At 40.1% G+C, this 60948-nt stretch overlaps 1 protein-coding gene and 3 pseudogenes across 1 annotated transcript; 2 read left to right on the plus strand and 2 right to left on the minus strand.

Moving 5' to 3' along the window:
* LOC118624643 overlaps positions 1 to 450 on the plus strand; it is a 3687-nt pseudogene extending 3237 nt beyond the window's left edge.
* Positions 451 to 4873: 4423 nt separating this feature from the next.
* Positions 4874 to 6342, minus strand: LOC118623752 (neugrin-like). Its single transcript, XM_036251536.1, is given in 4 exon segments — positions 4874 to 5833; positions 6185 to 6242; positions 6244 to 6312; positions 6314 to 6342. Coding segments are annotated over 4 exon segments (1116 nt in total).
* A 24619-nt stretch (positions 6343 to 30961) lies between these two features.
* LOC118624363 lies at positions 30962 to 60407 on the minus strand (annotated as a pseudogene).
* Positions 33999 to 40433, plus strand: LOC118623231 (annotated as a pseudogene).
* Positions 60408 to 60948: the final 541 nt, after the last annotated feature.

The raw sequence follows: 60948 nt of genomic DNA on the forward strand, positions 1-60948 counted from the left end.
AACTGACAAAAATAAAGGTGGCCCATCTCCAGGGGATGTAGAAGTGATCAAGAACGCTATAGCAGCTCTGGCCAGTTTGGATCAACGGTAGAGTGTCAGCCCGTGGAACAAAGAGCCACAGGTTCAATTCGGGTCAAGGGCACGTACCTCATTTGTGATTCGGTCCCAAGCCCTGGTCGGGCTCGTGCGGGAGGCAACCAATTGATGTGTTTCTCTGATGTCAATGTTTCTCTCTCTCTCTCTCTCCCACTCTATCTGAAGATAAAAAAGTATCCTCAGGTGAGGATAAAAATAAAAGAGAATGCCATAGCAAATGCATCAACTCTGGCTGAAGAGCGGCTGAAAGGCTTGAGGCAGTCGGGTCAGATACTTGGCAGAGAATGCAAAGCAGTCCCCACCAACGATGGTGAAGAGGAAATGAAAGAAGACACAGTCACAAATGAGTCCTAGGCAGTGTGGCCTGAGTATCCATAGGATGTACAGCATGTCCACTTGGGACAAATCTTGTTTTTTGAACATGGAATAATAGCCTTGTTTGTGTCAGCAAGGAGGAGTTCATAATCATTGTTGAAATGCTCCAAACTGCTGCTGGTCATTTTTTTTTTGTATATGCCCCTAATGGGAACTGAACCCGGGACTCTCTGGTCCGCAGGCCGACACTCCAACCGCTGAGCCAAATCAGCCAGGGCATGCTGGTCATTTTTTAATATAAACTTTGAACTCTAAATACCTGTTTTCTATAAGTAGTAAAAATAAAGGACACTCACTGTGAAGAAAAAGAAAGAAAGAAAGAAAGAAAGAAAGAAAGAAAGAAAGAAAGAAAGAAAGAAAGAAAGAAAGAACCACCCAATCAGAACAGCAAAAAGAAAAGTCTTACATATATTTAAATGACATGTTTAATGTTTCTTTCATCAGATTGATACAAGACAAGCAAGACAAGTTATGGCTTTCCTGACCCAATTGGTTTAAAGCGTGAAGAATCTTTCAAATCTATGTCTGTCTGATTCCAGGGTCGCAGTTCTAAAGTCATTATTATGACAACAGATTACACTTTCTTTTTCTTTCCAAAGTAAATAAAACAAGATAATGACAAAGTTTTAAAGTTACTTGAATAAATAATCACTGCCAATTAACCAGGTTTAATTCAACCATAGAGTCTTCCTGTCCTTTTTTCACTTCTTTGGCAGATCAACACAATCACATGTTATTACTTCACTCATAAATGTCGAATCCCTAGTTGATGCATAAGGCAGCTATCAGCTCAAAGTGAGGAGATAATCTCAAAATTTGAGAATAAAGTTAGAAATCATATCACTCTTTGAATGTGAGGTGAATCATCTTAGAAATAACTCTACCCAAGAGATGGTTTGCTAGTGTCATGCTGAAGTGTCTTGAGAAATTCCTGAGTTTCATTGGGGCAAGAAAACAGGCCTGGAATGTGTCGTGTTTACATTACTTGCATGTTCTTGACACACTGCAACAAGTGTGAGTATGGTAGGGTTCTGACATAGGGGTAATGAGTTACATTGAGCTTAAGAAAAGATAGCCAAAGAGGAGGTAGCCTGGAGCCAGCCTGTCCAGGATTGGATCCTGGCTCTACCACTTACCAACTATGTAACCTTGAAAAAGTTCCTTAGCTTCTCTGTACCTAGGTTTCCTTAACTATAAAATAAGTTATTGTGAAGTTTAAATGAGATGATGTTCACAAAATGATTAAAACTATGTCTGACATATAAGATATATTATCATCTAATAATAATTGTAAAATATCTTACTTCTCATGAATTAGATAGGCAAGAAAACCAATCAGAAGCTTGTTAAGAAGATAGCATAGCCCTGGCTGGTTTGGCTCAGTGGTTAAAGCATCAGCCACAGACTGAAGAGTATTGGGTTTGATTTCCTGTCAAGGGCACGTACCTGGATTGCAGGTTCGATCCCTGCTCTGGTCAGGGTGTGAGAGGCAACCAATTGATGTCTCTCTCTCACATGTCTGGTGCAAAACATTTTCTTACCTGTTTCCTTGTTTAATTTTTTGTTTCTTTTTTTTTCTTTGTTGTTGTTGTTCAGATAGAGTGGGAGGGAGAGAGAGAGAGAAACATCAACGTGAAAGGGACACATCGAGTGGCTGTCACCCGCACGACCCAACCAGGGCCGGGGACAAACTGCAACCGAAGTACATGCCCTTAGTGGGAACCAAACCCGGGTCTCTCTGGACTGCAGGCTGATGCTCTAACCGCTGAGCCAAACCGGCCAGGGCTCCTTGTTTAATTTTTTCCTTCATCTGATTGATAGAAGAGAAGAAGTTATGGCTTTCCTGACCCAATTGGTTTAAAGCGTGCAGAATTTAATTAAAAAAAAATTTTTTTTTTTTTACTGATGCTAGAGAGAGAGAGGGAGAGAGAGACAGAACATCAGTGAGAGAGAACATCCACTGGCCGCCTCCTGCATGCCCCCCACTGGGGATTAGGCCCACAACCTGGGCATGTGCCCTGATAGGGAATCCAACTGGTGACCTCTTGGTGCATGGGTCGACACTTAACCACTGAGCCACAATGACTGAGCAGAATTTTATTTTCTTATTAGGATTATAAAACAGGGAAATAAAGCATCTGGAGTCACCAGGACACTGCACTTCCCCAGCTTTATACTGAAGTCATAACAAGGATGACTAAGTCACTCTTCATTATGTCAGCCAAAGGTCTGGAAGCACTTACTATACTTGACCTTTTTTGTCGGTAGCAAGTATATAATAAGAATTAAATTTGGTAAATTCCTGATTTGCCTGTAGTGTGTTTCATTTCATTTTATTTTTTTATAAGACTTTTTTTTCCTTTTAATTGATTTTTAGATAGAGAGGAAAGGAGAAGGAAAGAGAGACAGAAACATCAATGAGAGAGAATATCAATTGGCTGCCTCCTGCATGCCCCACACTGGGAATCAGGCCCACAACCTGGGCATGTGCCCTGACCAGGAATCAAACTGGCGACCTCTTGATACATGGGTTGACGCTCAACCACTGAGCCATGCCAGCTGGGCAGTGTGTTTCATTTCATTTAATTTATTTATTTTTAACTCACCTTTATTGTTGAACGTATTACAGATGTCCATCTTTTTTTCCCCATTGACCCCCCTCTTCCCCAATCCTGCCCCCCTCCAGCCTTCCCCACACTATTGTCAGTGTCCATTGGTTATGCATATATGCATAGAAATTCTTTGGTTTATCTCATTCCACCCGCCCTCCCTCCTTTCCTTTGAGGTTCATCAGTCTAACAGTCAATTTGTACTTCTTAATTCCTTCATCTTTTTCACCCATACCTCCAGCCCACCCATCTGGCAAGCAACAAAAAGTTCTCTGTATCTATGAGTCTGTTTCTGGTCTGCTTGCTCATTTTAAATGTATATTACTGGCCTTGGCAAAAGTTTTTCTCTTTCTAGAACTTATGGAGCCACAAAGATTAAGCTTTATAACCTCAGTGTTGGTTTGTTAATAAGAAATGAAGAAGGGGCCCTGGCCAGTTGCTCAGTGGTTAGAGCGTTGGCTGGCGGACCAGAGAGTCCCAGGTTCCGATCCCACTAGGGGCACGTACTTTGGTTGCAGTTTGTCCCCGGCCCCGATTGGGGTCGTGTGGGTGGCAGCCACTTGATGTGTCTCTCTCACGTCGATGTTTCTCTCTCTCCCTCCCTCTCACCCTCCTGCTCTATCTGTAATAAATGCAAAAATGTCCTCGGGTGAGGATAAGGAAAAAAAAAAAAAGAAATGAAGAAAGGGGATTGCTCCAGGAATTAAAACTCCGTGTTGCTTTTACCTCTATTAGAGTAAGTCTAACCCAAAACAGAATTAGAGGACAGAAACCGTGTCTTTACCTCAATGTTCTTAGCACTAATGCAATGCCTGGCACATGGAAGGTGTAAGCTCATGTTTGTTCCATTTAATTGAATCCTGGAGTGCAACAGAACTGTGCTAGGTTAAATGCTCAGCTGGGAGGAAATACTGAATCTTAGCAGCTGAAATCTTAATAGCAATTATATCTGGCCTATTATTTTCTTTTGCTTTTTATTTTCTTCTTTATACTTTGAAATGTCCCCCAAACCACAGCTTTAGTCTTTGCGACAGATGACTGCTTATAAAAATAAGAGAGCCCTTCTCTCTCACTCCCTTTTAAATTGTGTTTTTTAGTTTTACAAAATTGACATTAAAAAAAAAGTATATGGGCACACTGACAATACTTTCATGTTGCTATGAAAACCAACAGAAACTCCTTCCCCCTCTCTCCCTCCATTTCCCAATCCACTGAGGACAACACTTTGGATTCATTTAGTGATTATTTTAGTATTTACCGCCATAAGTATAAATAACACACTTTTGTTTGATTTTGATTTGGGTATTTTCTATTTATTCTCACTGTGGGAGGTGAGATTTTAACCTGTTTTGCCACCACTCTCACTCCACCCCCAAGTATATTCCAATTGCCAACCCCCTTCCAGCTTAGTTTTGCAGAAATGTAGCCTGACTGGTACTCAGTGTTTACATAATACTATGCAAATAATTACATTTGATTCCCTGAAGAACATGTTATTTTCTCTAGAGTTAATTATTGTTTTTAAAATTTGCTCAGTTGTTCTTTCCTTTTTTTTTTTTTTTTTTTGCTGCATTTCACTTCATTTTGCACATAATGAAAACAACCAATTGACTAAGCAGTTCCAGAACTGTTAGTGTTCATTAATCAAGAAGTAAATGAAGTCAGAAGGCAAACTTTTCAATTTCTCCCAAACATATATTGCAAGTACAACAGAAACTCCTAACACATGTGACATTGGCTGGTTTTGACACATAGCCTACGCAAGAAGGGTGAGTACTGAATATCCACATGGGTTAGAACAGGAGCCATGCTCCAGGAAACCAGACTATACCTAGCCAGTCATTCATGCTGCCCCCATACACATCTGCCCTGTGAAGTTCACTGTCTCTTGTCCGATTGAAATCCAAGCAGCTCTTCCCTCCATTTCCAGGCTCATCACTTCCTCTTATTCCAAGGTGGATAATCCATACACAGAAATCCAGGCAGCTCACATAACTTGACTTGCCCAGCTGTTTCATGTGACATTTCCACAAGCCAGGTTCCAGTTCAAATTCTGTACAGGACGTTCCGTTCCCATTGTCATCAAAGAACTCACGCCCCCTCTGCACTACTTTGCTGCTGAAGTTCTGGTCACCCAGTTCTGCCTTCTCTCTCAGCTTCTTTGCACTTGGCAGTCCTTCACTGTTGGTTCTTCTGGTGCCCTCAGAGTCACTGGTGGAGTACTTCTGCAGCTCTCTCTGATGACTTCCAGCTGCAGCGACAGGCCCAACGCTCTCCTTCTCCAGGCTCTGGATTCCTTTATTTCTTCCTTTCTGTCTCCCCAGTGTGTATGTACTGTGAGTATTCGGTTCTATCACTTTCAAAGCCGTGCTGTGACCCTGGCCTTGGGGTGAGGCTTCACCTCCTGACACAGCGTGGCCTGCAGAGAGCAGCCTACAGGTATCCCCAGAGCCTGGAAGCTGGCGGAGCGAGTAGGCAAGCCCAGCTTTCTTAAGGACTTTTTGATCCTGCTTCAGTTTCTGCTCCAATGTGGGTACCAACTTGCTTTTTAAAACCCTTCTGATCACATCAGTGCTAACATCAAAGCCTTCAGCCAATCTGGGAACTGACCAGGACTCTAAAAATTCTTTATGTAAATACCAGAACTGCTCCATGGCTTCCCCCGTCAGAGTCCTGGATGGGGCACCTGGCGGCTCCATTTGCCTCCGAATTTTCTGGAAACGAATAGCTTTTTTCTGTCGTTTCAGGGCGCTGGGGGAGAGAACCCAATGGCAGAAGGCGTGCGTGGAAGCAGGATGGGTGGTCGAAGAGTCTTGGGCTAAAGCATGGAGCGCCCAGCCCTCTTCTCTTTGTACACCGCCCCTGAAACCTAACCCCAGAACAACAGCCCCTAAGCAAGCTGCTCTCTCTAAATGGGTGATGGAATACGTCACTGATGAAGGGACCCGTGGTCCCAAAAGAGCTGAACACCTGCCCCCGGCCTGTGAAAAGGGTAACAGGGGCCGCCGAATGCGGGGCAGGACGCCCGGCGCCCAGGGAGCGCGGCCTGGACACCGGGCGTGAGGCCCTGCTTGGGGCTGAGGGCCGGGAAGGAGCTGGTATCTCTCCACCTCCTGCAGCTCCCGCTCCACCGGTACCCAGTCAGAAACAGGGTCCAGCTCCGCCGGTGGATCCTGGGCCTGCCACCCCGTGGGTGGCGAACCCACAGCGAGCCACGGCAGCAGACAGGTGCGCCGAGCAAGAGCCTCAGAGTACCCGCCATGTTGACAGAACTACCTTCAGTCCGTTTTGGTTTTTGTTTTTTTAATCCTCACCTGAGGACATTTTTCCATTTTTTGTTCAGATAGAGTGTGTGTGTGTGTGGGGGGGGCATCAATGTGAGAGAGACACATCAATTGGTTGCCTCCTGCATGACCTCAACAGGGGCCAGGGATTGAACCTGCAACCTAGGTACATGCCCTTCACTGGGAATCAAACCTGTAACCCTTCGGTTTGTGGGCTGACGCTCTAACCATTGAGAAAACTGGCCAGGGCTGAATGTTTCTTTTTCTTTCTTTTTGTTTAATTTTTTTATCCTCACTTGAGGACATTTTTGCATTTATCTTTAGATACAGGGGGAGGGAGAGAGAGAGAGAGAAACATCGATGGGAGAGAGACACATCAACTAGCTGCTACCCGCACAACCCCAACTGGGGGCCGGGGACAAACCGCAACCGAGGCGCGTGCCCTTAGCAGGAACCAAACCCAGGACTCTCCGGTCCGTGAGCCAATGCTCTAACCGTTGAGCCAAACTGGCCAGGGCTGAATGTTCCTTTTTTTAATATCGTCCTCTTCTTGTTTCATGTGTGCAATATTTTCTGTTATTTCTCAGAAGATATTGAGAGTATTTGTTTATGTTCTCTGCCCCCCCACCCCCTTGTATTTTCTGTGTCCTACAGGTGGCTTTATTCTGTCAGCTCATTTTGGTCTCTGAATTTCATGCTTCAAATTTTCTTCTAACGTCTGTTGATCCTTAACTATTTGCTCACACTTAACAGGGAGGAACTAAAGAACTACAAATTGCTGGTGCTCATCAATTATGATCTTCACTGTTTGGCTCTGACTGGACTGTTTCAGTTGATCCCTGATATCAATCAGTGTCCTAGACCTATTTTATTTCTCTTGGATTTGTCAGCTTCCCCAGAGCAGCTTTCCAGTCTCCCACCTGGAGGGTGCCTGGCTGCCACCATCCTGGTTGCCAAATATAGTAAAAAAGGTGGGGTCCAGGGTTTTAGCACTCATTATGTACATTTTCATTCCATTCCATTTTCAGTACAATATCCATGCCCTCCATCCTGCCAAATGCACCCCTCCTCATCTAGATACTCACTGTTTTATTCCCTCTTGTTAGGTGTGAGGGACAGTTGCTGTATATATTTTGGAGGGGGTGGAGTCTGTAGATCTGTTTCTTTTTTTTATTTTTTATCCTCACCCAAGGATATTTTCCCATTTATCTTCAGATAGAGTGGGAAGGAGGGAAGAAGAGACAGAGAGAAATGTCAATATGAGAGAAACACATCGATTGGTTACCTCCCACACAACTTCAACTGGGGCTGAGGACCAAATTACAACCGAGGTATGTGCCCTTAACCAGAATCGAACTCGTGATGCATTGGTCCTCAGGCCGATGCCCTAACCTCTGAGCCAAACCGACCAGGACTGATGATCTGTTTCTTTTCTTTTTTCTTTTTTTTTTAGATTTTTTTTCTTTATTGATTTTAGAGAGAGAGGAAGGGAGAGGGAGAGAGAGAGATAGAAACATTGATGAGAGAGAACATCGATTGGCTGCCTCCTGCATGCCCCTCACTGGGGATTTGGCCCACAACCTGGTCATGCACCATGACCGGGAATCGAACCAGTGACATCTTGGTGCATGGGTCAGTGCTCAACCACTGAGCCACACTAGCTGGGCCATGATCTGTTTCTTAAGAGGCTTTCAAACAATTCTCTTCTCAGTCCCTCCTTTACCCCCATTTCCAGAAATATCTAGTACCCCAATTCTTGAGCCTTTTGGGGATTCTTCAACTAAACTGAGTTGTTCCTTAGTTTCCCATTGCTGGCTTGTTATTCAATATTTTCAGTTCTGCTAAATCATTTACCACTTGTCTATTTGTTTTCTGGCTTGTAAAATTTCATTGCTATGAGTCTTCTCTTTTTTCTTGAGGTTTATTGTCTTATTTTTTAAAAGTATTTACTATCACTAGTGGATTTTCAGTAGAGAGCAGACAAATTATGTACTAAAGCTGTCATTATTTATTACTTTTCTTACTAGCTGATCTCAAAAGTCACAGTGTGTGCACAATCAAGTTTTGGAAATCTGCCTTTAAAGGTATTCATGACACCTACCCTGAGATGCTGAAAAACATGGAGATGCTATTTATACAATCTAGAACCTTGCTATTCAAAATATGTTTCCCTCTTCTCAAAAGTGACTAGAGGTGACCTCTGAAAATGGTTTGCTATTCACTTGACCCAGAAAACCCCACAAAATCATGCAAATCAAGAGGTTCAAATCTTCGTGTTCACTTTAAGAACATTCAGGAAACTGCCCAGGCCATCAAAGGTATGCATATTCAAAAAAGTCACCAAGTATCTGAAGGATGTCACTTTGTGTACCTTTCCCTCATTACAATGGTGGAGTTGGTAGGTGTGCCCAGGTGAAACAATGGGGCTGGATACAGGGTCAATGGCCCAAAAAGAGTGCTGAGTTATTTTTGCACATGCTTAAAAATGCAGAGAACAATGCTGAATTTAAGGGTTTAGATGTAGATTCTCTGGTCATTGAACCCATCCAGGTGAACAAAGCTCCCAAGATGCGGCATAGGACTTACAGAACTCCTGGGCGGATTCACCCATACATGAGCTCTCCCTCCCACATTGAGATGATCCTCACTAAGAAAGAGCAGACTGTTCCTAAACCAGAAGAGGAGGTTGCACAGAAGAAAAAGATATCCCAGAAGAAACTGAAGAAACAAAAACTTATGGCCCAGGAGTAAAGTCAGCATAAAATAAAGACTAATAAAAGTAAAACAACAACAACAAAAAAATGTTCAATAAACTAGTGTCATTGGCATTACCTTCACATACCTGGGAACTTATTTATTTATTTAAAAAAATTTTCTTATTGATGTTAGAGAGGAAGGGAGAGGGAGAGATAGAAACATCGATGAGAGAGAACATCAACCTCTTGATGCATGGGTTAACGCTCAACCACTGAGGCACACCAGTTAGGCACCTGGGAATTTATTTTAAAATGCAGAATCTCAGGCTCTACTCCAGACTTACTGAATCAGAATCCACATTTTAAAATAATGTTTTTATTGATTTTTTTTTTTTAGAGAGAGAGAGAGAATAAAACTCAATGTGAGAAAGAAACATTGATCACCTGCCTCCTGCAAGCCCCTCACTGGGGATTGAGCCCACAACCCAGGCATGTGCCCTGATGGGGAATCGAACTGGTACCTCTCAGTCCATGGGACAAAACTCAATTCACTGAGCCACACCAGCCAGGCCAGAATCTACATTTTAACAAGATCCCCAGCTAATTTATAGCTAAATGCAATGTTGAGAAGCACTGGTTTATAACAATAACCTTAACAGCCTACTTATTCAACAGTATCAAATTATGTTTGTAAATCAATTGGTCAAGGTCTTTCATCTTAAATTTATGCCAACTGTCCACAGGGATATGACCTAAGGGAAATAATGGTTAGTCACACAAGTTGAGTGATGATCCAGAATAGGTCCTGGGACTTTGAGCTCTGTACATAATTATGCCAATTATCAGGGTAAAGACTAAGTGATTCAGTAGAATGGCAGATACAGACACAGTTTATTTTAGTGGAAAGAGTGTAAGGGATGTATGTCTTACCTATCTTATTGGCAACCAAATTTTAAAAAGCAAAAATTGGTTCTTATATAAGAGCCTAGTAAATAAGATTGACAAAGATTAGAATAGTCCATTTGCCTTTGTCAAAACGTTGACTTCAAAAAATTAGAAAGAAGTTTCTACTGCCTTGAAAATAAGGTAATCTAATCTTTCAAATTCAGGTTCCTTCTAGATTCAAGATATTAAACCTCAGAAGAAAAGCTCACAGATTGAAACTTGGTCATTCGGTAGTAGGGAGTATGCTCTGGGAAATCTAGATCTGGAAGGAAGCAGCTATCAGCTTTATGCCATTTAGGATTAAGGGATTATAGCTACTTATTTAGTGAATTGACCTTAAATGAACAAGCCTGGCACGAGTAGACCAAACAAAGGTTTGGGATAAAAGAGTTTTGCCAGGTTTGCAAAACAAGTGAATGCCACGGGCAGAATTCATAAAAGAGTCAACAAGCTCAGGTGAATAACTGCAATTCATGGCTGCAATAGAGAGCAGAGTTATGCATTTGTGTAGAGTCAGCCTGGAAAATACAAGCAGCAAGAGTGTGTGAGCAGAAGGGTCATTATACAACTACACAGGGACATTGTCAGTGCCCAATCTGCTGGATCAGCTGACGAGTCCTGGGCTGAGCTCAGCAAGAGGAGCTTTTACTTGAGAGGGTAGAGTTTGCACAAACAGAAAGAGAAACATGTCATTTGTAGACGAGTTCTAAGGTTGGTGCTAGTGCCAAGTGTTTAGTCAAAAAAGTGATACAAGGGTGCAACTGAGTAGATGAGGCTAAGATGAACAGAAAAAGGCAGTACTCAAGGAATATCAGAAAGTGTGTTGGATCAGGTGTAACAAGCAGATTGAGGAGAGATGTACAAAACAAAGACCAGGAATAATTTCATTTGATTCCTGTATACCATGCAATATCTCTTCAATTAGTTACATGGGACCAGATAGTTAGCTGATGGGGATTTCAACCAGACAAGTTCCAGAGAAGAGGGGAATGCTTTCTTAGAAAGGGTCTCCAACTGAAATAAACAGAAGTCTGGTAAACATAGTGTAACTGGCTGTAGAGCTTTATACTGCTATAGTAATCAGTAATACTAACCCAGAGAGCAGAAGAGATTGGCAGCCCTGTTATTATAGAAATAATAATGAGAACTAACAATTGCTAAGAGCATGTATTCAAAATGTTATAGGAAACTAGTAGTTTTCAGTTCCTATTGCAGCTAACAACAGACTAACCACAAGAAGTCAGCTGACACAGACTGACCTCGACTTGCTGACCCTAACTAATATGTAACATAGGTAAAAGGCATATTTGTATAAGAATTCTAGGAACCAATGTCAAAGGAAGCTGACTCCAACCTTCAGACATTTCAGCTTCAGGAGATTTGTTAACCTTCAACCATAAAACCAGGATCACATGAAATTATGATGACATAAAACCAGGATGACGTATACCAAACCATCCCTTGGCCAGTTTCAAGGTCCTTATCAGAATGGACTGTGCTGGTCTGCACATAGAGAAGTTTTCAATCCTCTCCCCTTGATCTCTTTGTTCTGTTTTCCCTCTTCCTTCTTATAAAAACCTCTGCCTTGCCCTGGCCAGTTTGGCTCAGCAGTTAGAGCATTGCCCTCAGACTAATCAGTCACAGGTTCGATTTTGGTTAAGGGCATGTACATTGTGGTTCGACCCCAGCCCAGGTTAGGGTTATGTGGGAGGCAACCAGTTAATGTATCCATCTTATGTCAATGTTTCTTTCTCTCCTTCTCTCCCACTCTATCTGAAGATAATAGAAAAATATCCTCCAGTGAGGATTTAAAACGAACAAACAAACAAAACACCTCTTCCATGCCCTGGCTGGTTTGGCTCAGCGGTTAGAGCATCAGCCTGCGGTCCAGAGAGACCCGGGTTTGGTTCCCGCTAAGGGCACGTACCTCAGTTGCAGTTTGTCCCCGGCCCTAGATGGGCAACCACTCGATGTGTCCCTTTCACGTCGATGTTTCTCTCTCTCCCTCCCTCTCTCTCCCTCCCACTCTATCTGAACAACAACAACAACAACAACAAAAACACCTCTTCCTGCACTGAGATGTTAAGATGGTCTTTGGAACAACAGTTTCCCATCTTCTCAGGCTGCAGACTCTGGAATAAACCATTTTTCTTACATCAGCATTTGTCTCTCAAAAGCATTGGTTTTCAAAGCAGCAGGCGGCCAAACCTGGGTTTGGTATCAATAGCATTATAGGTGGAATAACATTTTGAGGTAGTGTAACTGAAACACAGGTTTGGCTGCCTCCTGCAACAAAAGCTAAACTTGTGAGACAGGTGCTGGTGTTAAAGAAGAGAGGTTTATTCAGGTGCTACAACCTAGGAGAATGGTGGACTTCTGTCTCAAAGAACATCCTCTTCCTGCTCAAGTGTGTGGTTCTATAGGGGTAAGGAGGGGAGGACTTTTTTTCTATCCAATTATCTTGCTAGCTTTTGGTGGGTTTTATCCCTGTCCATTCATCTTTCTAGCTTTTGGCATGCTCAGTGTAGAACCTCCCCCCATGCCATCTTGGCCAATGGAAGAGGCTCCCTGGTGGCACTCCCTGACTGTCTATAGTAATAGTAGCGCCTGAAGCTTAATGAAGCAATTTTTCAGAGATACAAACCTGTTCAAATGGAATATTTTTCTCTCTTGAAAAATGAAAAATGCATTGAGTCCTCACTCTAATGAGACAGGATAGGGTGAAAGGATGCTTATTTTTTTAAAAACCAGCCATACACATATCTTTCAGAGAAGGATATGGTGCTTATTATCCATGGGTGGATACAATGAGTGTTAGGACTTTGTGTCTTCTCATTATGGGGAGAGAAAGAAAATGTCTTTATTTGTACAATGAAAAGCATCTTGTCATCAAAGGCATAATGTTGTTTTGTTTTGTTTTTACAGAAGTTCAATATATGTGAAAGAATTGAATGGATGCTGAGTGGCCAAATGGATGAAGTATGTTGGTTATGAAGCTATTTTCTCTAAGTTTCTACATTTCTTTGCTCTCTTTTATGCTGCTGTGCCTGGGACTCTGAAAATCATACTTCTCTTCTGCCAGCTCTTCCCATTATGATCTTTTAACAGAGACTCTACAGGGAGACTAGGAGGGTGGAAGGGTGAGGGATTCACTCCTTCCTGTTTGCTCACTGTTCCTGTCAGTGTCCCTATAGCAATTGTTCTCCATTCTCTCATCAACACTTGGCTTCAGTAGCAACACTTGACTATAGGTTGCAGTTCATTTCTACACTCTCCAAAACAGCCTCATTATACTCCTTCAGAGATACCACCACCAGCCATCTGGCACCTCACACATCTGACTCCCAGCTCTGTAGAAACTTCCTCTGAGCTCCTATGGCACTTCCAGCACCTTGAAGAAGGTGTCTTTCCTTAGAGCACCATGATTTAAATAATCCCAACATCTTTTCTTTCCCAGCGTTACCAGTGGTAGTTGCTTCTTGAAGTCCTACCTCTACAAAATTTCAGTGTTCCCTTCTTGTCTTTCAGTTCTTTCAATCACTGGTTCACAATTATTTTTGTGAAATTCTCTCTTAAAATAACTGTTGTGGTTTCTCTTTTTCTACTTAGGCCTTAACTGATACTTATACCTCTGGCTATTCTGACACACACAGGGAAATTTGGCAGGCTCCAAAGCCCACTGAGATAGCCAAAATGGTGAAACAAAGAAACAAATGCCAAATGAAAGAACAAGAGAACTCTACTAAAGATGAGATAAATGAGGTGCAGTTAAGCAAGTTAACAGAGCTAGAACTCAGAGCCATAATCTTAAGGAAGCTCAACAGCATGAGTAAGGACATCAACACCATGAGTAAAAACACAGAAATGTTAAAATCAACCAATTGGAAATTAAAAACCATCGAGAAGAAATGAAGAGTGACATAACAGAAATAAAGAACACATTGGAAGGTCTAAACAGCAGAGTAGAGGAAGCTGAGGACCAGATCAGTGAATTAGAAGACAGGGTAGAAAACAAATCAACCAATCAGAAAACCAAAAGGAAAAAAAACAATTAAAAAACAAGGAGACAGCTTAAAAGAACTGTGGGACAACTGGAAACGTAATAATATTCACATCATAGGAGGCCCTGAAGAAGAAGAAAATAAGTGAGGATTAGAGAATGTATTTGAAGAAATAGTAAAAGAAAACTTCCCTAATTTGGTGAAGGAAGAAGGCATTCAAGTTCAAGAAGAACAGAGAGCCCTGACTAAGAAGAACCCAAACAGGCCTGCACGAAGACACATAGTAATAAAAATCCCAAAAATTAAAGACAAAGAGAGAATCCTAAAAGCAGCAAAAGAAACACAACAGGTTACCTTCAAAGGAACCCCCATAAGGCTATCAGCTGACTTCTCAACAGAAACACTATAGGCCAGAAGGGAATGGCATGAAGTAATCAAGGTCATGAAAAACAAGGATCTGAATCCAAGATTACTCCAGCCAGCAAGGCTATCATTCAGAATAGGTCAAATAAAGAGGTTCACAGACAAAAAAAGGCTAAGGGAATACATTAGCACCAAACCAGCACTGCAAGAAATGTTAAAAGGATTACTCTAATTAGTAGAAGAAATAGGAAGAAAAATATAACCAAACTAAACAAAAATGGCAGTAAATAAGTACATATCAATAATCACCTTAAATGTAAATGGATTGAATGCTCCCATAAAAAGACACAGAGTAGCTGATTGGATAAGAAAGCATGACTCATATATGTGTTGTTTACAAGACACCCACCTCACAACAAAAGACTCACATAGGTTGAAAGTGAAGGGATGGGAAAAAATCTTCCAAGCAAATGGAAAAGAAAAAAAGCTGGGGTAGCAATACTCTATCTGATAAAATAGATTACAAAATGAAGGCCATAACTAGAGACAAAGAAGGCAACTATGTAATATTGAAAAGATCTATCAAACAGGAAGACATACCTTGATAAACATATATGCACCCAATATAGGAGCACCAAAATATATTAAAAATCTTCTGGAGAACTTCAAAGGAGAAATCGACAGCAATACAATCATAGCAGGGGACTTCAACACCCTGCTGACATCACTGGATAGATCCTGTCTATCTAGACAAAAAAATTAGAAAAAAAAATAGAGACTCTAAATGAAGAACTAGACCAAATGGATTTAATAGATATCTACAGAGAATTACACTACAAAACTACAGAATTTACATTCTTCTCAAGTGCACAGGGGACATTATCAAAGATAGAACACATGTTAAGACACAAATTAAGTCTCTACAAGTTCAAGAACAGTGAAATCATATCAAGCACCTTCTCAGATCACAATGGTATGAAATTAGAAATCAATTGCAAAAAGAACATGCAAAGACATTTGAACACATGAGGCTAAATAGCATGTTATTAAACAATGACTGGATTACCAAGGAGATCAAGGAAGAAATTAAAAACTTCCTGGAAACCAATGAAAATGAACACACAACAACACAAAATCTATGGGATGCACCAAAAGCAGTTCTGAGAGGGAAATTCATAGCATGACAGGCCTACCTCAAGAAACAAGAAAAATTTATAATAGACTATCTAACCTCACAACTTAAAGAACGAGAAAGCAAACAAAAAGAAAACCCCAGGGCAAGTAGAAGGAAGAAAATAGTATAGATCAGAGCAGAAATAAATGACATAGAGACCAAAAAAAAAAAAAAACAATTCAAAGGATCAATGAAACAAAGAGCTGGTTTTTCGAAAAGATAAATGAGATTGATGGACCCTTAGCTAGACTCACCAAGAAACAAAGAGAGAGAACCCAAATACACAAAATCAGAAATGAAAGAGGGGAAGTAACAACTGACACCACAGAAATACAAAAGATCGTTAACAACTACTATGAACAATTATATGGAAACAAATTCGACAATAAAGGTGAAATGGACAAATTTCTAGAAACACACAGTCTCCCAAAACTGGACCGGGAAGAGATAGAAAACTTGAACAGACCAATAACAACAAAAGAAATTGAAGATGTAATCAAGACTCTCCCAGCAAACAAAAGCCCAGGCCCAGACGGCTTCACGGGGGAGTTTTACCAAACATTCAAAGAAGAACTAACACCCATTCTCCTCAAACTATTTCAAAAAATTCAAGAAGGAAGACTTCCAAACTTGTTTTATGAGGCCAGCATAATTCTCATTCCAAAACCAGAAAAAGACATTGCAAAGAAAGAAAACTACAGGCCAATATCCCTGATGAACATAGATGCCAAAATCCTGAACAAAATACTAGCAAATTGAATCCAGCAATACATCAAAAAAATTATTCACCATGACCAAGTGGGATTCATCCCAGGGATGCAAGGCTGGTACAATATTCGCAAACCAATAAGTATGATACACCACATAAACAAAAGGAAAGATAAAAACCACATGATCAAATCAATAGATGCTGAAAAAGCATTTGACAAAATCCAGCCCCCATTTCTGATAAAAATGCTCAGCAATCTGGGAATAGAGGGATCATATCTCGACATAATACAGGCCATATATGAAAGACCTACAGCCAACATAATACTCAATGGGCAGAAACTAAAAGCATTTCCCTTAAGAACAGGAACAAGACAGGGATGCCCACTTTTGCCACTCTTATTTAACATAGTACTGGAAGTCTTAGCCACAGAAATCAGACAGGAAGAAAAATAATAGAGATCCAAATTGGAAAGGAGGAAGTGAAACTGTCATTATTTGCAGATGACATGATATTTTACATAGAAAACCCTAAAGACTCCATCAAAAATCTACTAGACTTAATAAATAAATTTGGCAAAGTAGTAGGATACAAAATTAACGTCACAAAACCGATGGCATTCTTATACACCAATGATGAACTCACAGAAAGAGAAATTGAAAAAATAATCCCATTTACCATCACAACAAAAAAATTAAGATGCGTAGGAATAAACTTAACCAAAGAAATAATGGACCTTTTGGCAGAAAACTACAGGACATTGGAAAAAGAAATATAGGAAGATATAAAAAAGTGGAAGCATATACCTTGTTCATGGGTTGGAGGAATTAACATCATTAAAATGTCCATATTACCCAAAGCAATCTATAGATTCAATGTAATCCCCATGAAAATACCAATGACATACTTCACAGAACTAGAACAAATACTTCAAAAGTTCATATGAAACCAAAAAAGATCCCGAATAGCCACACCAAACTTGATAAAGAAGAACAAAGTTGGAGGGATCACATTTCCAGGTTTCAGGTTGTACGACAAAGCCACTGTAATCAAAACAGCCTGGTACTGGCACAAGAACAGGCAGATAGACCAGTGGAACAGAACAGAGAACCCAGAAATGGACCCAAGACAATATGCTCAATTAATATTTGACAAAGGTGGCAAGAGCATACAGTGGACTAAAGACAGCCTCTTTAATAAATGATGTTGGGAAAATTGGACAGCTACATGCAAAAAAAATGAAACTAGACCATCCACTTACACCATACACAAGAATAAACTCAAAATGGATAAAAGACTTAAATGTGACTCGTGAATCCATAAAAATCCTAGAAGAAAATGTGGGCAACAAAATTTCAGACATCCTACGCAGCAGCATTTTCACTGATACATCACCTAAGGCAACAGAAACAAAGGAGAAAATGAACACAGGGGACTACATCAAACTCAAAAGCTTCTGCACAGCAAAAGAAACAACCACCAAAATGGAAAGGCAACCCACTGTATGGGAGAGCATCATTGCCAATGATACATCAGATAAGGGGTTAATTTCCAAAATATATACAGTATCATACAGCTCAACAAAAGGAAGACAAAGAACCCAATTTAAAAAATGGGCAGAGGAACTAAATAGACACCTCTCCAAACAGGACATACAAATGGCCAAGAGACATATGAAGAAATGCTCAACGTCACTAATCGTCAGAGAGATGCAAATTAAAACAACAATGAGGTATCACCTCACACCTGTCAGAATGACTGCCATCAACAAATCATCAAACAACAAGTGTTGGCGAGGTTGTGGAGAAAAGGAACTCTAGTACACTGCTGGTGGGAATGCAGACTGGTGCAGCCACTATGGAAAACACTATGGTGTTGACTCTATGGTGTCAAAAAAATTAAAAATTGAATTGCCATTTGACCCAGTGATCCCACTTCTAGGAATATACCCTAAGAAGCCTGAAACACCAATCAGAAAGAATATATGTACCCCCATATTCATAGCAGCACTATTTACAATAGCTAAGATCTGGAAACAGCCCAAATGTCCATCAGTAGACAAATGGATAAAAAAGCTGTGGTACATATACACGATGGAGTACTATGCAGCTATAAGAAAGAAAGATCTCTTATCCTTTGAGATGACTTGGAGGGACCTGGAAAGTATTATCCTAAGCGAAACAAGCCAAGCAGAAAAAGACAAATACCACATGATCTCACTTATTTGTGGAATATAATGAACATAACAATCTGAGGAACAGGGTAGACCCAGAAACATGGAAGTAGGGTACCAACTGACAACCCTCAGAATAGGGGGTGTTGGGGGGAGGGGAGATAAATCACAGAACTTATATGCATGTATGCATGAACAGTGGACATGAACAACAAAGCCAGGAATGGGGTGAGGGATGGGGAGGAGGGTGTCAATGGAGAAAAAAGGGAGAAACATCTGTAACAAAAATAAATTATTAAGTTTAAAAAAGTATAAAATAAATAAATATTTATTATCTATCTATCTATCTATCTATCTATCTATCTATCTATCTATCTATTATCTATCCATCATCTATCTATCTATCATCTATCTGTTGACTTCATATAGATATCTTCAATTCCAATCCAATGTCTCAGGGTTCATTCTAGTTTTCTCCTTTTTTGTATTTCTTACTACCTTCTCAGTAACAACTCTGGTTTCCACTTCCCTTAGTAGATCTACTTATTTGAACAAAATTCTTATATATATCAAATCTCCTGTGTCCTCTCCTTCTGTGTATATCCCCTTAACACCCCACTTGGGCTTTAACACCTCACCAGGCAACCTTCCTTCATGTACTCCCTCTTCAACCTTCTTAGGTCCTGACATTTCTTTCTGGTCATTGTGTCTCCTGCCACACACCACCATCTCTACTCAGCATGCTTGCTTACCTTGCTTTAAGACTGAATTATTCAGAAATGGGCTGGTAGAAAAGAGGAAAGATGAACCTTGCTTTAACAGTATTATTTTGTTACTAATTTTAAAATCACAATTAGGTATACATCCTTATTTTTAAAAGTGGAACATTACAGATTAAAGGCTCTTTTGATTGTTACCCTCAATTCTACTCTTCTTATGCTGTCTTCAGAAATAAGCAACTGTTATTTGATGTGTATTCTTTTAAACTTAAAAAATAATTTTACATTCATACATGTGTTCCTTCTCCCAAAATATATACATTAATATTTAAAATTTTACTCTCCATTCTAAGAAAAGCCACTGAGATAAGAACACTTATAGCTTGATGGAAAGTCTCTTCTTTAAACAAATCTTACTGAGATCATTAATCAGAACTCTTATTTACCAGTGACAGAAATCCAACTCGAAGTGGCTTAGGCAAAAGGAAGATGTATTGGCTTAATTGGGAAATTCAAGGTAAAGGAACATTGGACATACAGCAAGGACACAAAACACATAAGCATCTAGGACAGCAGTCAGTGCAACTCCACCCAGAACAGTGGGAGTAAAAACACTAGTAGCAAGATATCCACATACTGGCAATATACAGTCATGTGAAAGAAGTATATGATAAACATCAAGAAGAGATTTTGAAAATTCTAGGTAGCATCTCACAGAACAAGTTTTTGGTTTGCTGAGTAAGGCTACCACATTGTGCAATTCTAGGTGGTAAATCGAAGGTCTGGGTTTCTAGCTTTGTCCAGAAGCATTCCAGTACAAATAGAATGGAGAAACCAAAGATGAAACTCTAAGATTTAACATTTTGGCAGATAATATTCTGTTCAAAGAGAAAACATTTAAGGAAGAAAATGCCCAGACAGGTTTAGGACCTTAACCTGTGTTATCAGGACACTACCACTCTGTAACTCTTTTTTTTTTTTTTTTTTTCATTTTTAAAAAAATTTATTTTTGTTACAGATGTTTCTCCCTTTTTTCTCCATTGACACCCTCCTCCCCATCCCTCACCCCATCCCTGGCTTTGTTGTTCATGTCCACTGTTCATGCATACATGCATATAAGTTCTGTGATTTATCTCCCCTCCCCCCAACACCCCCTATTCTGAGGGTTGTCAGTTGGTACCCTACTTCCATGTTTCTGGGTCTACCCTGTTCCTCAGATTGTTATGTTCATTATATTCCACAAATAAGTGAGATCATGTGGTATTTGTCTTTTTCTGCTTGGCTTGTTTCGCTTAGGATAATACTTTCCAGGTCCCTCCAAGTCATCTCAAAGGATAAGAGATCTTTCTTTCTTATAGCTGCATAGTACTCCATCGTGTATATGTACCACAGCTTTTTTATCCATTTGTCTACTGATGGACATTTGGGCTGTTTCCAGATCTTAGCTATTGTAAATAGTGCTGCTATGAATATGGGGGTACATATATTCTTTCTGATTGGTGTTTCAGGCTTCTTAGGGTATATTCCTAGAAGTGGGATCACTGGGTCAAATGGCAATTCAATTTTTAATTTTTTTGACACCATAGAGTCAACACCATAGTGTTTTCCATAGTGGCTGCACCAGTCTGCATTCCCACCAGCAGTGTACTAGAGTTCCTTTTCTCCACAACCTCGCCAACACTTGTTGTTTGATGATTTGTTGATGGCAGTCATTCTGACAGGTGTGAGGTGATACCTCATTGTTGTTTTAATTTGCATCTCTCTGACGATTAGTGACGTTGAGCATTTCTTCATATGTCTCTTGGCCATTTGTATGTCCTGTTTGGAGAGGTGTCTATTTAGTTCCTCTGCCCATTTTTTAATTGGGTTCTTTGTCTTCCTTTTGTTGAGTTGTATGGGTACTCTATGTATTTTGGAAATTAACCACTTATTTGATATATCATTGGCAATTATGCTCTCCCATACAGTGGCTTGCCTTTCTATTTTGGTGGTTGTTTCTTTTGCTGTGAGAAGCTTTTGAGTTTGATGTAGTCCCCTGTGTTCATTTTTTATTTTTTGTTTCTGTTTCCTTAGGTGATTTATCAGTGAAAATGCTGCTGCGTAGGATGTCTGAAATTTTGTTGCCCACATTTTCTTCTAGGATTTTTATGGATTCACGAGTCACATTTAAGTCTTTTATCCATTTTGAGTTTATTCTTGTGTATGGTGTAAGTGGATGGTCTAGTTTCATTTTTTTTGCATGTAGCTGTCCAATTTTCCCAACATCATTTATTAAAGAGGCTGTCTTTAGTCCACTGTATGCTCTTGCCACCTTTGTCAAATATTAATTGAGCATATTGTCTTGGGTCCATTTCTGGGTTCTCTGTTCTGTTCCACTGGTCTATCTGCCTGTTCTTGTGCCAGTACCAGGCTGTTTTGATTACAGTGGCTTTGTCGTACAACCTGAAACCTGGAAATGTGATCCCTCCAACTTTGTTCTTCTTTATCAAGTTTGGTGTGGCTATTCGGGATCTTTTTTGGTTTCATATGAACTTTTGAAGTATTTGTTCTAGTTCTGTGAAGTATGTCGTTGGTATTTTGATGGGGATTGCATTGAATCTATAGATTGCTTTGGGTAATATGGACATTTTAATGATGTTAATTCTTCCAATTCATGAAAAAGATATGTGCTTCCACTTTTTTATATCTTCCTCAATTTTTGTCAGTGACCTGTAGTTTTCTGCCAAAAGGTCCATTATTTCTTTGGTTAAGTTTATTCCTACGCATCTTAATTTTTTTGCTGTGATGGTAAATAAGATTATTTTTTTATTTTTATTTTTAAATTATTATTATTTTATTATTATTATTATTTTGGTATGTGCCCCTAGCGGGAACTGAACCCAGGACTCTCTGATCTGCATGCCACCATTCCAACCGCTGAGCCAAACCGGCCAAGGCTGGAATTGTGTTTTTTTTTAATTTCTCTTTCTGTGACTTCATCATTGGTGTATAAGAATGCCGTCGATTTCTTGACGTTAATTTTATATCCTGCTACTTTGTCAAATTCATTTATTAAGTCCAGTAAATTTTTGATGGAGTCTTTAGGGTTTTCTACATATACTATCATGTCATCTGCGAATAATGACAGTTTTACTTCCTCCTTTCCAATTTGGATCTCTTTTATTTTTCTTCCTGTCTGATTTCTGTGGCTAAGACTTCCAGTACTATGTTAAATAAGAGTGGCAAAAGTGGGCATCCCTGTCTTGTTCCTATTCTTAAGGGAAATGCTTTTAGTTTCTGCCCATTGAGTATTATGTTGGCTGTAGGTCTTTCATATATGGCCTTTATTATGTCGAGATATGATCCCTCTATTCCCAGATTGCTGAGCGTTTTTATCAGAAATGGGGGCTGGATTTTGTCAAATGCTTTTTCAGCATCTATTGATTTGATCATGTGGTTTTTATCTTTCCTTTTGTTTATGTGGTGTATCATACTTATTGGTTTGCGAATATTGTACCAGCCTTGCATCCCTGGGATGAATCCCACTTGGTCATGGTGAATAATTTTTTTGATGTATTGCTGGATTCAATTTGCTAGTATTTTGTTCAGGATTTTGGCACCTATGTTCATCAGGGATATTGGCCTGTAGTTTTCTTTCTTTGCAATGTCTTTTTCTGGTTTTGGAATGAGAATTATGCTGGCCTCATAAAACAAGTTTGGAAGTCTTCCTTCTTGAATTTTTTGAAATAGTTTGAGGAGAATGGGTGTTAGTTCTTCTTTGAATGTTTGGTAAAACTCCCCCGTGAAGCCGTCTGGGCCTGGGCTTTTGTTTGCTGGGAGAGTCTTGATTACATCTTCAATTTCTTTTGTTGTTATTGGTCTGTTCAAGTTTTCTATCTCTTCCCGGTCCAGTTTTGGGAGACTGTGTGTTTCTAGAAATTTGTCCATTTCGCCTTTATTGTCGAATTTGTTTCCATATAATTGTTCATGGTAGTTGTTAACGATCTTTTGTATTTCTGTGGTGTCAGTTGTTACTTCCCCTCTTTCATTTCTGATTTTGTGTATTTGGGTTCTCTCTCTTTGTTTCTTGGTGAGTCTAGCTAAGGGTCCATCAATCTCATTTATCTTTTCGAAAAACCAGCTCTTTGTTTCATTGATCCTTTGAATTGTTTTTTTTTTTTTTTGGTCTCTATGTCATTTATTTCTGCTCTGATCTATACTATTTTCTTCCTTCTACTTGCCCTGGGGTTTTCTTTTTGTTTGCTTTCTCGTTCTTTTTTTTTTTTTTTTTTTTTTATCCTCACCCGAGGATATTTTTCCATTTTTTGTACAGATAGAGTGGGAGGGAGAGAGAGGAAGAGAGAGAGAGAAACATCGATGTGAAGGGACACATCGAGTGGCTGCCACCCGCACGACCAACCAGGGCCGGGATCAAACTGCAACCGAAGTACGTGCCCTTAGCGGGAACCGAACCCGGGTCTCTCCGGACCGCAGGCCGACGCTCTAACCGCTGAGCCAAACTGGCCAGGGCTGCTTTCTCGTTCTTTAAGTTGTGAGGTTAGATAGTCTATTATAAATTTTTCTTGTTTCTTGAGGTAGGCCTGTCATGCTATGAATTTCCCTCTCAGAACTGCTTTTGCTGCATCCCATAGATTTTGTGTTGTTGTGTGTTCATTTTCATTGGTTTCCAGGAAGTTTTTAATTTCTTCCTTGATCTCCTCGGTAATCCAGTCATTGTTCAATAGGATGCTATTTAGCCTACACGTTTTCAAATGTTTTTGCATGTTCTTGTTGTAATTGATTTTTAGATATAGGTATTTAAAAGTGAATATGTTTGCACGCAGCCAGTGTGGCTCAGTGGTTGAGCATGGACCCATGCACCAAGAGGTCACTCATTTGATTTCTGGTCAGGGCATATGCCCAGGTTGTGGGCTAAATCCCCAGTTGGGGGCATGCGGGAGGCAGCCAGTAGATGTTCTCTCCTATCGATGTTTCTATCTTTCTCTCCCTCTCCCTTCCTCTCTCTCTAAAATCAATAAAGAAAAATAATATACATATTTTTTTAAGTGAATATGTTTGTGTGTATATGTAAATATAGGCATATGTTCCCTAACTCTCTCACTAAGAGGGTCTAGGAGCAGCAACATCCCAATAACAATAAGAGCACCTATCACCCAGATCTTGGCTTCTAAATACCATTCTCTATGAAAATGAAACAAGACACTGATTTCAGGGCTGATGCAGGGAAAATACAGGACGAGCCTGGAACACATTGTTTTTTATATCAGATGAAATAAATGATGGGGACATTACAATTGGGCACTGAGCTGATTTGAAGGGGGTCCCACTGGTTAAATAGGTGACAAATTGAGCATCAAAAACAAATATTAACATTAATAGAAAATAACCATTTAAATAAAATAAGAAACCATTAATTCATATTGACATTAATGAAGTAGTTAATGGGTAATAGGATATTTACATGGTTTCAGTTACCTCCCCCACAAAATACTGACTAATTCCCAAGGGAAACAAAATGGCTTTACAGTGGAGAAGCTTGGAGAACACTACCTGAATCAAGTGATGAAGGTGAATCTTATCAGTAATGAGACAAATTAAAATCATGCACCACCTGAGAGGATGCAATGAGAAGAACATAGCTTTTCCAGAGTGATATTCCTACCACAGATCGCCGGAATCCAGCCATGAGGAAATAGCAGATACACCCAAATTGAGGAATATGTTACCATATAAGTGGTCTGTAATCTCCAAAAGTACTTGGGTTATGAAAGTCAAAGACTGAGGAACTGTTCCAGATCAAAGTGACAACTAAATACAACATGTACTTCTGAATCAGATCTCTTTTTACAAAGAACAATATTGGGACGATTGTCAAAACTTAAATAGAGTCTCAGATTAGATAGTAGTAATGTAACAATATTAATTTCCTGATATTGATGGCAGTCTTATGGTTATGTAGAATGATCTTATTGGTAGGAAATACAACTAAAGTCTTCAAGGGTAATGTGGCATCATGTTAACAACATGATCTCAGGCCTGGCTGGTTTGGCTCAGTGATTAGAGCACTGGCCCATGGACCAGAAAGTCCTGGGTTCGGTTCCCACTAAGGGCATGTACCTTGGTTGCAGTTTGTCCCCGGCTATGATTGGGGTCGTGTGGGTAGCAACCACTTGATGTGAGACATCGATGTTTCTCTCTCTCTCCTCCTCCCTCTCGCCTTCCCGCACTATCTGAAGATAAATGCAAAAATGTCCTTGGGTGAGGATAAAACACAACAACAACTTGATCTCAAATAATTCAAGGAAAAAATAGTTTTTATACTGTATTTGCAACTTCTCTGTATGTTTGAGATTGTTTTAATATAAAAAAAACAAGGTACATAACACAATGTACCATAAAACTATATTTATGTTACTCAAGAATTTAGCAATAGTGATTTCTTCTAGGAAAGAGAACTGAATAACTAGGATACAGTTCTGAAGGAAAGACTTACCCTTCATTGCACACCTCTTTTACCAAATTCTTTTACCATGTGTATGTACTTTCTTTTAATTTTTTTTTTTATCCTCACCCGAGGACATTTTTCTATTTTTTGTACAGATAGAGTGGGAGGGAGAGAGAGGAAGAGAGAGAGAGAGAAACATCGATGTGAAAGGGACACATCGAGTGGCTGCCACCCACACGACCAACCAGGGCCGGGGACAAACTGCAACCGAGGTACGTGCCCTTAGCAGGAACCGAACCCGGGTCTCTCTAGACCGCAGGCGGACACTCTAACCGCTGAGCCAAACCAGCCAGGGCTCTTTTAATTTTTTAATTAAAAATTTTAAATAAATGTGGCAAAAAAAAATGCGCCTAGAAATTCCATTTCTAGGCACGTACTAGAGAATCATTTGCACATATGTACAATGAGGCATATAGAAGGATGTTCATTTTAGAACTATTTACAATAATGGAAAATAGGAAATAAAGATTCATCGACCTAAAAAATGGTATATCAATTTAATAGAATACTATGCGGAAGTTAAGAGGACAAGGTAGATTGATAAGCTATATTATTGAATAAAAGCAGCATGATGCAGAATGTGAACAATATGACACTTTAATGTAAAAATAATCAACTGTCTCTATCCTGAGTGCATGTGTGTTTGTGAGTGTGTGTGAATGAAGAACAAAGGTTTGGAAGAGAGCATATCAAACTAGTAATGGTGTTTATCTGGCAAAGGGTAACCAAAGGGCCATGTCTTAGGCTTGTTACTTATTGACAAATATTTTACAGAAACATCAAGTCAATCTATTACCACAAGGTACAAATATTTCTAAAAATGGAACAGAGAAGGACATAGACTTTTTGAGTAAAAGGAGAAGAAATCGGTGGAAAAGCATAAAACAGCTATTTTCAACTGGTGTGCCACAAAAATTTTTCAAACATGCCATACCTGACTATTTAGTCAGGAGCACTGACCTCTTTTCCCTTAGACTGTCCAAAAAGAAAAAAAAAAATGCCAATAGCCAATACAACCATAGTCATCTGATGTGAATGAATCAAAATAATACCTATTTTTTGTCAAATCAGCAAAAAAATATATTTTGCGTGTGTGGCAGAATTTTAGTAGTTTATATGTGCCATGAGATGAAAAAAGTTGAAAATTGCTGGCATAGAGCAATCTATATCATAAAGACCTTGGGGTGGAAAGTGAGGATGGGAAAAGACTGGGAATAGAGGAGGGGGGTTGGGAATAGAGGATCAGAAGACAGAGGGAATATCAATGAGAGGGGAGAGCATCAGAGCAGGGTCACTGAGGAGCCTGAAGGGGTGGGTTCCATGGCCAGGGAGCTCATTGTTCCCTTCTTCCATGGAGAAGCCAATGAGCATGAGGAGCTACTGACAAGTTGGTGGGACACGGGAAGGGAAACAGAGAAGTTGAGTTTATTCTGTTATTAGATCTCTCAGGATAAATGCCCTGCTCTTCAGAGCTATGAAATCACTGTACTTATCATACACTCACTTATTTGATTCTCTTCACACACTATTTGTATGGTCATGATATTTGTATGCATAGGAAATCTCCAGTTTATTAGGACCCTGTCATATAACCATCTATTTATGATGGCTTTATTTTAGGACCACTGAAAATAAAAGCACCACAGTGGTGACAAAAGTTTCATCTGTAACTGTCCAGTTGATTAGGCCCAGGCCAGTGCAATCAAAGAGAACAAGAAATCATGATGCTTTCATTTGTAAAGTGGAATAATTCTGATAGAATGAATGTATTTTCCAAAACAGCAAATTCCCAGGTCTCCAAACATAGCAATAATTCTAGCACAGACATTATTTTCTCTTGGGAATACCTAAGATCAGGCCTGAATGAGGCATCAAATGAACAAGTTTTCAACATGAGAAAAGCGTGGTTTTATTACTACAGGAACAGAAAGCTTGGCACCAGAGTTCTCATTTACCCATTTAGACAACCATGCAATTTGGGGTCAGGAGACCTGTTCCTCAGAATTCTGAAAATTTGAGTCTCTCTCAGTTTCAGTTTTCACAGTAGTAACTACAAATAATAACAGACACCTGTCTCAAGGCATTATCACATGAGCTAAGTATTTTAAAATATTGGACACGATACGACAAGTACAACAATTGAAAATTGTTAAGAAAGACACAAGGACAAAGGTTAGTTTTAGAATATTTGAAGCAAAACTTAACTAAACACCCTCCAGAGAGAGAAGGAAGGGCCCATTTCTGAACACCTTAGTCCATCTTCTCTTAAAACTCGCAACAAACCCATGGGGCAATATTATTCTTTGAGAGATAAGGAAACAGGTTCAGAGTGATGCTCTTGCCCAGGATTACACAGCCTCAGATGGAAGAGGTGGAGTGGTCTGACCCAAGCACGGTTTGACCCCTAAGACCAGGCCTCCTACACTCAACCTCCCAAAGCTAGGGAGGAAAGGTCAGGGGAGGAGAGTGAGGCTGACATGGGCAGAGCAGGGGTTAAAAAATCTAGACAAGTACTAGGAAAGGACTTTCACAGAGTCATGCAGGTGATCACTGCCAGAGAATCTGGGCAGAGGTAAGTCTGGGTATTTCAAGAGTTTAGAGGAAGATGACTAAATAATTAATTAGGTTATTTTTTTTTTTAATCCTCACCCGAGGACATTTTTGCATTTATCTTCAGATTGAGTGGGAGGGAGAGAGGGAAAAAGAGAGAGAGAGAGAAACATCGACTTGAGAGAGACACATCAAGTGGTTGCCACGCACACGACCGCAACGAGAGCCGGGGACAAACTGCAACCTAGGTACGTGCCCTTAGCAGAAACCAAACCCGGAACTCTCCGGGCCGAGGGCCAACGCTCTAACCGCTGAACCAAACTGGCCGGCCTAATTAGTTTTTTTATAAACTAATTTAATGATTAGCTTATTTAATTTTAGAAAACTAAGATATAAAATTGGCTGAAAAGAAAATAATTTATGTCTAAAATAGGACACCACTGATGATGTGTGATTTTCAAGTTTGTAGCCATGACCTTACACATATTTAAACCAGGTTATTAAGAGATCTGATAGCCCTTTGAATTTTAATAATTCTCTCAGCAGAGTCAACCTACAATGAGAGTACCATGAGGCAAGGATCTTTGTTTTCATGTACGGGTAATTCTTAAGCATCCAGAGCTGTGCCTGGAACATGGAAGGTGCTCACCAAGTATTTTTTGAGAGAATGAATCTGCGAATGTGTGAACTAAAATATGGCATGATCTCTGAGAACCTACTGAAGTAGAGAGCTACGTTTTCCCCTGGTTTTCTCCTCCCAAGAGGAAAATCTGATTTGCTACTCCGTACCCCCAATTTCCTCTCCTAGAACCGAGTGTTTAGCTTCAACTCTAGACTACACAGCATCAGCAGGCCTGACCCCATTTGAAACAAGACTACAAATAAAGTCTGCCACAGATGTTGGGAAATAAGACAGAAGGAGAGTGAAGGGAGCCGCAGAGTATGAAGGTGGACGGCAAGTCAGGGTGTGCTCCATGCAGTTGGTAACCAGGGTCAGATTCTTCCGTCCTTGAGATACGAGTTGATTAAAATACTGGCAATCCATTATAGAGAAAATTTGTTAGATCTGTAGTAACACATTAATATGAAAATAAGCAGGATAAAATAAAAGGTACAAACAACATTGGAGGGTGGGAGAGTGCAGGTTAAGAAGAGGATGGTCTTGTGTTTCAGGTGGTGGCTACTGGAGGGCTGTGTGAGAAGAGGCAGGCTGCCGGGCTCAGAGCCAACCTGTGCAGCTGTGCTGTCCAGTACTGTAGCTGTGAGCTATACATGGCAACTGAGTACGAGAAATGTCGCCAAGCCCTGGCCAGTTTGGCTCAGCAGTTGGAGCATCGGCCCGTGAACCAGAAAGGCCCGGGTTCGGTTCTTGCTAAGGGTATGTACCTTAGTTGCAGTTTGTCCCTGGCCCTGGTTGGGGTTGTGTGGGTAGCAACCACTCCATGTGTCCCTCTCACATCAATGTTTCTCTCTCTCTTCCTCCCACTCTATCTGAAGATAAATGGGAGAGAAAAAAAATGTCCTCGGGTGAGGATAAAAAAATAGGAAATCTGGCCAGGCCAATTAAGACACGTAATCAATGTAATATTTGCACTGGGTTTCAAAGGCTTAGTATGAAGAAAGAATGTAAAATATCTCAATCACAATTTTTATATTATTTGTTGAAATGACAGTATTCTATACAAGTGCCTTCTCCATTCTCTACACCTTCTTCCATCCCCTCCCATTCAGGGTTGTTATTATATAGACTGACGTAAGCTTCCCCATTGAAGCTTTCCTCTCATATTCCCTCTTCTCTGCTCTTGTCCTCTGCCTGTTGTTCAATAATATTTATGCTTTGTTGACACAATACATTTACCTGTAATTTCTGTAAAGTAACTTGGTAATACACAGCCAAATCTAAAAACTATTCATTCCTTTGACACGGCATATTGTGGTTGAAAGTTTTTGCATTGATTTACACAGCAACACAATTTATAAGAAAAAGGATGAAAACAAATGAAGGTCTATTAGAATCATTATCTTTAATCATTTTTTTATTCTTTTAGTCAACAATTTTCTTAGAAACAAAATAGATTCTGTCTTTGCCCTCATGGAGTTTATGGTCTTGCAGGGGAGACACACATTAAATAGTTAAAGACACAGTTACAGAATTAAAAACTGTAAAAACTACTATGTAGACAAAAGGACAAAGGCCTCTACAAAGATCAACAAAATGCAGGTAGTGGAACACACAGCAGTGTAGAAATTCAGTAGGAGCCTCACAAAAGAGAAAAGTCAGTTTTATGTGCTAAAAAGTTTACTGTGGTTATGTATTAAGGACTGAAGCCTAAACCAATATATGATTGTTAAATCAAGTTCCATTGTTCTTTGGTCAGAAGAGAGTCTTCATTTAGGTCCTTTGGGGATCTAACATACCCCATTTGTTCAAAGTTCACAGTTCTTTAACAGCTTTGGCTGGTTGGAAGCAGTTATGGTGAAACACATGTCCAGTTTTGGTATCATTTTAATACATGTTGCTGCTTGTGAAACATTCTTTTTTTAACCCTCACCTAAGGATATTTTTCCACTTATTTTCAGACAGGGTGGGAGGGAGAGATAGAGAGAGAAACATTAATGTGAGAGAGACACATCGACTGGTTCCCTCCCGCACTACCCTGACCAGGGCTGGGGACGATTCACATCGCAGTCAGATGTAATCAAGGCACGTGCGCTTGACCGGAATCAAACCAGCGACTTTTTGGTCTGCAGGCCGACGCTCTAACCGCTGAGCCAAACCAGCCAGGGCACTTGTGGAACATTCTTTATCAGCTAGAAAGATAAATAAAGAGAATGATGAGAGGTCAACCTGGTAGATCTAATTCATATTGGTGGGTCAGAAGAGCTGCCCAGATGTACTGATATTTAAACTGAGAACGAGTATAAGTTTAGCCAGACGAAGAATGGAAAAAACAGGGTCCAGGACAGGGAACAGCACAGGGGTCAGGGGTTAGGGAAGAATTTGGCACGTTCAATACTCTGGAATTAGTGAGCAGTAGGGAGAAGGGTGTGAGCTGAGCTAGACATGGACTTGTCCAATAAAGCCTTATCACTTGTGTGAGAGACCATGTGTCCTTTGCTAAGGACAGAGGAAAGCCATGCAAGGGGCAATGTGACCTGAGTAGTAGTTTTGTGAGCTCACTGTAACCCTTGGGTGGAAAATGGACTATAGGAAGTCAAACGGGATTCAGAGACCACATAAGAGACAATTGCAAAGTTCAGACTAGACATGATGGAGACTCTGGACTGAGGGATAACTGGAAATGGAAAGAAGCTGTTGGATTCCAGATTTATTTTAGAAACAGAATAATCACGCCTGGCTGGTGTGACTCAGTGGATTGAGCATTTTCCCATGGACTGAGAGGTTCCAGTTCAATTCCTGGTCAGGGCACAAGCCCAGGTTTCAGGCTTGATCCCTAGTGCGGGGCATGCAGGAGGCAGCCAATTGATGTTTTTCATATTGATCTTTCTATCTCTCTTCCTTCCTCTCTCTCTAAAAAATCAATAAAAACATATTTTTAAAATTCTCTTAAAAAAAAAGAAACAGAATCATCAGAACACATCTAATCAACACATGAATTATATATGGGGCCTGAGAGGGTGAGAGGGGTGGGCAAGATTCCCAGGTTTCTGGTTTGTATAACTGGGTAGAGCGGTGCTATTGATTAAAATCAGAAAGACTTAAGAAGAAACTGATTTGAGGTAGGAAGATAAATAACAGTTCTCTTTGCAGATGTTAAATTTGATATGTTGTATTTAGTATTTTATAGAAGGTAAGAATTTTTTGTGAACCTGTGATACTGTGTAATGGGGATGTCAAGAAGACAGTGGAGAACTTGAATCTGAATTCCAATAGAGAGACAGGAATTAAAGTTACTCTGGAGGAGTCCCAGGCCTATGGAAGTAATTCGCAGTTTTCATTTATCCAGTCAGATGTAATCAATCAATCAATCTGTCTCCTTTGATCATGATATATCTCATGGCTTTTACCTTTCTCTCATTCTCTTTTTTTATTTTTATTTTTTTATTTATTTTATTTTTTTTGTTGTTGTTGTTGAGGTAGAGTGGGAGGGAGAGAGAGGAAGAGAGAGAGAGAGAAACATCGATGTGAAAGGGACACATCGAGTGGTTGCCACCCGCACAACCAACCAGGGCCGGGGACAAACTGCAACTGAGGTACGTGCCCTTAGCGGGAACTGAACCCGGGTCTCTCAGGACCGCAGGCCAATGCTCTAACCGCTGAGCCAAACCGGCCAGGGCTCACTCTCTTTTTTTAAAAATCATTATTATTAATCCTCACCTGAGGATATGTTTTTATTGATTTGAGAGAGAGAGAGAGAGACAATGAGAAACATCAATCTGTTGTATCCCATATGTGCCCCAACCAGGGATGGAACCCGCAACCTAGGTATGTGCCCTGACTGGGAATCAAGCCCTTCATCTTTTGGTGTATGGGACGATGCTTTAACCAATTGAGCCACCCAGCCAGGACTTTCTCACTCTCTTTTGATTTTATATTTAGTAAGTTTTAGGTACAGCAGAATGGAACAGAAAGTACAGAGAGATCTCATACAGTCCCTGACCCCACACACACATAGCCTCCCCTACTATCATCACCCCACAACAGAATGGTGCATTTATTACAACTGATGACCCTACATGGACACAAAATTATCACACAAAGTCTACAGTTCACATTTAGGTTCCTTCTTGGTATTGTACATTCTATGAGTTTTGACAAACATAATGACATGAATCTACCATTACAGCATCATATAGAATAGTTTCACTGTCCTAAAAATCCTCTATATGCTGCCTTCCTCCCAACACCTGGTAATCATTTTTAACTTTTTATAAGTTTTTATATATTTCTCTATTTCCTTCCTTGATTCTAAATATGTATATTTTACTTGTTTACCTTTCCCTTCCACTGTCTTTACATATTGGGGATGCTAATGCAAATTAATATTTATTGAATTGAACATTAAATAACAGATAAATATTAATATTAAATTAACTGAAAATTATTCTATAAAGTTGCTTAAATGTATTTTTGTTGTTGTTGTTGTTGTTTTAAGAAAAGAGAAAAAAAGAAGGAAAAACCAATTCGCAGCCCAGAAATCTTGAACAGCAACACTGGTAATTTTGATGAATTTGTTTTTGAAGAATCATGATATATCTATTTCTAAATGCTTAAAGCTGCCAATACTGGCTCACTACCTCCTTTCTTTACCTAATACATAAAAAAAAAAAAAATTGCTAAACACTTAGTTTTAAAGCAACAAGACCTGAAAGAGAATTTCATATTCATTTCTAAACCTGTAGAATCATCTTGCTTACCTATTATTCAAATACATTCCTCGAGGCCTCTGGCCTCTTAAATAACCTGCAGAATTATATTAAAAATTAATCTTTTCTGAAGTCTCGATAACTAATCTAAATAGGTTAAAGCAGAAAACAGTCAAAGAGTAGGCAAATATAACCTGGATTTGAGTGAGTCTAAAGGAATTTTCTTCTTTCATAAAGGGAAGGGCAGATTCCTGCCATGTGATTGTACCTGGCATTTCTCATGGGACTTTACTATCTTCTGTGCTAGTACTGGGAGAGGCAGGCAGTGAGTCACTTCAAGACAAGTACTTCTTCGTCACAGGCTGTGACTCTGGCTTCAGGAACCTGTTGGCCAGGCAGCTGGACCTGTAAGGCTTGAGGGTGCTGGCTGCATGTCTGACAGAGAAGGGGGCTGAGCAGCTGGGGGGCCAGATGTCGGACAGGCTGGAGATGGTGATTCTGGATGTCACCAAGACAGAGAACATCACTGCGGCCACCAGTTGGTGAAGGAGAGCATGGAAGACAGAGGTATAGCCAGGGGGAGTTTGTCCATTGGACAGGATGCTTTATCCTCAATGTTTTATAATTACCAGGTAAGATGCCAGGTGAAAATTCTTGAGGATCAGGTTGGGGATATACTGGGGTTGTGTTTTCATTACATGAAGACTGACAAATACATCAGAATTCATGGAACAAGTAAATAAATATTTATATTTGGGACTGCCCTAAAAAAAATTAGCTTTTGTAGCCCTGACTGGTGTGGCTCAGTGGTTAGAGTATTGTAGACCAAAGGGGTTGTAGGTTCAATTCCCAGTAGAGAGCACATGCCTGGGTTGCAGGTTCAATCCCTGGCCCTGGTTGGGACACATGGGAGAGGCAACCAATACGTATGTCTCTCTCCCTCTCCCCCCCCACTTTCCTCCCTTCTACTCTCTCTAAAAATAAATCAATGGATTTACAACAACAAAAATCCTCGGGTGAGGATTAACAAAAGTTTTTAATTTAATTTTTTTTAAAAACACTTCATGTGGGGAAATTATTTGTTTTTCCAGAGATTATCCAGTGGTCTAAACAAAATTCTATTCCCCTAAAAACTAGTCAACTTACAAGATGTAGTTAAAATAGTGAATATCAATATTGTTCCTGCCTGGCCAACGTGGCTCAGTTGGTTGGACATCGTCCCATACACCAAGAGGTCACCAGATGGATTCCCAGTCAGGGCATGCCCAGTTGCAGGCTGGATTCCCAGGGGGAAGGAGGCAGCTGATTGATGTTTATCTCTCTCTCTCTCTCTCTTTCCCCTCCCTCCCTTCCTCTCTCTTTAAAAACTCAATAAAAACATATTTAAATATATGTGTGTGTGTGTATATATGTATACATATATACATATACATTTATACATATACACATATATATATTGTTGTTCCTAATTGCCATGTACATTTCCCCATGTTCCAAATACAGATCATGTTCTCCCAGTTCACTCTCATCCTCCCCAGCCTCCCCCATCTCATTTAAACAAAGAAAAGATTATGACTTTGTTTTTATTATCTAGTTTATACAAAATGTTCCCTGGATTTCCATCATTTTGATTTTGCCAAAGAAACATAATCACAGTTCTCTTAAAGGCCTGTCCCAAGTTGTCATTTTCTTTTTGAATTTATAGACTATCCAGTCATCTTAAGGTTTAACCAGCACAAGACTCTGATTTACCCTTATTTACAATTTAATAAAAAGTCATACTGTTCAGTTTCTGGAGATTGATATGAGCTGGGACTAGTCTCCACTGAAGGTCATGGATAGCAGAACTTGTTGTCCCTGAATTACCCCTGAGCTCCAATGGGAAGGCAGATAGAAGCAGGCTCAAGGCTAACACAGATAAACAGCCTGTAACTTCCAGCAGGCAAGTCAATAGTTTGCATGCAAATGGTCTGTACTAAAGTACAACAATTCGCCAGGGGAGATTTTTCTTCCTCTGACCCTTTTAGTTTAGGTCCCAAAGCCTCAAATGGAATGTGAGATTTAACTAAACAAAATAGGTCAGCCATCACATGATTAAAAAAACACAAGAAAGGACTTGCACTTGAGAAACCGCAGGCAGAAAGAACTAACATCCAAAGAGGACATGCAGATGGCCAATAGACATATGAGAGGAGTTCAACATTACTAATCATCAGGAAGTGCAAATCAAAACTATGGTGAAATAGCAGAATGGCTGTCATCAAAAAAATCAACAAAGCCCTGGCTAGTTTTGCTCAGCGGTTAGAGCTTTGGCTCATGGACCAATGAGTCTCAGATTCGATTCCAGTCAAGGATGTGTGCGTACCTCAGTTGCGGTTCATCCCAGCTCTGGTCAGGGTGGTGTGGGAGGCAGCCAGTCAATGTTTCTCTCTCTCTCCCTCTTTTCTTCTCTCTCCCTCTCTCTCACTCTATCTGAAGATAAATAAAATAATATCCTCGAGTGAGGATTAAAAAAATAAATAAATAAATAACAAGTGTTGGCAAGGATGTGGAGAAAAGGGAACTCTGTACAGTACACTATTGGTGGGGTTACAAATTGGTATAGCCACTATAGAAAAAAGTATGGAGGTTCCTCAAAAAACTAAAAGTAGAGCCCTGGCAAGTTTGGCTCAGCAGTTAGAGCGTCAGCCTGCGGACCAGAAAGGCCCAAGTTTGGTTTCTGCTAAGGGCACGTACCTTGGTTGCAGTTTGTCCCTGGCCCTGGTGTGGGTGACAACTTTATGTGTCTCTCTCACATCGACATTTTTCTCTCTCTCTCCCTCCCTCTTACTCACCGGCTCTGTCTCAAGATAAATGCAAAAATGTCCTCAGGTGAGGATAAAAAAAGAATTTAAAAGTAGAACTACTATATGACCCAGTAATTCCACATTTGGGTATTTATTAAATAATAATAAAAACAGCCCGGAGACTTCTGGCAAGATGGTGGCGTAGGTAAACGCGGTATCGCGTCCTCCCACAACCACATCAAAGTTACAACTAAACTACAGAACAACCATCATTCAAAACTGCTTGAAATCAAGCTGAATGGAAGTCCTACAACTACGGAATTAAAGCAGCAGCCACATTGAGACTGGTAGGAGGGGCGGCGGCAGACGGGCTGGTCCCACACCCACGTGTGGCGGTTAAAAATCAGGAGGACACCTCAGCTGGGAAGATCCTCCCTGAGGACTGAGGGGTCCCCGTCCCACACCAGGCACCCCGCTCAGGGTTCCAGTGCCAGGAAGAGAAGTCCCCATAACCTCTGGCTGGATAAACCAGCGGGAACTTAGGCTGAGGGGGACTGATGCAGCTGGAGCCCCAGGCAGCTCCTCTTAAAGGGCCCGCACACGGACTTGTTGGACTCTCTCCCTCTAAGCTTGGAGGGGAGGCAGCTCCACGGGCACCAGAGACATACAAGGAAGAACTGAGCTGTTTGGCACTGGAGCGAGGGCTGGAGAGGAGGCTTTCTCGGGGACAAATGTGCTGTAAGAAGCCTTTGTTCCTTTGGTGAGCCCTTCCCGGGGGCGGCAGACAGTCGCCATATCTGGGACTCCAGCAACCTGGCTCACACTGGTAGCCCCGCCCTGGTAATTCCCTGAGGCCCTGCCCCACCCAATTTTCATGCCCACCCAAGCTGTTGCCAGTTGCTTAACCATAGGATTGGTCTGTCTTGGATCCTGCTTCAGGTTTCCTAAATTCTTTCAAACAAGTAGCATCTGGTCTCAGCTACCCCATACCTCTCGTTAAATAATACACAGAAACAAACACAGGGAGGCAGCCAAAATGAGGAGACAAAGAAACAGGTCCCAAATGAAGGAACAGAACAAAACCCAAAGAAATGAACTAAGCAAAATAGAGATAAGCAACCTAACAGATGCTGAGTTCAAAATACTGCTTATAAGGATGCTCAGTGAACTTAGTGAGGGCCTCAAGAGCATAAAAAAGGACCAGTCAGAAATGATGGATGCACAGTCAGAAATGAAGGAGGCATTAACTGAAATAAAGAATAATTTGCACAGATTTAATAGTAGAGTACGTAAATCCAAGAAGCAAACCATTGATTTGGAATATAAGGAAGTAAAAAATACCCAATCATAACAGCAAAAAGAAAAAGAATCCAAAAAAATGAAGATAGTGTAAGGAGCCTCTGGGACAACTTCAAGTGTGCCAACATTTGCATCTTGGGGGTGCCAGAAGAAGAGAGAGAACAAGAAATTGAAAACCTGTTTGAAACAATAATGGCAGAAAACTTTCCTAACTTGGTGAAGGAAACAGACATCCGAGTCCAGGAAGTACAGAGAGTCCCAAACAAGATGAACCCCAAGAGGCCCACACCAAGACACATCATCATCAAAATGCAAAAGGTTCAAGACAAAGAGAGAATCTTAAAAACAGCAAGAGAAAAGCAGCTAGTTACCTACAAGGGAGTTCCCATAAGGTTGTCAGCTGATTTCTCAAAATAAACTTTGCAGGCCAGAAGGGAGTGGCAAAAAATATTCAGAGTGATGAAAAGCAAGAAACTACAACCAAGATTACTCTATCCTGCAAAGCTGTCGTTTAGAATCAGTGGTCATATAAAGAGTTTCCCAGACAAGAAAAAGTTAAAGGAGTTCATCACCACCAAACCGTTATTATATGAAATGATGAAGGGTCTTTTTGAAGAAAAAAATAAAATATATGAACAAACAAAATGGCAATGAATACATATCTATCAACAATGGAATCTACAAACAAAATGAACAGGCAGAGCAGAAACATTCTCATAGATACAGAGAACATTTTGTTGGTTGCCAGATGGGAGGGGGTTGGGGGAATGGGTGAAAAAGGTGAGGGGATTAAGAAGAACAAATTCATTGCTAGACTGCCAAACCTCAAAGGGAAAGGGGTTGGGGGTGGGAATAAACCAAAGAACTTATATGCATAACCAATGGACACAGACAACAGTGTGGGAATAGACGGGAGGGGGGTGGGAGTGGGGTGGAGGGGGTCAATGGGGGAAAAATGAGGAACATCTGTAATACATTTAACAATAAAGATTTAAAAAATAATAAAAATTAAAAAAAAAAAAAAAACCGGCCCGGCAGGTGCTGCTCAGTGGTTGAGCATCAGCTCATGCACCAAGAGGTCGCTGGTTCAATTCCTGGTCAGAGCACGTGCCTAGGTTGTGGGCCTAATCCCCACTGGGGGTATGCAGAAGGTGGCCAATTGATGTTCTCTCTCAGTGTTTCTATATCTCTCTCCTCCTTTTCTCTCTCTCTAAAATCAATAAAGAAAAAAAATTTTTTTAAACATTACAGCGTATACTAGCAGCACTGTCCACCTTGTCCAAGATACCATGGGTCTGTCAGTTATCCGGCGTGACCTCTGCTGTCCAGAGTTGTCTCTGTGGGAAGCTTATCCTCCGTCCATTATGGTCATGCCATAGACACTCTACTGCAGGCAGTTCTGGGTTGTCTCCTGCCAAAATTGCTGGAGCTGTTCTTCTGTTTATTGGCGGAGGTATTGGTGGCACTATCCTGTATGCCAAATGGGATTCCCGTTTCTGGGAAAGTGTAGAAAAAAACATACCTTATTAAGACAAACTCTTTGAGGTGGTTGTTTGCTCCTCACTTTATAATGTTCCATTGTCAAAGAAGCCGATTGAGTCTGGTCCACTAAACATCTCGAGTGTCTCCGAGGTAATGAAAGAATCTAAACAGCTTGCCTCACAACTCCAAAAACAAAAGGGAGACACTCCAGCTTCAACAGCAGGTGATTCACTGTTGGTCCCAGCCCCTGCGGTTCAGCATGAGGAATCTATAAAAACTGATCACCCTCAAACTGGTGAAGGAAAACCCAAGCCTGCAACTTCAGAGGTGGCATCCTCAACTTCTGTAAGGTAGCGACCACCTGAAGAAGTTACAACTCACCTTGCACAACAAGAAAATCAAGAACAAGTTAAACCTGAGTCTCTAGCCAAGAGCCTAGAAGCCAAATTGCCCACATCACTCAGCAGGCTATTGTAGCTCAGAATGCCGCAGTCCTGGCCGTCAATGGCCACTCCAACATATTGAAAGCAGCCATGGATGATTCTGAGGTTGCAGGTGAGAAGTCATCTCAGAGGCGCACAGTGGAGGGTACATTGAATGAACGCAGAAAGGCAGTAAGTGAGCCCTGGCCAGTTTGGTTCAGCAGTTAGAGCCTTAGCCTGCGGTCTGGAGAGACCCGGGTTTGGTTCCCGCTAAGGGCACGTACCTCGGTTGCAGTTTGTCCCCGGCCCTGGTTGGGTTGTGTGGGTGGCAGCCACTCAGTGTGTCCCTTTCACGTCGATGTTTCTCTCTCTCTCTCTCTCTCTCTCTCTCTCTCTCCCTCCCTCCCACTCTATCTGAACAAAATATCCAAAAATGTCCTCTGGTGAGGATTAAAAAAAAAAAAAGAAAGGCAGTAAATGAGATTGCCAATGCTCTTCTCAAAGCCAAAGAAGAGTTGGAGAAAATGAAAAGTGTAATTGAAAAGGCAAAGAAAAAGAGGTTGCTGGGGCCAAACCTCATATAACTGCTGCAGAGGGAAAGCTTCACAATATGATAGTTGATCTGGATAATGTGGTCCAAACGGTTGAAACAGCTCAGTCTGAGGCTAAGGCTGTCTCAGTATCATGAGCTTGTGGTCCAAATCTAGGATGATTTTAAGCGAGAATTGGACAGTATGACTCCAGAAGTCTCGTCAGGGTGGAAAGGGATGACTATTTCTGACTTAGCTGACAGGCTGTCTACTGATGATCTGATCTCCCTGGTTGCTCACGCTCATCATCATATTGACCAGCTAAACAGAGAGCTCGCAGAACAGAAGGCCACAGAGAAGATCTCATGCACTCTTGCTATAATTTAAAAGAATTTTTTAATCTTCAAACTGCCTTTTGTGAAGCCATGAAAATATTTATGCTCCTTGACCTTCTCTAAAAAAATAATACGAAAGATAATAGATCAATAGTCCCCAGTGATGCTTACTGAAGCATTATTTACAATCATAAATATATATTGTTTGTTAATCCTCACCTGAAGATATTTTTTCCATTGATTTCTAGAGAAAGTGAAAGGGAGGGAGGGAGAGAGAGAGAGAGAAACATCAATGTGAGAGAGACACATCGACTAGTTGCCTTCCGCACCAGGTCACGGAATGAACCTGGGACCCTTTGGTTCAAGGGCCAATGCTCTAACCATTGAACCATGCCAGCCAAGGCTACAATCATAAATACTTTTTCAATGTTTTTTATTGATTTTTGTAGAGACAGGAAGGAAGAGAGAGAGAGAAACATAGGTTGGCTGCCTCCTGAGAACCTCCTACTGGGGATTGAGCCTGCAACCCGGGCATGTGCCCTGACCGGGAATCAAACCAGGACTTCTCAGTCCATGGGACGACTCTCAATCCACTGAGCCACACCAGCCGGGCCATAAATATTTTTAAACAACCTAAATACCCAATCACTGGAAGTTACATCAATTATAAACTATAAAACATCATTAGAGTGTATAAAGATTATGTAGAATGATAGAATATTCAGTGAAAAAAAGAATATTTTTGACACTATAATTAAAATCTTAAAATTATGTTTGCATAACAAGAACTAGAAGGAAATGTGGAAAAATCAGTCTGACTCACTAGGTGACTGAATTATTATTGGTTGGCTTCTTAGCTTTCTTTTGTTTTCATTTCTATGAATGCTATTCATGCAAAATTTTACATTAAAAAAATCTAGCTATTAATGACTTGAAAACAAAGCTTTTTATCTTAGACCCTATTATCCCCTCTGTAAAACAAAAATAATACTAATACATCACGGGGATGTTGAGACTTAAAATTAGACACCATTTTTACCAGCATTTTGGAAACTGCCCAATATTAGGTAACTATAAAGTAACATTAAAAAGCTTGTGAGATATGTTAAGTCACCACAATGTACACTTTAGATATCTTACAATTTTAAATGTCAATTACACCTCAATAAAGCTGAAAAAAAGCTAGTGAGATATACATATGAGAGGATAAAACTAACATTCACTGAAGACCTACTATATGTCACTGAACTAAGTTCTCTAAACTCATGGACATGCGAGTATGTGACACATACACAATCTCATTGAATCTTCATGCAGCTCCTGCCTTCTAAGGGTACCATCTTTTTCATTCAACTTGATCTCCCACCAGTGTTCCCCAGCATGAACGTCCTGCCCACACACACAACTGCATAAGCCTGCTCATACACTTTGACTCATGTTGCCCAATTTAACAAGTACCTATTGAGCAGCTAACAAGAAAAATGATATAAACATATAGAACATTGGGTCCTTATCTAAAAGAGCCATCAGTCTCATTTGCCAAACCAAGTAGAGTCTAAAGAATTAACTACTTAAGAGAGAAAAGTTATCTACCACTTGGAACATATAATTTATGGTCCAAACCAATTCACTGAGAGTGCAAAGGGGAGTGTTAATAACTATGCTGAGGCAATGGGAGTAAACTGGGCAAAAATAAGACATTTGACCCCATAAGGAGATCAGATCTGGGTAACCAAAGAACACTTTGCTGAGCATCAAGAGGGACACGGGTTTACACAGCTGGGTCAGGAAGTGGGCCCAAGCTAAATCAATCTGCACAATAGAGAATTTGATGTTCCCAGGGGAAAATCCCAGAGCAATGGGAAGAAGTCAAGAGGTAGGTGCAGGTAGAACATCAAGGAGAGAAGCCTCCATGATAGAGGTGGCAGAGAAGAGGTTTGGGGATCAAACCAGTCAATTATAGATTTTAAATTTCTTGCTTCAAGGCATGTCAACACTTTCTGGTTTCACCCCCACAAAAAAAGGTAAATGCTATGCTACCCAACACCACTGTTTTACAAGTGGATTCTTTAGGAAAAATTGGAGAGATTCTGAGTTCTGCTTTTTGGGTTTATGTGGAGCAAAATCAGACATGGCTACTAGAGCTAAAGCACAGAAGAAACCACTTCTGGGTTAATCAACACACGCAACTCTTTCTGAGTTTATCCTATATTTTAAACACTAGGGGCTTTATATACATTTTAATTAATTTTTAAACAAGCTTCAGTCCTTGTACCATGCCAAAGTACATGGTATAGATTATGAGTACCACAAGAAGCAAACTAGGAAGGGAGGAGTTAGGATCAGAAGAGTCAGAAAAGGCTTCTGAGAGGCCCATGCCAGAAAAGGGAAGGGAAGACATTCTGGAGGGAATAGCATGAGCCAATGTCGGAGGTGAGCATGAGCTGGCATCTACAGGGGAAGCAAGGAGACCAGTCTCTTTGGAAAGAGGGTTGTACTGAGGAGTGGGGATCCATGTGCGGAAAGCTGGATAGAGATGTCAGGATCTTCAGTCAGCAGACTTAAAGAAAACAAAAACAAAAACAAAATGCTTGCTACAGCCTGTTCCCAAGAAGCCACAGTGTCCCTCCCTTTATGGCAAGAACTCAACTCCTCCGTTCCAGAGTGTTCTAGAATTCCTGAGACTCCTGTGAGGTTCTCAGTACCTGTTCCCAACCTTGGTTTGACCATTTGATTCTGTCTTCACCTCACCCTGGATCCTGCCTCATGCTCTGTGGTTTGGCTTCAGCACTCTTAACCCTCAACTCTCCTGGCCGCTGCTGGCGCTGCCCGGACAGCTCAGAGGAAAGGCTCAGACGGGCGGAAGCTGCAGGTCAACATCCTTCAAGCAATGTATTCTCCCATATTTTTTATTATAATTATTTGCAAACATGAAAAAATATGTATAGTATAGATAGGTAAGTTATGAAGTAAAACAACTAAACGGCCATGAGCCTTCCACCAACCTGAGAACTGCAATATTACCAATATTATTGATGTTCCCCATGAGTCCTTCCCCTCACAAGTTGTCACCCCCTCCCCGCCCCACTTCAGAGGTAACCACCATCCTGAACTTTATCTTTTTCCTTCTTCTTGATTTATTTATATATGATTTATCACACAAATGTATGTATCCCTAAACAACATATTACTTAATTTTCCTTGCAACCCAGGTACATGCCCTTGACCAGGAATCAAACCCTTGACCCTTTGGTCCTCAGGCAGACACTAATCACTGAGCAACCGACCAAAACAAGGGCAGTGCTTTTCTTTTAAAAATTTATTGTGGGATTTTTTTTAATATAAAAGTAAGAATTTGACCTTCTCCCTTCTTTCTATCATCTATTATTCATCATTTTCTAGTTTTTCAAATTAAAATATAAATTTTTCTTCTCACTCCCCTTTTCATGTGGAGGCTCTATTCTGGCTTATTTTCTCCTGACCCCTCAGAAAAAGACCAGCCAGAAGAACCTCTGGCCCCAGGAGAGTGAATCAGCATACCTTTATCGGATTTAAAATCCTTAAAAACAATCTTCAACAACATCACATTTGATTCACCACTCACTTTATCCTTTGCCAATTACTGCTTATAAGGCCTTTCTCTTTAAAACTCACACACATAAACACGACTATTTCTTTGGCAGCAAATTTCTGCTTCACTTTCATGGCCCAGCTCATCTCTTACATTCTCTGAGAAACCTTCCCTCAAATTCTGTCCTTTCCTTCCACCCTCCAAGTAATAGCTTCTTTCTCTGAGCCCCACTGTCTCAGTACCAGTCATCATCATACCACACAGGGTGGTAGTTGCTAGCTGTAGTCTAAACAATGTGCCTCCTTACCTCTGTGGCCCAATGCCTGGCTCAGAGGAGCTCAGTTGTATTAAATGGACACCAATTTAAAAGGTAAAAGCAAAAGGAATACAAGAAAAGTTTAGAGGACATCAGATTTCCTTGTGGCTAGACTAAAGAGACCTCAGCTCTGAATAATCCTGGCATTACTCCCCAACCAGTTGCCTCTGTGCCCTGGGTGTTCCACATAAAACCACATCTTATTTCCACTTCCACCCACGCCAGAAACCTGCAGCACATCTCCATGAACAACTTCAGATCTGCAAAGCTCTAAAGTGCATCTCTGCTTTCTCATTCAATGAATATTTATTAAGCAACTATTGTGTTCAAGGAACAATCTCTTTTAACGAGCTCTCCAGGCCTCTGAGACCCACTGCAAGAGATAAACAAAGGCGCTATTACAAAATGTACACTCAGACACTGAATAATCACAGGCAAGCATGCATCCAGCTTGACTTCTGCAACTAGTGCTTTCAAGTTCATCACATCCTTTACTTCCTGTGTCCCAGCTTTTCCTGTGCCTTTCAAACTTTTATAACTGTCAGCATAATATAAGCCATCTAGAAACAGGTTTTAAAAGTAAGGCTATTAACCCGGCTGGTATGGTTCAGTGGTTGAGCATGGAGCCATGCACCAGGAGGTTGCCAGTTCGATTCCTGGTCAGGGCACATGCCCAGGTTATGGGCCAAATCCACAGTGGGGGGCATGCAGCAGGCAACCAATCCATGTTTCTATCTCTCTCTCTCTCTAAAATCAATAAAGGAAAAAAAAAAAATTCTTTTAAAGTAAGGCTATTAGCCCTGGCCGGTTTGGCTCAACGGTTGGAGCAATGGTCTGCGGACCAGAGAGTCCGGGTTCGGTTCCCGCTAGGGGCACATATCCCCCAATCAATCAATCAATAAATAAATAAATAAATAAAATAAAAGTAAGGCTATTAAAGTTTAGGAAAACTGTTGAACATAATATATTCTCATTTCAGCTCCAAAGGCTAATGAGAAGGGACTACAATACATGAGAAGTGAAGTGTGTCCTCAGACCACCAGAACTGAAGAATTTTGCTGTAACAAAATGCATCACTCCTCCTCATAAAACTAAGTTGCCTAGAATACTAGTTCCGTTCCTAAGTGATTTAAGAAGTTTACAAAGTTGATTCTGCAGGGCTCTTGTGCACATGTAAATGAAGTCAAAGTGATTGATGTGTCCATTCCATTAGAGAAGAACTTCACAAACAGCGAAATAATGCCATTTGATGTTAGTACTACTATGTGATTCAAGTAGAAAATGAGTTAATTCCAATAATGCTTTGGTTTATTTCCATCCAATTATTAAAATGAAAGTTGTTGAAGTTAATTCTGTCAAAGATGAAAAAAATATGTCACATTGTAAATGTAACTGTAAATTTAGCTTAAAAGTTCAACATTGAAGATAAAGTTATTTAGTTTTGACAGTAATAATTACAAAGACAAAAGCTGGTAGAGCCCAGTGTCATAATGAAAACAATGTTCTCACAAAATTAAAAATCTATGAGGAGAGCCCTTGGCCACTTTGGCTCTGTGGTCAGAGCCTTGGCTCGCAGATCAGGTAGTTGTGGGTTCAATTCTAGTCAAGGGCATGTACCTTGGTTGCAGTTCGATCCCTGGCCCTGGTTGGGGTCGTGCGGGAGGCAACCGATTGATGTGTCACTCTCAAATTGATGTTTCTCTCTCTCTCCCCGCCCCCCTTCTACTCTATCTGAAAATCAATGAAAAAATATCCTCAGGTGAGGATTAAAAAAAAAATCTATGAAGAGAAATGTACTTAGCCTTGGTTGTCATCTACCAATCAAACTGAAAGTTGTATTTGTCAAAAATTAAAAATATTTTTATTTATATAAAGAATAGCTGAACTACAAAATCACTGTTGCAAAACTGATATTAAAAAAATAAATACTTTGGCCCTGGCCAGTTTGGCTCAGCAGTTGGAGCGTCGGCCTGTGGACCAGAGAGTCCTGGGTTTGGTTCCCTCTAGGGGTACATACCAAAAAAAATAATAATAAATACTTTGTATAAAAATTAATAATATACTAGGCCATAAAGCAAGTCTCAACAAATACCAAAATCCTGTGCTGAAGTTCTCTGACCAAAAGATAATATTCTACAAATCAATAACTAAACAGTTGCTAGAAAGTCCTCATGTGTTTGATACACTGTTATGAAAATGGACAAACTTTCATGTGCAACAGTCCAGACAAATCGTATAAGCAAAAAAGCTGATCAAAAGAAGCAATATACAGAAGAATCTAAATAGGCAAAACAAGACTATATTTTTTAAGAATACAATCATAGGTAGCTCCGTATGATCTTACTTATACGTAAAACCTTAAGAAACAAACAACAACAAAAAACCTAACTCCTAGATAAAAAAAAAAACAAAAAACAAAACAGATTGGTGGTTGCCAGAGGTGGGGAATAGGGAGTGGGCAAAATGGGTGAAGGTGGCCTGGCATGTGTGACTCACTGGTTGAGTGTGACCCATGTACCAAGAGGTCACTGATTTGATTCCTGATCAGGGTACAAACTTCCAGTTATAAAATAAATAAATAAATAACGGGGATATAATATACAGCATGGTAACAATAGCTAACGATACTGTGTTTTATATTTGAAAGTTGCTAAGAGATCAGATCTTTTATTTATTTACTTATTATTTATGTATTTATTTATTTTTAATTCTCACCTGAGATTATTTTTACATTTATCATCAGACAGAATGGGAGGGAGGGAGATAGAGAGAGAGAGAAATATTGATGTGAGAGAGACACATCGACTGGTTGCCTCCCACATGACCCAACCAGGGCCGGGGACAAACCGCAACCGAGGTACATGCCTTGACTTTGGAATCGAACCTGCGACTCTTTGGTCCACAGGCTGATGCTCTAACCACTGAGCCAAAGTGGCCAGGGCAAGATAGCAGATCTTAAAAGTTCTCACCATGGCCAGTTTGACTTAGCGGCTAGAGCATCGGCCAGAGAGACCCAGGTTCAGTTCCCACTAAGGGCATGTACCTCAGTTGCGGTTTGTCCCCAGCCCTGGATGGGTCGTGCGGGTGGCAGCCACTTGATGTGTCCCTTTCACGTCGATGTTTCTCTCTCCTTCCCACTCTATCTGAACAAAAATGTCCTTGGGTGAGGATTAAAAAAAAAAGTTCTCATCACAAGAAAAAAATTGTAACTATGCATGGTAATGGATAAACCTATTATGATTATTTCATAACATACAAATATCAAATTATGTTATGTACCTGAAACTAATTTAATGTTATACATCAATTATATCTCAATTTTTTAAAAGGAAAGAAAATTATAGGTAATCTAAAAGAAAATAATTTTAACAAAAGTCTGGATAGTGGTTACCTCTAAACCATCAAATGAGGAAGGTGTACATTGGGGTGTCAATGTTCTATATGTTTACCAAAGTGGAAGTTACAAGGGTATTCATGTTATAATTATTTATTAAATTCTACATACACGTTTATGCATGTCCTCATATGTATGTTGTATTTCACAGTAAAAATTAAAGAAAGTAAATACTTTGAATGGCTACAGGTTTCTTTTTAGGGTAATGAAAATGTTCTGAAATTAAACAGTGGTGCTAGTTACACTCTGTGGATATACTAAACATCACTAAATTGCACACTTTACATGAGCAAATTTTATGGAATGTGAATTATATTTCAATAAAATGGTTTAAAAAACACTTTAGCACAGCAGAACACCCTTCTTTTCTTTACTACCTGTCATTAATTAGACGTTAGAAATGTATGAGCCTTTGTGAATCAAGCTGTGCCCTACATTTTTAGCTTTTTGTAAATAAGCCTTCTAAGTTTTTACTCAATTTTGCTCAAAATCAGTTAGAAATCTTTATTCAATATTCAATAAATGGAATACCATATTGAAGCTTTTAGCAAACTGCAATTACTGAAACAAATATTGTAAACAGTAAAACTTTTAAATTAATCTCTACAGTACAAGAGAAAACCAGAAAAAATTAATGCAAACTCAAAAAGTGTATAAGGTTAAATTTAAAATTCTATATACCAAATTACATTTTTATTTTTTACAATCTTTTATTATTATTAACATGATTTAAAGTATTTTATTTTCTAATAGATTAATGCAACTAAATAGCATTAGTGTGTCTGTCTGTGTGTGTGTTGTGTGTGTGTGTGTATTTTTTTAAACACGCCAACCTTTCCATCTCTATTAGTAAATGTAATCATTTATAGTGAATTCTCTTATTCTCTCAGATTATCAAATATGTCACATACATATAATGATAATTTTGACACTATATCATAATCATTCATCCTAATTCCCTTCTCATTTTTGGTATTTTGTATTTACCAGCTGATTTTTTTTTATTGAGGTAACATTGGTTTATGACATTATGTAAGTTTCAGGTGCACAACACTGATGTTTGTAATCTGTATACACCATAGCATACTCACCACTAGAAATCTAGTTTCCATTCATCAGCATACATTTGACCTCCTTTAGCCATTTCACCCTCCCTTCCACCCTCTTTCCCCTCTGGTAACCACCAATCCACTGTCTGTATCTAGAATTTATTTATGTTTGCTTGTTCATTTGTTTCTTCTTTTTGTCTGTTTTTGTTTTATATTCCACAAAAGAGTAAAACTATACAATTTTGTCCTTTTCTGTCTGACTTATTTCACTTAGCATAGTTCTCTCAAGGTCCATCTATGTTGTCACACATGGCAGTATTTCATCTTTTTTATGACTAAGTAATATTCCATTGAGTGTACACACATTTTTTTAATTTAAAAATTTTTTTTACTTATTTTTATTTTTTAATTAATTATTTTTTAATATTATATGAGTTTCAGGTATACAATATAGTGATTTGACATTTGTATACCTTATGATGTGATCACAATAAGTCTAGTAACCATCTGTCACTATATGTACCACATCTTTATCCATTTATTGGTCAATGGACACTTGGGTTTGGAACTCCTTTTTTTTTTTTCTTTATTGATTTTAGAAAGAGGGGAAGGGAGAGGGAGAGAGAGAGATAGAAACATCGCTGAGAGAGAACATTGATTGGCTGCCTCCTGCACGCCCCACGCACAGGATTTGGCCCACAATCAGGGCATGTGCCCTGACCAGGAATCAAACCAGCAACCTCTTAGTGTATGGGCTGACGCTCAACCACTGAGCCACACCAGCTGGGCAAGAAACTCCTATTTTTAATGGAAAAACTTATATTTTGTATTAAAATAGAATAAAATTGAGTAGATCTATGATTTTGCAGTATTTATATTTTTTTAATGTAGCCCAAAGAAGGTACTTAGGAAAATATTTGAGCTAAAATACATATGCTTTTCAATTTAAAAAATGAAAATGGCTCTATTTAGCAGAATTTCCTCTGAAATTACTAGGTACTCAGTACTTGTAGAGTAAATATTTTCTCAATTAAAAATATTGTGAACTACAGGAAAGAGTCAATATTTTCAACAATTTCAAATTTATTAATCAATTATATGCAAGTTTATGAAAAGTTAAAAATAATAATACCATATTGAAAAAATACATTTATCATGGATAGACTCATAGAGAGCAGGCTGACAGCTGTCAGGGGATTTGGCGGGATTGAGCAAAAAGGAAAAAAAATCTCATGGACATGGACAACAGTGTGGTGATTGCCAGGAGAGGGGAGGAGGTTGGAAGGAGGTAGAGGCAGGTGTAGAGGGATAAATGGTAATGGACAGAGACTTGACTTGGGGTGGTGAACACACACACAACACAGTGTACAGATGATGTATTGTAGAACAAGCCGCAACCTAGAGACGTGCCCTTAGCAAGAACCAAACCTGGGACTCCCTGGTCTGCAGGCCAATGCTCTAACCACTGAGCTAAACCGGCCAGGGCTAATTTTTAATGATGTGTAATCAAACTAGTCCCAAAAGGGTCAAATCAATTTACACTCCCACAAGCAGTGGGTGAAAGTGCCCTGAGCCAGGACTTTAGACTTCCTATGGACTTGCTGCCTCCTCTGAAGGGTGACAGTTGCTGCTGTTCCTGAGGTGAAGGACACTCAAGATAAGCTCTGAAAACCATTCCAGGGCTTGGCTTCCTACAACTGGAAGTGAGAGTACTATTGACAATGTCAAGAGCTGCCCACTTGCTCCTTTTGCAGTAAGGAACCATGCAGTCCTGGCCGGTTTGGCTCAGCGGTTAGAGTGTCAGCCCTCGGACCAATGAGTCACGGGTTCGATTCTGGTCAAGGGCATGTACCTCAGCTGCAGTTCACCTTTGGCCCTGGTTGGAGTCGTGTGGGAGGCGACCACTCGATTGTCCCTTTCACATCGATGTGAATATTTACTGAGTGACTACGAGCTACAAGGTCTGAGAGATTAATTTTACTGATCCATTCATTAATTGATTTCCTTCCCAGGGGCTAAGCTCTTTTGTAATGCCAGTGCCCTCTAAACATTCTGCATTTTACCTATATCAGTTGGCAAGATAAATAGGTCTTCCTACTAGATCTACTTGAGCAAAATTTTTAAAACAATAAAATCTCCTATAGTATCCACTAAATTCAAATTACTACTGCCTACTCAAAAAACTGATTTTTTTACATTAAACAAATGCTTTTTTTTAAATTTTTTTATTATTATTTTTTTTTTATCCTCACCCGAGGACATTTTTCTATTTTTTGTTCAGGTAGAGTGGGAGGGAGAGAGAGGAACAGAGAGAGAGAGAAACATCGATGTGAAAGGAACACATCGAGTGGCTGCCACCCGCACGACCGACCAGGGCCAGGGACAAACTGCAACTGCTCTTAGCGGGAACTGAACCCGGGTCTCTCTGGACTGCAGGCTGACGCTCTAACCGCTGAGCCAAACCAGCCAGGGCAACAAATGCTTTTTGATTGTTTACTATACACAAGGCATAGTAATAAGTGTTTAAAGAAATAGTTCCGACTAGCTGGTGTGGTTCAGTGGTTGAGCGTTGACCCATGCACCAAGAGACTGCTGGTTCAATTGCCTGTGAGGGCACATGCCCAGGTTGTGGGCCCAATTCCCCAGTGGGGGACATGCAGAAGGTGGCCAATTGATGTTCTCTCTTATAGATGTTTCTCTCTCTCCCTCTCTAAAACCAATAAAGAAAAAATAAATAAAAAACAAAAAAGAAGACCCTTCAACATTTCATATAATACTGGTTTGGTGGTGATGAATTCCATTAGCTTTTTCTTGTCTGGGAAACTCTTTATATGTCCATCAATTCTAAATGATAGCTTTGCAGAATAGAGTAATCTTGGTTGTAGGTCATTGCTTTTCATCACTTTGAATATCTCTTGCCACTCCTTTCTGGTCTGCAAAGTTTCTTTTGAGAAATTGGCTGACAGTGTTATGGGAGCTCCTTTGTAGTTAACTGCTTTTCTCTTGCTGCTTTCAAGATTCTCTCTTGGTATTTAACCTTTGGCATTTTGATGATGATGTGTCTTGGTGAGGACCTCTTCAGGTTCATCTTGTTTGGGACTCTCTGTGCTTCCTGGACTTGATGTCTGTTTCCTTCACCAAGTTAGGGAAGTTTTCTGTCATTATTATTTCAAATACGTTTTCAATTTCTTGCGCTCTCTCTTCTCCTTCTGGCACCCCCACAATGCAAATGTTGGCTTGCTTAAAGTTGTCCCAGAGGCCCCTTACACTGTCCCCATTATTTTGGATTCTTTTTTCTTTTTGCTATTCTGGTTGGGTATTTTTTGCTTCCTTATAATCCAAATCAATGGTTCGCTTCTTGGCTTTACCTACTCTCCTATTGATTCTCTGTAAATTATTCTTTATTTCAGTTAATGCATTCTTCATTTCTGACTGGTCCTTTTTTATGTTGTTGATGTTCTCACTGAGTTCCTTGGAGTTCTTACTAAGTTCCTTGAAGGTCTCACTAAGTTCCTTGAGTATCCTTATAATCAGTGTTTGACCTCCACATTTGATTGATTGCATCTTTCATTTTGTTTAGTTCTTTTCCCAGAGTTTTATTCTTTTCTTTCATTTGGGACATGTTTCTTTGTCTCTTCATTTTGGCTGCTTCCCTGTGTTTGTTTCCATGTAGAGTTGCTATGTCTCCTAGGCTTGGCAGGGTGGCCTATTGCAGTAGGTGTCCTATAGGGTCCAGTGGCACAGCCTCCCTGATCACCCCAGATGGGCCCTCGAGGTGTACCCCTACTATGGACTATACACCCTTCTATTGTAATTGAGTCCTGATTGCTATTGGTACGTCAATGGGAGGGATTTACTCAGGCTGATCAGCCGCAAGGACTGGCTGTGCCCAATGACCTCTGACTACCTTGGAGGATCAGCTGTGCAGGGGCCCACCACACAGAGCAAGACTTACTTCAGCAGGGCTCTTGTACCCACTGAGTCCACTCATTGAGTGTGTCACTTGTGGACGTGGTTGGGTGGTGGTGCTTTGACATGGTCTGGAGCTGTCCACTGGGTGTGCTGGCTCTGGAGCAAGGTCAGTCACTGCCTGTGATCTGCCTGGGGCCACCCGGCATAAGCTACAAAGTGATCTGCCAATGGCTGCTTCTTGTGCTGGGCTTGGAGGTGCCCAGGAAAAGCCAAGTTGTGAACCAAGGCTGGCTGCTTCTAGTGCCAGGCATGCGGCCACTTAACAAGAGGTATGGAGCTCGCTGAGACCAGAGGCTGCTTGTTTGAGAGATTTTAGGAAAATCTGAAGCAGGATCCAAGACAGGCAAAACCTATGGTAAAGCCAGTGGAAACAGCTTGGGTGGGCCCAAAATTTGGGTGGGGCAGAGCCTCAGGAAATCACCAGGGCAAGGCAAACATTGTAAGCCAGAGAAAACCCTCCCTTATCAAATCCAAATGTAAAACCTTCTAAATTAGAGCTTCAGTAAAAGATTCTCCATGTGGCCCAACTGGTTTGGCTCAGTGGTTGAGCACTGACCCATGCACCAAGAGGTCACCAGTTTGATTCCTGGTTGGGACACATGCCCAAGTTGTAGGCTGGATCCCCATTGGGGGGCATACAGGAAGCAGCCAATCGATGTTCTCTCTCATCGATATTTCTGACTCTCTCTCCCTTCCTCTCTCTCTAAGGTCAATAAAGGACAAAAAATAATGTATATATACATATATATATAAAGATCCTCCATTCCTCCATGTGCCTGTGTGTGCTCTGGAAGAGGGGCTATGCAAGTCAAGTGTGCCTCAGTCCTCTGATTTCTACTTCTCCTTGCAGCTTTCTCGCTCTGATTCCCACCACACCACAACATCTCCATTCCCCTTTAAAACTCCAACTCAAATGTGGGAAAAAACTTCTTTTCCCTGTTAATCCTTAGCACAATAAGGCAAACTGGGATTTTCTAAAGGAGTTAAATAGTGATTTGAATGTTAAAAGGTTATTCAATGTTCAAATCACTATTTTGTGATTTGGTCTAGGAATGAGTCAAGTAATCCAAGAGACCAGTTGTAAGTGGTAGTAGATTAGTAGGCAGCAGCCTCATGCAAGTGGACAGGACATTATGTACGCAGGAAGCCAGAGGAGGTGCCTGCCCATGGTAACAACTCATGCAATTTTCTCGATTATTTCCCTAGTCCCTTCCTAAGTAATATAATATGCACACTGTAATAGATATATACCAGTCATGGAGTGTGGAAGGCTAAATAATGTTTCCCAAAGACATCAGGTCCTAATCCCTTGAATCTGTAAATGTTATCTTATATGGCAAAGACTTTGCAAGTGTGATTAATTTCAGGATCTTGCGACAGGGAGACTGTACTAGTGTGGCTCAGTAAATTGAGCATCTGCCCATGGACTGAGAGGTCCTGGTTTGATTCCCAGTCAGGGCACATGCCCAGGCTGTAGGCTCCATCCCCAGTAGTGGGTGTGCAGGAGGCAGCCAATCAATGATTGTCTCTCATCGATGTTTCTATCTCTCTCTTCCTTCCTCTCTCTGTAAAAAATCAATAAAAACATATTTTTTAAAAAAAGAATATTTGAGTATGCTCTAAATGCAATCACAGATATCCTTATAAGAGAGGTAGAGGCAGATTTGAAGACCAATAGAGGAAAAGAAGGCATTACCTCAGAATATCTGAAAAAGCTTCTACTCCATACTTGGAGCTACAGTAGACTCCTTCATAGAAAGCAGTTCTTCTCAGAATTCTAGAGACATTGACAATCTCCCCACACTCACCCCAGTCTCTTCACCAAGGGAAGCATGTTCAAGGTTACTGCTATCAAACCAATGAGGTTCACTTTGAGGACATTCACACAGGCTTCATTCGTTTGCCACTCACTGTAGCCAATAGTGGGGAAAGCGCCTGCATTGTTGACCAGGTCCCAGAGTCCTAAAACAAGAAAAGTCAGAGCAGGAGTTCATTTTCAGACAACAACAGACTGTTTAGCTTGATAAATCTTCCTGCTGAAAGCAACTAAAATTGCTAAAAATATATATCTTTTTAATCTTCTTAACTATATCTATTAGTTAACAAGAAAGTAAAGAAAATTTAGGCCAAAAAACTAAGAGAAGACAGAAATACAAAGAGAATAGAATACAGAGAGAATACATAGAACACTGATGCTGGCTTTGGATTTGAGGGAATCTGCTAACCAGTGTGTACTTGAACTTCAGTATTTTCTAGCCTCAAACAACATACACATTAGGAAGATATTAAAGTCCTGGACCTGCCCTGGCTTGTGTGGTTCAGTGGTTAGAGCATCGCCCCATGCACCAAAGGTTTAATTCCTGGTCAAGGTCACATATTTAGGTTACAGATTTGATCTCTGGCCCTGGTCAGGGCATGTGCAGAAGGCAACTGATCGATGTGTCTCTCTCACATCCATCTCTCTCTTTCTCTCTCTCTCTCTCTCTCTCTCTCTCTCTCCACCACCTCACCCCCCTCCCTCCACTCTCTCAAACTCAATGGAAAAAAATATTCTGGGGTGAGGATTAAAGTCCTGGTCCCACCTAATGTAGAGAGTCTAACAAAAGGCACTTTCTTCATTAAACTGGGATCCTAAATAGCTACACTACCAGTTTAACGGTGAGAGAGAAAGTCCCTCCTAAGAATTGAAAGTAAAGCTGCCTGTCTTGAACTTTGGTGTTGGAGGGAGGCGGAAAAAAATCACTGTTGAGGAATTATAACCACAAACCATCAATCATGAGAGTTTGCAGCCAAATTCACACTATCAGGGTGGTCCAAAAAACCTTGAGCCAAGAATTATGTTCAAGGTGCCCCCTGGCACCCAACAGAAGCAAATATATATCCTTTCTGGAGAAATACTTGTCAAGGCCTCAAGAAATCACCAGAGAGAGTTACTAAGAAAAGCATCATTTTCAAGAATCAGCATAAATAAGATGGCAGAAAAAGACTCACAAAGACTTGAGATACCATAATATAAAATATGTGTGCTACATACAACTTTAATATAAGAAGGGACTGCAAATATTAATAAAGAACACGTTTACTCAAACTTTTGTCCACTTTGAATTGGTTTCTTTTTTCACAATTAAGGTTCTTTGTATGTTCTGAATTTAAGTATTTTATCAAATAAAGGTTTTGCAAATATTTTTAAAAGAAAAGAAAATATTCATAAAGACAAACTACTATAACATTGATCAAGCAGCCCTGGCCAGTTTGGCTCAATGATCGGAGAAACAGCCTGCGGACTGAGGCGTTGCAAGTTCAATTCCCAGTTAAGGGCACATATCTGGGTTGCAGGTTTGATCCCCGGCCCCAGTGGGGGTCATGTGGGAGGCAATCGATTGATGTGCCTCTCTCACATCAATGTTTCTCTTTCTCCCTTTCTCTCTCTCTCTCTCTGTCTCTCCCCACCACCCCACTTCCACTCTGTTTAGAGAGCAATGGAAAAATATCCTCGGGTAAGAATTAAAAAATAATAATAATAATAAATTGATCAAGCAGATTTAGAAAAGAACCAAAGAGAACTTCTAGGGGAAAAAGTAGTATAACAACTGAAATTCATGCATAATTTTTTTTCTTTATTGATTTTAGAAAGAGAGAAAGGGAAAGAGAGATAGAAACATTGACGAAAGAGAACATTGATTGGCTGCCTCCTGCACGCCCCCCGACACTGGGGGTTTGGCCCACAAACTGGGCATGTGCCCTGACTGGGAATTGAACCGGCAACCTCTTGGTGTATGGGTTGATATTCAACCACTGAGCCACATCAACCAGGCTCAGTGGATAAATCTGATAGCAGATAGATATACCAAAGGATGTAAAAGAAATAATAAACAGCCCTGGCCGGTTTGGCTCAGCGGTTAGAGCGTCGGCCTGCGGTACAGAGAGACCCGGGTTCGGTTCCCGCTAAGGGCATGTACCTCAGTTGCAGTTTGTCCCCGGCTCTGGTCAGTCTTGCGGGTGGCAGCCACTCGATGTGTTCCTTTCACGTCGATGTTTCTCTCTCTCTCTGTTCCTCTCTCTCCCTCCCACTCTACCTGAACAAAAAATGGAAAAATGTCCTCGGGTGAGGAAGGAAGGAAGGAAGGAAGGAAGGAAGGAAGGAAGGAAGGAAGGAAGGAAGGAAGGAAGGAAGGAAGGAAGGAAGGAAGGAAGGAAGGAAGGAAATAATAAACAAAATAACTTTCTTATAAAAGACTTCTTTTTGCCCTGGCTGGTATGGCTCAGTGGTAAGAACATTGCCTGCAGACCAAAGAGTCCCAGGTTCAATTCCGGCCAAGGGCATGTACCTCGGTTGAGGTCCATCCCCAGCCCCAGTTGGGGTTGTGCGGGTGGCAACCAGTTGATGTGTCTCTCTTACATCAATGTTTCTCTCTCTCTCTTCCTCCCTCTCACCCTCCAATTCTATCTGAGGATTAATATAAAAATGTCCTTGGGTGAGGATTAAATAAATGAATAAATAAAATAAAAAGACTTCTTTTCTATTTTTGTGATTAGAAATGAGAAAAAAATGTATATATTTTTAAAATGTGCATTCAGAGAAAATCACACATACAGATTTACAAATTTGGGATGTTGTAAAATATTTCATATTCTGCTTTTTGTTAAAGGTGTATTATAAATATTTCCCCATGTTATTAAAAAGTATTCACAACTATAAAAAAAAATAGCAGATAGACATAGTGGAAAAGAGAAAGTAGTGAGCTGAAACATAGAAAAAGGAAAATATGAGAATACTGCACAAAGAAAAAAAAAAAAGATGGAAAATGTGGAAAAAAGAGACACAAGAACAGAGTGAAAACATCTAACGTACCTAATCAGATCAAGAAAAAAGAGAAGGGTATAAAACAAAGGCATTATCTGAAGTAACAATGGCTGAGAATTTTCCAGAAAGATACTAATCTATAGATTCAAGAAAGCAAATAAATCCCAAGCAGTATAAAGAAATTCACATGAGACACACTAAAATAAAGCTTTCATAAAATCAAAGAAAAAAACATGGAAGTAGGGAACAGAATGATAAACCGCAGAGGGAAAGGGGGTGGGAGGAGGAAAGAGATAAACCAAGAAACTTATATGCATGTATGCTTAACCAATAGACACAGACAACAGTGCAGTGAGGGGAGGGGGTATCAATGGGGTAGAAGGAAGGACATCTGTAATACTTTCAACAATAAAGATAAATTTAAAAAATAAAAAATAAATCAAAGAAAGAATATACTTAAATAGTCAGAAAAGACAGATTATATACACCAGGTCAAACAAATGAACTGACAACTGACTTATCAGCAGCAACAACAGAAGCCAGAAGACGATGGAATATCTTTAATGTGCTGAGAAAATAATTATAAACCTAAAAATGCTTAATTGGCAAAGATACCTTTCAAGAATGAGGGCAAAATAAAGACATTTTAAGAAATGTTAAAAAAGAAAAAGAAAGAAGGAAAGATTTTGCCCCAAACACTTTCTAAAATAAGCAATTTTAGATGGCAGATTCAAGAAGAAATGATGAACAAAGAAAATGATAAATGGAATAAATCTAAACAAACATTACATATTGTAGGGCCAAAAATAGTACTAAAATAAATTAATAAGTGATAAAACATAGAATAGCAATGGCAAAAATGTCAAGTTGTGGGGGTGGGTGACTGGGTTTCAAGTGGTCTGAGGGCCTTGGATTAATCAGGAGAAGGTAATGATTAATTTTACACTTGATTGATTAAAATTTCTAGATGAACCACTAAAGAAATAGAAATAGAATATATAACTTTCAATTTAGTAATGGAAAAGGTAGAATTTAAAAAATCAACTCAAAAGAGGGAAAAGAAACAGGAAAAAACGGGACAAATAAAAAGCACATATAAGATGGTAAAATAATTAATATATCAATAATTAAATAAGTGTAGATGAATGAATGAAATAGTCTATTTAAAAAACAAAAATTGGATATTTAAATATCTACCTAAATGCTATTTACAAGAGATTCCTATAAAATACAGGGATATAGAAAGGTTAAAAGTATAAGAATGGAAAAAACTCTGAGGTAACAAGTCTTTGTAACTAAAGGGTTAGTAACAAACTACACTGAGAGAGGACCAAAAAGAAAAGCCAGTTTGGTGAGGAGGAGATAACGAGAAAGTCCTCCTTTAGATTTAGGCACCAACAGAATTTCCAGACAAGAAATCCAGCAAGTAGTTGGCAATTCACATGTGTAGAGCAACAGGTAATTTAGAAATCAGAGCATAAAGGTAATAGATAAAACTTAAGGTGGGATCCATTCAGTATTTGCTGGGCCTTTAACATGTACCAGGCAATATGTCAGAAACTGGAAATACAATAATGACTAAGAGAGGCCTATGTCCTCAAGGAGCACTCTAATAGATGAGAAAATAATAACAATGCAATATTAATAAATTGGTATGTATAGCACAGAGGTTATAACTACCCATAATTCCTGACTCTGCCTGAGGTACATCCTCAATAAAAAGAAATATTTTAAGTAAGTTTTAAATTTAAAGTAAATTTGGCAAAACCCATTGAACTGTACAACACAAAGTGAACTCTAATGTAAACTATGGACTTTAGTTAATAAATGTAGTACACCAATGCAAGATGTTAATAGCAAGGCAAACTGTATAGGGAGGGTAATATATGGGAGTTCTGTACTTTCTGTTCAATTTTTCTGTAAATCTATAACTGCTCTAAGAAATAACAGCCTATTCACTAAAAATAAAATAAAATAATAAAATAAAATGAAAAAAATATTTTTTAAAGAAGAGAACCAAAGGCTGCCTATATTTTAAGTGAAAAAGCCAGGGAAGAAGAGTCAGTTTCTTAACAACACCTAGAAAATGCTTCAGCCCTGGCCGGTTTTGCTCAGTGGTTAGAGAGTCAGCCTGCGGACCAGAGAGTCCAGATTCTGTTCCTGCTAAGGGCACGTATCTCTGTTGCAGTTTGTCCCCACCCCTCGTGTGGGTGGCAACCACTCTCTCTCACATCGATGTTTCTCTCTCTTCCTCTCTCCCTCCCGCTCTATCTGAAGATAAATGTGAAAATGTCCTTGGGTGAGGATAAAAAAAAAACAAAAAAAAAACAAAAGAAAATTTTTCAAACACAAAAAATTGTAGTTATAAATATTCCACTTGCAAGGTGAGATAATAGCCTCAGATCTATTGGGCTCATTTTTCAATGTAAATATTTTTAAGAAAATGAAACACTGCAAAAGATCACAACTGCCCTTCAAATGACAAAGCCAGCCTTTTAAGCCCTGCTTTTGAGATTGATTGATTGATTGATTGATTGATTGATTGATTTACTAAACTTTAATATCTTCACACCTAAGTAAATGAAAGAAGAAAAATACTTCTTCATAGCTCTGTCCCCCACATGCTCCTTCACCCACTGGGTAGCTGCAGCGATGCTTTCTGTCTTGGTGACATCCAGAATCATCGTCTCCAACCTGTGTGATATCTTGCCCCTCAGCTGCTCAGTCCCTTTCTCCATCAGACATACAGCCAGCACCCTCAAGCCTCACAGGTCCAGTTGCCTGGTCAGGAGGTTCCCAAAGCCTGAGTCACAGCCAGTTATGAGGTCATATTTTCTCTGAGGTGGCTCACCACCTGCCTCTCCCCGTACCAGCGCAGAAGGTAGTATAGGCCCAGAAGGGCCACCAGGTACAGCCACATGGTGAGCTCCGTCCTATTCAAAATAAATAAAACAGCTTTCATTTTATTTCTTGCTTGTTTCTTTAACTAGTATCTACTGAGTATTTACTACATGCCAGGCATTGCACTAGGTGCTGAGGACTCTGTATTAACTAATATTTTGTCCTACCCTCAAGGAGCCGCAGACTAGAGAGAGAAGTCAGGGAGGTAAGCAAACAAATGCAATGCTGTGTGGTGGTTGCCATAACAGAATTATATACACAGTCTAACGAGACTGCAAAAAAAAGGATGACCCAGTGCCTACAAAGTTAGAAACACCTTCACAGAGGCAATGATTTTGGAATTATTTCCTTTAGGATAGGTTAAGAATTCAAAAAGTAAACAAGGCCCTGGCTGGTTGGGCTCAACAGTTAGAGCATCGGCCCTTGGACTGAAGGGTCACGGGTTCAATTACTAGTCAATGGCATGTACCTGGGTTGCAGATTTGATCCCCAGCCCTGATTGGGGTCATATGGGAAGCAACCAATGGATGTGTCTCTCTCACATTGATGTTTCTCTCCCA

The sequence above is a fragment of the Molossus molossus genome, unplaced genomic scaffold, assembly GCF_014108415.1.
Source record: "Molossus molossus isolate mMolMol1 unplaced genomic scaffold, mMolMol1.p scaffold_m16_p_10, whole genome shotgun sequence".
Lineage (NCBI taxonomy): Eukaryota > Metazoa > Chordata > Mammalia > Chiroptera > Molossidae > Molossus > Molossus molossus.